Source organism: Polypterus senegalus, chromosome 15 (assembly GCF_016835505.1).
Source record: "Polypterus senegalus isolate Bchr_013 chromosome 15, ASM1683550v1, whole genome shotgun sequence".
NCBI classification, from domain to species: domain Eukaryota; kingdom Metazoa; phylum Chordata; class Cladistia; order Polypteriformes; family Polypteridae; genus Polypterus; species Polypterus senegalus.
This window is the reverse complement of record NC_053168.1, coordinates 126591598-126663686: the sequence shown is the minus strand read 5'-3', so window position 1 is coordinate 126663686 and position 72089 is coordinate 126591598. Positions and strand designations below refer to the sequence as shown.

At 43.0% G+C, this 72089-nt stretch overlaps 1 protein-coding gene across 1 annotated transcript; it reads left to right on the top strand.

Annotated features, from left to right (window-relative positions):
* The first annotated feature begins 23414 nt into the window (after positions 1–23414).
* kcnv1 (potassium voltage-gated channel modifier subfamily V member 1) lies at positions 23415–54285 on the top strand. Its single transcript, XM_039737336.1, has 3 exons — positions 23415–23885; positions 40086–41065; positions 53089–54285. Exons 2-3 carry the CDS (start codon positions 40120–40122, stop codon positions 53598–53600), a joined length of 1458 nt encoding a protein of 485 aa, XP_039593270.1. The 5' UTR covers positions 23415–23885; positions 40086–40119; the 3' UTR covers positions 53601–54285.
* Positions 54286–72089: the final 17804 nt, after the last annotated feature.

Genomic DNA, 72089 nt, shown 5'->3' with positions numbered 1-72089 from the left:
CAGGGTTTGCTAAACTGAAGTTGTGAGTCTTCATTTGAAAGCTGAGACTGAAGGGGCATCTCTTATAGTAGCAGGCAGACCACCCTACAGTTTAGGGGTCCTGTGACTAAAAGCTCGACCTCCCACTGTTATTTTATTAATCCTTGGAATCCTAAGCAGACCAGCATCTTGAGATCTTAATGTGCGCTCAGGTTTGTAAGTCATGATAAGTTCAGACCATTAAGCCGGACCTCGGACATTTAACGCTTTATATGTTAAAAGGAGGATTTTAAAATCTGCCCTGAGTGCCAGTGTAAGGATTTAAGAACTGGAGTTACAGTATGTGTTCATATTTTCACCTAATGCACCTTTCACCTAGATGCACCTAATCAACAGAAAAAGAATCAAAAATGAACACAAGAGACATAAAACACGAGGAAGCCTGGCTGAGACCTGACATTCACGATGCGTTTCGTCTCCTTAAGGTGAGCACATCCTAACTGATAGCATTCTTCAGAGCTAATTTATCACCTACTCTAACATATCAGATTAGGATTCCAGAGTTCAGACTACACTGGAGCAGCAACTGGACCCCCACCCCTTAATTACCATGGGGGTGGGTTTCGTGACTCCAGTACTCTTACCTTTCCCACAGATTATTATGTAGAATTCCCCCATTTTACTGCTGCATCCTTCCAAGGGCCCCTTCATCCTCAGCCATTCTCATCCCCTTCCTGTCGACCACCAAACTTAGAGAAACCTCTTGACTGTAGCTGACTTCGCAGAGCAGAGCCACCGTCCCTACTCTGGGTACATTTCTGTATCCCTTGCAGATTTATTACCCACAGCACAATTTCATTTAGTCCTTCTGACAAATGTAATGTTATGCAATGGTGGTGTTCGGCCAGTTCAGAAAACTAAGTGAGGGTTAGGGTTACACAGTGTGAAGCAGGGAGGCAGCCTGCATGTTATTTCATGGAGTCGTTGGGATCAAAGACCTCACAAAGTCTCCCGCAGAACATCTCACGTCCCTTGATTGTCACTCTACTGGTCTCATCTCGGTGTTCTTTCAGACGCTTTCATACAAAAGAAGATGAGCTCGTTTCTGCACTTGGCTCACACTTTTCTCCAGGACTAGGGCTACGTCCATGCGATGACATGTCCGCTTGAAAATACAGACATTAGTCTCCTCTTTCGCCTTTCATCCTCACTACCCTGGTGTTTTTACCCACAAAAAGGGAGACCTTTGAAAACGCTCCCCAGAGTCACGTATCTCTGAAAATGTCGGCTCAGTGTTGCGCTGTGGATGGGTAAAAACAGAGAATGGGTAAAAACACACTCTAATCGTGCTCTGATTAGATCCTACAGATTAATTGCATCCTCTTTGTCAGTCCAAGCCACACAATTTGTATTCTTCTAGATGACTAGCAAGGCTATTTGAAAAGTAGCTGGGAGTTAAGACGTTGTCAAAAAAAACCAAACAGTCGAAAACCAAAACCAAAACGGGAGACAAAAAAACAAGATGTGGCCTGCAGGTGGCGCACCCGCTCCCCATACCTGACACAGACAGACACTAGGCACAAGTCCAACAGCACACATGGCTTTATTTGGATGTGGGAAACGCTTCCCCTTTGTTTCCCACCAGCACAACCCATTACAGCAAAGGACCAACAGGCAAATCCACCCAGCACTTGTCTTCTTTTCTCTTCTTTCTCTTCCTCTCTCTTCCTCCTTCCACCTCCACTTCTCCTCCAGCAAGCTTTGTCCTAGTCCTTCAGACTCCTTCCTTTCATGCTGCACCTGGAAGAACTCCAGAAGGTTTGTTAGTGAGGTGTGGTGAAAACCCGACAGCGTAGGGATCTGCAGCTCCCCCTAGCAGCCTCCACAGGGCTGTGCCAAACTCCAACTGCCATGGAGCCCTATGGCAAGCCTGGCGGGGGTTCACCATCTAGCGCTCCAGTGGGAGGCAGTGCCCTATGCATATCTGCTCCCCCGGTCCTTCTTTTAAGGTCCCGGCAAGGTAAGGTGGCCCTGCCTGTCTGTCATAAAGCGTGAGTTAAAAACCAGATAAAAGTGTTTAGAAAACTGAATTTTAGAAACTAAAGAATGGTCAACAATAAAGGTGTTTTAAGGGTTTTGGTATCTGCAAACTTAGATGAGAAAGTATTCAAAATGGCTGACCTTTTAACCTGCTGTGCAATGAACGCTGGGGCCGTGACCTTCATACCTCACCCCTAGCAACCACTGACAGGGGTGAACAAAAACGCACTGCCCTCAAAAAACAAAAATGGCATCTGAAATGATTCCAAATAAATATTTATAATTAATAAATAGCCACTTCATAGCAGTCAGTATTTTTTTTTTATTCTTTGTATTCACCATTGCTGTTCTCCATGTGTAAGCCAAGCTGTCAATGAACGTCGAGCGTGGAGGGCACTCCTGCCGATGCATGCCCAGCAAAGGCGAATGGCTGCATCGCATGCATTTTGGGCTGTTTTAGAGATATTTTCACAAGCAAAAAGTGAGAACGCTGTTGTAGATGGTGTCACACATGAGCGCACAGGGGACAGCTGTAGGATTCTAGTGACTGTAATTCTACTGGCACTCCAGGGGTTGACGATGTGCCCCGATGCCTTTTCTCTTCCTCCCTCTGCAGACCGGATGATTGACGGATACAACGCCTCTGACATCACTTCTGGTGCCCCACCCACCTGGGCCCGCCTCTTCCTGCCAGAAGCTCCGCCTTCTCTGCTAGCTCACTTAGAACTCCTGCCTGAAAAGACGTCTCTGCAACTGTTGTGCGTTTTTTCTTATTTCGACTTCACCAGTTACTTGGAGTGACCAGCGTGGTACCCCAACTCTTTCTCGTTGTCTTTTCCTTCTTTTACAATGGAAATGGTTTTCGTTTGCTTTCAGATATAAACATAGCAGCGTGGGCGTGGCCTAAATGACAGAGTAATCTCTTTAATAATAATAATAATAATAATACACTTTATTTCTATAGTGCCTGTCCCATGCTCAAGATCTCCCTTCATCTCCTCTAATGGCTGCCTTTCACATCTCCCCTTCTCTCTCTCTTGTTCCCTCTTTCCTCTCCTGTTCTGCGTGGCTATCTGGGTTTCTGTTTTTCTGTCCCACACCTGATGAAGGCCGCACGGCTTTTCCATTTTTCCAAGCGTGGGGGTAACCTTTACCAGTTTTTTTCCCCTTATACAAACAGACTGACAGCTAGATAAATAAATTGCCAGAATCTTTTACAACAGTGCAGCCGTCAAACTGATCAGGACGGCGACTTCAGAGATTCATCTGCCTTCATTATTCAATTCCAAATGACTATTTTTAAACTTGTGCGAAAGAGAAAACGGTCACAGATGCAAGATCACTGCAAAGTGAGCAAAAGCGCAGCCAGCTGCCAAGTAATGAGCACTTGCTATTAGCAGTACAGTATATTCAGAATTTTGCATACATTACATGCATATCCCTCTAACGTCTCCAGCTTTTCAAGATGGTGTGCTGTCAGATTCTTGGCCGGTACGCGCGGCTCTCATTTTTAGAGGTTTAATGAAGGCTCGCAGCTCCAAGTGTCCTCGGCATGCGAGAACCCAGGGCCTCACGTCTCTGTAGCAGTACAGATTTGCTCCGTTAGAGTCGCCTTCTGATTTATTGACCTGGTCAACCTTAAACTTGAGGATCATGAGCCGCATTTCAGATGGAGGAATTGACTAAACATGCGTGTCCGTGTGTAGCTCGGCCTCACGTCCCCGAATGGAAGAGCCGGCAAATGAAATTCTCTTTTTCAGCAGCGAGCTCCAATTCTGCCATCTGCTCTGTGAATTTTATTTGAAAATCTTACAAAGCAAGCAAGGCAGTAACACACATAAGATGAAGGGCTATTAAATTTCAACACATGTCACTTCTCGATATTCTGGGCTGTGGTGGCCAAATGCCTGCAGTTTTTCTTTTTCTTTTTCAATAACAGATCACATGCGAAATGTCAGAGTTTTTTTAAGCACAACAAAAGAAAAGGTTTATCAGTAAATCAAGCACATCAGGTCTTTGGTCGATTCGTCCATTCCCTGATACACTGAGCCTGAGTAATTCAAGTGTGAATTCATGGGGAGCTGCAACCTAAGGCAACAGTATCACGAACCTACCCTGAAGCACAAGCCCGTGCAGGGGACATCTGAAGGACCACCGACACTCAGATCAGGGAGCTCACCTTGGAGCGTGCACCAGGTAGAAGAACGTCTATGGACATCGGCCAAGCAGGCAAAGTCCCCAGAATGAGTCAGGTCAGGACATGAAGCCATGAAGTCTCCCAGACCAGAGGTTCTCAAGTTCGCTCCTCGTCATCAAACTTAGTTCACAATCAGTGATGAGGAGTGGAATTGGAATCAAGTCACCAACCCTAATCATATGTCACAAATGGCAACTAAAGCAGGTTGGTTTCACAGCAGGTGACACCATCAGAGGAAGGGTGACACCCAAATGACTGTCTGTATAATTTTTGTGCATTGTTTTGGGTTGAAATCACCCTCATGGGCAGAACTCCATAAAACAATTGAGCGTCCATGGGCTGAAATCACAAAGGGGACACTTGAAATGATTGAGGTCCGCGCTCCACTGATGGTAGGACTTACTGTGCTGTTTGCGTGCTGCTTTAGAACATTAGAACACTCTAGATGACAACAGGCCATTCGGCCCACCGAAGCTCACCGGCCCCATCCACTTATTTCCTCCAAGAAAACATCAAGTTGAGTTTTCAAAGTCCCTAAAGTCTTACTGTCCACCACACTACTTGGTCGCTTATTCCAAGTGTCTATCGTTCTTCCTAATGTTTGTGCAAAATTTACCCACTCGTGTTCTTGATGAACTCATTTTAAAGTTTGATCAACTCTTTGTTGAGGAGATCTATTCATCATGTCAACGGGGGGTTTCTTAATCTTGGCTAACGCACTGGGTGACACCAACCCTAGTGACGCCACAGATCCAGCCGTAAAGCTTTTGTTCCAATTTCCTCTTGCAGAGGGTGACAGGGCAACTGCCGACCTCGGTGAACCCAGAAAATGGCAGAAGGAGAGAGTGAGAGATCTCATTGTATAGTCAGGTGGACATTTGATCTGCAATTTTGCATTCAGAAGAAGGCAGCAGTGTGAGATTTTCATTAGTAAGAAGTTTAGGAAGATCTACTGTAGATTTTTACATTAGCTGTGAATTTGTAGCTCTGTTTTGGTTATTTTTCTTTTTCTGTGGAGTTTTCATCTCTTAATTGTATCCAGTTGGCCAAACGAAGCCGAATGCTGAAAGGCTACGGCTCCCCCTATGTCAGAGTGCTCTCATTTTATCAGTAAACCTAAAGCCTAATCTTCACCTACAGTCGTAGACTCTATGACATCGTGAGCACAAGCACCTGAAATGACGTTCCTGCACCTGGTTTGATGGAGTTTACAACTTTAGAAATATTTTAACAAGAACAGGCCATTCAGTCCAACAAGCTAGTCCATCCTATTAAGTAACTTCATATCAAGATCTCAAGGTCTTTAAAGTCTTACTGCCCACCACACTACTTGGTCGCTTATCTCAGGTGTTTAGGTTTTTTTCTGCAAAGACAAAACTTCCTAACATTTGTGCAAAATTTACCCTTCACAAGTTAATAATAATAATAATAATAATAATAATAATAATAATAATACATTTTATTGATATAGCGCCTTTCCAAAGCTCAGGGCACTTCACAGAGTTTAAGAAAGAACAGCAGGGTATACAGTATATAGCATTGTACTAAACCAGATAAATAAATAAAGAAAAGTAGGATAGTAATTCAGAGAAAAGCCTAACAGACATCATAATTGATGGTCTAGCACACCATCATGGTGTCCCCGTGTTCTCAATCCACCAGACTAATTCCCTTCATCATTTTAAACACTTCAATCACGTCACATCTTCATCTCCATTCACTCAAACTGAAAACGTTCAACTCCTTCAGTCTTCCCCTCAAAGCTCAGACCCCTCTGGCCTGAATCAGCCTGGTCGTTCTCCTCTGCACCTTCTCTGGTGCCACTATGTCTTTTCTTTGTAATATGGAGATGAAAACTGCAGAGAGTACTCCAGGTGCGGCCTCACTTTATATAACTTAAGCATCTCCTCCTTTGACTGGTACTCCACACATTTTAATATATAGCCTGACATCCATTTTGGCCTCCTTGACCGCTCCGGTCCACTGCCTGGATGTACTGTAGATAGTGACCAGTACATTTTGACTCGGTACGTTCACATTTCAGACCTCCCATCATGTATTCAAATCTTTATTTCTCCTTCCGATGTTGAACACTTTACATTTGCTTACATTAAATTTCATTGTCCACAAATCTGGCCAAGCCTGTCTGCTGTCCATGCCCCTCTGGAACAATTTGGCCGAGTCTACATTATGTTTGGAATCATCTGCAGACTGAACCAGCTGGTCCTTTATATTCCTATCCAGATTGTATGTGTATATTAAAATGATCGGCGACTCCAGCACAGGTCCCATTTTTAACATCACCATATTCCAGTGGTGGCTCTGAGGATAGGGATCTGTGCCCACAATCGGAAGGTTGCCGGTTCAAATCCCGTAACCTCCAGAAGTGACTCTACTCCGTTGGGCCATTAACCTAAAATCACTTTGTCAGATGCTAATCTGCATCCACCCCTGCAAGCAGGTCCACCAACTTACAAGGAAAACTTGAAGCCTGGTGGCAGGATTGGCACTCCAGCCACCATAAAAAACTTCAGGTTGTCTCAGTGTGGTGCTGAAGTGTCATCCGCTGCAGTTGGGTGCCAATCTAGGGGGTCTGTCGTGGACTGAAGTCTGTGGCAATGCGTTATCAGCGCATGCTCCCAACCTATTTCAGATAAAGCTTCAGTCACCACAACCCTTTGCTTCCCGCGTTTGAGCCAATTTTGTGCCCACCTACCATGAGTTCCCACTTCTTTCAGTTTAATCACTAACCTTTTGTATGGTACCTGATTGGGCGAGGAGCTTATCCATACGGGAGGACGTTTGAAAAAAACAGTCCACTTCTGAGAAAATGCCTTGATCACATAGTGATTGCCGTGCAACAGGAAGCCTCAAAGATGCAGCCCACCACCCAGGGGTTGATCATTGACCTACTGGAGGGGTCATATTTCAGCTCACCTACAGGTGCCTGGGAACTTCATGCAAATGTACAGTTAAGTATAGGGAGGGGAGACCCTCTCTGTTCCAGTTCCTAATTGTCACCGAAGCACACGTGGGTGACGAGTCGGGCAGTGATTGGCTGAAGGTGTCTGTCTGGTCAAATGATTTTTAGAATTGTCTACACCTCAGTAACGTTGGCTTCGACCAACAGAAAGCAGAGAGCTTAGCAGCATGCTTGAAACAGTAGCGTCATTTCTGAGAACCACTCATGGTGCTTAACCTCAGAGGCCATTTTATGTGACGTCAGGCAGACTAATCATGTCACATGTCTATGAACCAAAGGTACTCAGTGGGGCCGAGTGGCTCGCTCTGACTCATACTGCACACGGACACTCAATCATACAGCAGGAGTCTCCTTCTTACTACATTTATTCTTCGCCATCCAATTTCAATTATTTTCTGAAATTAGAAGAGAAATGTTCTTTTAATATACAACAATATAATCTACAGTATCCCCAGTTTGTTCCCAGTGCTGCTGGGAGTCGACTCTCAACTGGATTAAATGGGCTTGAAAATGGCAAAGTTAAACAGAACAGGTGAGAGCGATTCAGCTCCATGGCTTGTCACCAGTCAGAAGCTCTTTTCATTAAAATGCATTTCTACACTCCATGGAACTCCAAGCTCCGTTGTTTTCATTCCTTCAATCAAAATTCTATCCCTGGTTTTGTTGAATGTCCTTCTGGGTACTTTCTTTTGCATGTGTGACCACCAGGGGGTGCCAGAGAGCCCTGTGCTGTTCCTTCACGTGCTGGTGGTCCTCATGGGCTCCTTTTGTTCTTTTGCTTTTGATATTAATTTTCATGTAGGAGTGTTGGGGTGGGTCGTGCTATGGAGTGGTAGGGTGGTGGGTGGGCACCACGCAAGGGGCTTTACTTTATTGTAATTCCTATCAGAACGGTTTATGTTCCCCTGTAAAAAATGTTGTTTTGTATTACAATAAAAGTTTGATCATATAAACAAAAATAAATAAATGAAACATAACAGAGGGCAACATGGTGGTGTAGTGGTAAGCACTGCTGCCTTACTGCTCAGGTCCCATTTTTAGCCACAATAATAAATCCAACGTAGTTAGCAGATGCTTCTCTAGCCCTCAGAGACCCTCAAAAGACCACCATTACGATTCAATCATAACTACTTCCATTTCTCCTTCACCATTGATTTCAAAGCATTTTGCCAAATTCAGCAAAATTTGCAAACCCTTCCACATTCTTGATGACCTGAAGGTGAAGCGAATTCAGTGGAGTTCACACATAATGATTCACTTTTTCACGCTTTTCCCCACACCTGTGTGGATTTTCTCTCCAGATTTTCTCCCAATTAGGTGGATTGGTAGCTTCTGTAGTTGGTGCCAGTGTGGGTTTAGTGATGGACTGGCATCGCCTTCAAGGGTTGGTCCTTGCCCTGCACTCAGTGCTGCTCTGGCTCCATAAACTTTGAATCCTTGGCTCTTAGAAGCTGTGAGCTGGCTGAGCAAAGATCCAAACAGAACCGGAACAAACAAAGAATATTTGGGACGCCAGCCCCATTGAATTCTCTGATTTTCTTCTACAGACTTAAACAAGTGCCTTCTGGAAAATAGCGAGCATAACCCTCAAGGGGTTCAAAGCAGAAAATAAATGTGGCTTTTAAACATTAACTGTAGGAGCAGCTGGAGGTCTTCTGTGGAGCTCTCACTCGTCCAGCACCGGTCTCAAAAAGAGGCTTTTTATATAATGGGAGGACTGGAAGAGGCGGAGCTAATTTCCCTTATTGGGACATTTCTGGGAGCTGAAGGTGGGAAAAAAGGAGACACAGTTAGCGACGGCGCCCCCTCTCGCCCAGGTGGGTTACCATCTACCTCGAAGGAGATCCTCGGATGTGCATGCGCGACAAAGCTCTTCACATTTGTGAACTGGACAGAGAGAGCATCCTGGAGAAAAACAACAGAACACAGACACACACACACACACGGACACACTCACACTTAAAGACACACACGTACACACACGCACACACACACACAGACACTCACGGACACACTCACGCACACACACTTACACACACTTACACACACGTACACTCACACACGCACACACACACTCACAGACACACAGCTGCCAATTTGCCTAACTGCAGACCACTACCATTAAAATGGGATTTTTAGTGGCAAAAATGTAAGCAGCTCTGTAAACCCATGGAAAATAATGAATTCCGCGTCTGCCATTGGGCACCTTTTGAAATTGCAGCAGCACACCACAGGCGTAGTTAATGCTAAGGTAATTACCGATAAACGCGCCATGCTAAGCGGCTTTAATCAGCATGTAAACGCAGCTGGTAAGGACGGTGAACGTCCTCCTCACAGTACAGCGGCTGAAATGATTGAAATCCCGGGGTCGAATGTGAAGCACGTGCCTGCGGGCGGCCAAGGCTGAGGCGGTCGGGTGGCTCTCCCCTCCGTGCACCTGCCATCTGTCATTTTTATTTTCATCTGTCCTCGACCGACAGCGGCTGGTATATGAAGTCCCCTGCCATGTGAACTTGGACAACGTAAAATCATTTCATTGTGCCATGTGAGCCACTGCGGGTTCTGTGTGGTCGAAACAAGTAACAACAGAAAAGAGAAACGATAACACGTCCTGGGACAAAAAACAAACACGCAGCATGTAGAGAAGCAAAAGCGTTTACAATGACAAAGAGAAGACGAGAAAAAGATAGGAAGGACCTGGGCATGTGAGATATGGAGGAATGGAATTAGCCTCTTAACGCCGATTCCTGGTGAGTGGCCCTAAAATGGACTGTTGGCATCTTCTGTGCTGCCTCCGCCCCACTGCCCAGGTCTTCAGAGGTGCCACACATTCCCCAGATACTTGTCCCTTTGTCCCTTCAAGCACACAGCCCAGTTGTGCCACACCTGAGCTCAGAGGCAACCCCTATGCCACACTATTCCTCCGGCTGTCTGCGAGCCCACCCAAGTCCAGGGTCCAACCTGAAGTGCGCCATCAGCGACACGGGCTTCAGCACCCAGGAGATGCGTCCAGTTGAAGTACGATTCTAAGTGATGCTTTATAGCCAACTTCTCCGGGGATTGCTGCCCCCTCAGACAGCCTGGCGCCACCTCAGGATCATGCCCCCTCTGAAGTCCCGGACCCTCAGCTCGTTACTATACCGACAGAAAAGAACGGTTCTATCTTCAGCTTTGAAAGAAGACACACAAGAGCCATCTGGTGGTAATGCTCACTAAATCTTGAATGACCTGCCACCCCACATGGACAGTTTATTCTGCGCCTATGTGCACACTACTAGATTTTCATTTAAAAATGTCATTTTTAAACTAAAATGTTCTCCATCCATGTTAGTGTTTTAACATCATGTACAAAAGTAGGTTATTCCTCACTAAATTGAACGAACATGAATATGACCTAAGCTGTTCACCTACACTGGGCATATGACATCCATGAAGGGACAGTAACACCGCCAGGCCATCGAACTTAACGTAACCCTGTAGTGCCTTTTGTGCCTGTAAGCAGCAATCAAACTGAACAAAATGCAATTGAGAAGAAACTCCTCCATGTCCATCATGCTGACGTTTATTTTATTTCCATGAAGGCTGACCAATCAATGAGATGCTGTAACGAGTAGGAACCAATCAAGAAAGGGCTATGTAATAGGCACGAGCCAATCAGAGCGTGTTTGGAGTCGACGTTTTCAAAGCTCTCCATTTCCACCCATCCACACTGTAGCGCCAACCATCTCTGGAGAACGTCTTCAAAAGTCTCCATTTTCTGGGGTGGAAAACACTGACATCATGGGGGTGAAAGGTGAAAATTCCTTTTTAAATGACAATGGATAAAGTCTGAAGCACCACCAGCATTCCATTGCAGCAGAAAAAGATTTCTTTGTCCGGCCAACGTGGAAGTGATAACCGGACCCCCAGTTACCATAGGGGATTTGGCACACTGGTGAATCCCCAGCTATCAAAGCGATTCTCTGTGCCCTCTCCATGCCCTGTCAGTCATGTCTGTCGAGGTGGGTAACGACTCCCTCTTGTGGGTGGCTCAGGACACAAATTACTTTTCACACAGAGGACTTCCCACGTGAGCCAAACCAACAGAAATGAATCCCACCTTGCATAGTAAACATTGGGGGCTTGTTAGTTCATTGGTGGGTGGGTGCTGTTATTTTACAATGCATCTTTGTACAGTGAACACTTTTCCATCACATATTTTTTGTTTGTTATGGCAGCCACAGCTCAAGTTTATTAAACGACCAGCTCAGGGTCAGCAGTAGACATCGATAAGTCAGGTGCTTGAGACTCTGCTGTTTGTATTTTGAACATTTTGCCTCTCTGTTATGTATGAGCAGCAACACTTTACAAAGGCTCCATTCTTTTGTGAACGTTCTGTGTAATATTTGTGCACCTGTCCACACACACACACACACACACACGCACACCTGGGCTTCATTACATGCAAAGAGAAAAAACAGCACAGCTACAGAGGGAAGCTAGAGGGCGCCATTACGTCAGGCACCTGCACTCCACTAAGGCTGAGCTGAGAAAACAATAAAAAATACAAACAGAGGGAACAGTCGAGAAGAATTAGAATGAGAAAGTGTCCATGATACGACTATAATACTGGAACTGTACCTGTGTGAGGCAGATGGCATAACAAGCAAATTCATGTGATATTGAATTGGAATACAATGAACAACACATCATCTGAGCAATATGAGCAATAAAATAAAATAAAAATCATTCATTTATGAAGATCAAGATAAGTCAATATAAGGGTGGAATGATATTTCAAAGGGAGATTAAGGCAGAAATATATTTTCTCTTTTATTTATTTTTTTTTCTGAATCCTTACACCGCATGTAACATATTTTAAGTGGCTTTAGGAAACAAAGAGCAAATTATTAAAATACAAAACATTTATTAGGAAAATTCATGATCATAATCTGTTTTTTATATAGTGACTTTAATTTTAACCTATTATTAAGTGCCTTCCTCATTTATCAATTATATGGTGCCTTTTACATCTATCTATCTATCTATCTATCTATCTATCTATCTATCTATCTATCTATCTATCTATCTATCTATCTATCTATGTCTATCTATCTATCTATCTATCTATCTATCTATCTATCTATCTATCTATCTATCTATCTATCTATCTATCTATCTATCTATCTATCTATCTATCTATGTGTCTGTCTGTCTGTCTGTCTGTCACAAGTAGGCTTGAGTTTACAGTCAGTATTTTGCTGCCCCAGTTGTGCCAATGAGCTGCCAAACAGGAAGGACTAGTGGAACTGGACCGATCAATTGATGTTCTTGAAGCAAAGCCGCTGTGTGATTCTCCTTCTTTTCCCGAGTAAAGTGATTCTGTTTGTTTGTTTAAACTTGATAGGGTTGCAGCTGGATATGTGTTCCCATTTAATTGCGTGTAAATGTTTGCTTTATGAAAGGCACGATGCGACTTGGCCGGAAGAAACCTTCTCATTAAGAGCAGACCGCTGGCCTGATGCCCAGGTAGAGGTAGGCCAGGTTATTGCTTGTAATTAAAGAACGGTTTTATGCTCCATTTTCTAGAGAGAACAACTGAACCTTACTGAAAGGTTCTGCCTCCACCTATTTTCTGGAAAAAACAGAAATATTTTAGGACATTTGTATGTTGTCCACCTTGCTGTACCTTTGTTTGTCTTTGACTCTTACACAGAAGCTCCAGATGAATGTCTGACTTTAGACTTTAATCAAAGCAGGCCAAGAGATTTTAAGGGCTGTTCATTTGTGCTGCTAACTCCTTGTGTGGAGGATCTCAGTTGGGAAGGAGAGTGAGAGGAACGGAGCAGGAAATGGGAGTCCTGATCTTTGATGGATCTTCTCTTCTTCTCTGTGTACCCCAGGCCTTATCTTCCAGTCCCATGGTTTCCCTTGTCAGTGCTATGCTGATGATATGCAGCTTCTACCATAGGACCACACTGGATAAGCTAGAATCTCTACATATCTTGTAACCTGGATGAAAGAACACCACCTCCAGCTCAACTTGGCAAAGATGGACCTTCTTGTTACCTGATCTCATCTGTCTATTGTTCACCCCATTTGTGTTTAGCACATTCCTGTCAACCTGGGGGTGGTGATCGATGACCAACTGTCCTTCACTGACCACTTTGCAGCTTTCTCTGAGTCTTGCAGATTCGCCTTCTATATCATCCACATGATCAGACCAAACCTGATGGAGTACGCAGCACAACTCTCAGTCCAGTTTTTAGTTCTTGTCATGTCTGAATTTCAGCAACTCCCTGCTGGCATGAGGGCCATCACATGTGACCAGGCCACTCCAGATGTTTCAAAATGCAGTGGGATGTCTGGTGTTCATCAAATCAACTCAAATCTAACCTAATCAAAGTGAAGGGCAGAGACAGAGGTCACTCCAAACTAAACTCATGACAATACAAATTTCAGAATTTTGTTTTAGAGAAAGGAACCACCAGCCAGACTTTTATCCCATTGCACCGAATTCCCTACAAGTCACAATCTAGTTAGCCACGCCCCTAGAAACGTGGGAGGTGGAGCTAATGACGGCTACGCAAAATGGCTGCCAAGATGTTCAAAAAAATGTAATCAATAATGAGTGACACCTAGCAAGGAAAGCTGCTCTCTGTCCAGGTTGCACTGTTGTGGTCACATTCATTTGCTTCTGCTTTTAGCACGTTAAGAATCTCAGTTTAGAAAATGTTATTTGATTTGAACTCAGTAAAAGAATAAACTTTTCTCTGCTTTGCTCTTTCTGGTGTCAACATGTAAGGGAAAGGAGGAAGAATTTTAATGAGAATCTCAGTCATGCTGGGTTCATCCTGACGGTGACCACAAGTAGAGCGGCAGCTGCGTCTCCGTGGGACTTAATGGAGAAAGAGTCAATGGTTTGGGATAGTCGGGTCTACGCAGAAGGGGCAAGGATCAGGTCACCATCGGACCCTTTCACGATAAAACATCTCTTTCTCCCTGAAAACATGGGACTAAATTGTTTTCCAGCCCATCACCACAAGTAACCTATAAAAAGGGTGATTTGGTGAGGATCAGGTGTAAACGTTAGCATGCAGCTTGTTAACCTAAAGCTCAGAAAAACACCAAGAAAGGAAAGATGGTTGCCCACTCTGTACAGAGAGCAAAAACAAAGAAAAAAGTTCTTGACAATAAAACGAAAAAGTCATCAGAGACTTAAAAGTGTGTCAGTTTCCTTCTTCACACTATATAGGTCACAACTAATGAAGGGCTGCAGATAAAGAAGAATCAGCACTTTCTGCTGCGGACTGAGCCTCGGGGATCTCCAGTGAGCTACGGCACTGAAATCCTGCAGCTCCACATACATGCCTGGCGAGGGAAGAGCCGAGGAACGCTAGGTCTGTTCATCAACGTGACAGCTTGACTGACCCTCACAGAACTCCCAAAGGTCTCCAGAGGCAGATTTGATTAATGCAAATCACTCAAGTTTCATGTTTTTATGACATGCTGCAAGAATCATGCGACGAGAGCCGATGATGGAGTAAAAGAGAAAAGTGATATCAAAGCTAAAGCAGTCGGCGACCCAAGCTGGATTTGACCAAAGTCGTCTCTCGTATTTCTACTAGAATAACACACACATACAGATAAGCACCTGTGCATTTGAATTTCTTCTTAATCCAAATCAGGGTTACTGAAATTTAAAAAGAATTGTGACAGCAAATGGGCAACCAGCAGGAGCTGAGACTTGACGTGGCACCCATAGTTAACATACGGGCACAGACACACACACACATCCAGCCATCTATCTGTTATATGATCATTTTATAATCTGTTTTATGGTGTCTATCTATCAGCCCACAAAAGTATCTATCTGTCTGTCTATCCACTGGGACATGGTGCAGGAATGGCAGGTCACAACAGGTAAGAGTTGGGACCCCAGCCGGGTCGTCTCCATTTAATGAACTGAAAACGTCCCACATAAAGGACCGCCTCTTGGCATTGGCTTCCTTTCCCTTGGGCACAAATGCAAACCAAAAAATGATCTGGCTCTAGCCACAGAATTTTGGGGGTCTATCACAGGAGGTCTGTCCAGTGGGTCGCTCTGGTGGTAAAGGACTCCTCCTTCCATGCAGCCAGATTTTTTATAGCTGGTGAACTGGAAGGGGCGGGGCTAAGTGACCTCACTGGGCAGTTCCTCAGCACAGAAAGAGAAGAGAATAGTAACAGCAGCACCCCCTCTCATCCTGGCGGGTTATTACATAGCGAGCCCATGAGGAGATCCTCCAACGCGCTTGTGTGACACTATCTGTTACATAATGTCATGGTCACGGCTGGATTTACCGTATTAGACACCATTTTGTGTAACCGTTGTTAGGGTCGTATCTCACATTTCTAGGGGTGTGGTCTCCAAGGATGTGACCTCCAGTTCATCGGCATGATGGGATAAAAGGTCAGTGTAATGCACCAGCTTTATCCGATCCGTGAATAAATTCTTACAAAATATAAAAAAGAAAACAAAGCAACAAACAAACTCGTTGCTAATCGATCTTCGTGTCTTGCCTCGTTTTTGACTTCTTGTCTGATTTTTGACTTTGATTCTTGGCTCTCATTTGGGTTTCAGTCGGTTTGTTTATTGCTTTGTGCCCTCTGCCACCATATATCTTATTGTCTACAGGGGAGGAGCGAAAGCTTTAGATTTGTCAAAAATTTCGATCTCTGGTTTTCAACAGATCTCGATGTCTTTTGGTCCCCTGATACTGAAAACACCGATATCTCGATGATGGGTGTGTGTGTGTGTGTGTGTGTGTCACAGTTTCTTGAGGACGGTTTAGAAAAATCCCAAACTCGAAACTTAAGCCTGTGATGAGATGACAATGTGCAGATTCGTTTTTGAGCCAAAATGTGCAAGAGAAAGAGGCCCTCGAGAGGAACCCTCAGATACCGTAATTCTGCAATGAATTATGAATTCTTCTCGTCAATTTCTATCTATCCTATTTTATGATCAGAAAGATCGGCATAATAACTGAACAGAATAGTAGTTTGGTTCCTTGGGTGCAAAGCCTACTGACGCTTACGTCTGAATTTTTAATAATTTGATTAGTTTTGCCTCTTTTGTGCATCTCCTGGTTCATCTCAAGAATGACTTAATCGATTTCGGGACACATAACACCTTTCATATCCATCCATTGTTAACAGCGTGAGAGTAGGTTGGGTCCAACCAGGTCGGTTTGCTCGAGTGCACAGCTCAACCGGTTACATCACCGACGGTGTTGGGTTTCACTCGATTTAGAGGACGTCCATTATGTTCCTGATTTATAAGCAGTGGTCCTGCAATGTAATTCAAGACTCATTCATTCATGGTGCAAATTCTCCATCACACTCTACTTACACTGGGCAGCACCTCCTTTTGCCTTCAAAACAGCCTCAGTTCTTCTTGGGTGGATTCCAGACGAGGTTGTAAGCATTCATTTGCAATTCTGGTTCATCTTGACTTGATTGCATCACCCGCCATCTGCAGATTTGTCAGCTGCCCGTTACTGCTGTGAATCTCTTGTTCTACAGCATCCCAAAGGTGTTCTATTAGATTCAGATGTGGTGACTGGGAAGACCACCAAAGAACACTGAACTCATTGTTATATTTGTGACACAAGTTTGCTTTGTGACCTGGTGTATTATAATGCCGAATATGAACCTTAGAAGACGGGTAAATTGTGCCCATGAAGAGATCTGAAGAGAGGCTGTAGCATTCAAGCAATGATTGGTTGGTACTAACGGTGCCCCCCACTCCATTACACCATCACTACCACCACCAACAGCCTGGACTGTTGACACAATGTAGCTTGGGCTCATGGATTCATGCTCTTGTCACCTACCATCTAACAGAAATTCGAGATTCAGAGATTCATCAGACCAGGCTATACTTTCTTCAGACTTCAACTGTCCAGTTTTGGTGATTCTGTGTCCACTGCAGCTTCAGCGTTCACTTCTTGGCTGACAGGAGTGGAACCCGACCTGGTCTTCTGCTCTTGTAGCCCATCCACCTCAAGGTTTCATGTGTTGTGCATTCTGAGAAGCTTTTCTGTTGCCCACAGTTGTACTCATTTTGTTATCTGAGTTGCCGTAGCCTTTCTGTCTCCTCTGACCTCACATCAACAAGGTGTTTCCATCCACAGAACTGCTACTCATTTGGAAGTTCTGCGTTCTTCTCACCATTCTGAGTAAACTCTAAGGACTTTTGGGCGTGAAAGACCCAAGAGAGATCAGCAGTTACAGAAATCCTCAAAGCAGCCCGTCATGAAATATGCCACCGCTGCAATCAACGAGATGACATTCTGGTGTTTGATGTGAACTCAAGCTGATGAGCTGCAGGAGTGCATGCACTGTGCGGATGAGGAGATGAGCAGGTGTTCCTATTAACTTGGCCAGTGAACGCATAATGGCGTTGTTACTCTGAATATGAGGTTCCCCCAAATATCTTCTTACCATCTAAATCTTTGGACAATGCGTGTCAAAACCTGGATATTGGACCTGTGAGGCCTCTGATCCCCGCGCCACCCCTTCCAATATTAAACCCATTGAATCCAATTCAGGGCCATCCGGGCAGCATCACATTGGCAGAAGCCCAGCCCGATAACTGTGGCAACTTCCTCCAGAATGGATTTTATGAGTGCTTGATGTTTGCTAGAAGAAAATCAAATGTCTCTGTCTGAAAGGAAGGTCATTTTTCACATGAGATTACAGGGGCATGGGGCTGCGCTTGGTGGAGTTATTATGCATTCAAGTAGCCATAAGGACTTGTTAAACAAAGACAAGCAGAGATGCCACCGGATAGTCAGCCATTCAGAGGTTTCGGTGGAACTAAAACTACAGTACAGAGCAAAAGAAAATAAACACCACCTAGAAATGCCCTCCCTGCCTTTGTGCCAGCCCCAGCACAGCTCTGCCCTTTGTCTCTCAGAAACGTTTAAAAAGTTCATTGTAAAGGTAAACAGAGCACAGGTGTTCGCCGAAGAGCACAGAGCCCCCCTTAAACACTGAGCCAGAGCTTTCAATGACCACCTGGCCAAGATGTCATCACTGAGCCGACAAGCCAAGTCCCACCAGCCAGGCTACCTTTGGCAGACTCCTCAGTCGGGTAAGGGTTAGGGAAAAAGTCAGGTGAGCTCCGTCCACATTGCTGCCTGGTATTGGTCCCATGGGTGCCCAGAAATGTTTGGGCCATCGCCACGGGCTATTTCTTTACCAAGGACCCCTCATTTTTAATCCTGTTGGAAAGTGGGTTTAACTCTGCTAGGTCTGTCCATTAATGATCTGCACTTAAAAAAACACTGAATACAAAAATATTATACAGTCATGTGAAAAAGTAAGTGCACCCCAAGAAATGTTTTTTTTTAACATATGTGGATACATCTAGAGTTGCTCTCCATTTAAACAATATCTTGTCACTCATGTGCGTCAGAGGGTCACCCTTCTGACTTCCTCCCAGGTATGTGGTTCCACCCCAGAGCGGGAGGGGGTGCTGCTGCTAACTGGCTTGTCTTACTTTACTTCCACAGTGCAGAGAAACCGCCCAGCCAGGGCAGCTGACTCCGCCCCTTCCAGTCTCTGGGATATAAGAAATCCACCACGCTGAAGGAGGCGTCACTTCTTGACTGAGCAACCAGAGTGAAGAAGCTCCTCAATTACATAGACCAAGAAAGTCGATATCCTGTCAAGCCACGCTATTCGTTGGCAGCTGTTCTGTTTCGTTTTTCACTCCCTCCACTGAGTGTTTGATTTTGTTTTGTCCTTTAACGGACTCCGCTTCAAAATGTATTTTCTGTCGAGCCTGTCATTCCCTCAGAAAACCACAATCTTAATATAACAAATATCAGGAATTCAAATCAACATAAATGCAAATTTCACATGTGGAAAAAGTAAGTGCACCCCTCCATTTGTCGGTACCACAGACACCTCGAATAAGAATCAGCACAAATGATTAGACGCTCATGTGACAGGATCCTGGCTGAGCCTGTCCCACAACTAACTGAGCATGAGAAAGGTGCTATATAAATAAAATGTACTGCTATTATTATTAAACCACCTCACACATTTAGCCTGCGTCCACACTACTACATTTTATATGAAAATGATCCCCGTCCACACTAGCGTTCTCACATCATTTACAAAAGAATCTCCATCCACGATCAAACATGCATAAGACATCGACAACTGCACACATCGGTGAAAAAATCCTTGAAGGGACAGTAGAAGCACCAGCTACTGGATTTATCACAAAACCGTAAACGATTTGCCAGTACAAAAGGCAGCTGTGACAGAAGCCCGGATCACAGACAGACGCTGAGACACACATAATGTCCAGAAGCACACAATTTATGTTCTTCTCACAATGCACAGAATCACCAACAGTATTGCTCACAGTCCTTTCTTCCTCTTTACTCTTTTCTTCCTCTCTCACAAGTTCCGTCCACTGTCTCCAGCTTTTTGAATGGAGTGAGGCGGCCCCGTTTATGGTGGACCCTGATGACCTTCCTGCAGCACTTCCTGGTGTGACAGAAGTGCTGCAGTCCATGGCTCCAGAATCCTCCAAGTGCCCTCTCGTGTCCCGGGGGAGGTATTGGCAAGAGCAGCAGCCGTCCACTACATAATACATTTGTACAAATCCTGAAATCTTGTTTTCGTTTTGTCATTCTTTGATGTTGAGGGTTTCTGATGAAGGTAAAACATTGATCCCTGATGACCTTCTTGCAGAACTTCCTGGTGTGATTGAAGTGCTGCAGTCCATGGCTCCAGGATTGTCCACCTGGTGGTGGCTATGGTCCTCATTTGGAATGAGCGTCCCAGCTCCAGTCCCATGGCCTTGATGCAAACCAAGGAGGCTGCCCTCTTGTGTACCTTGGGAGGTATTGTCCCTCTCCCTGTCTTTTCGATCTCCAGGCGTTCTGGCCGGGCAGGGGTCCCAGCTGTCCGCCGCACAGCTTAGATGCATACCAGTAAGCAACACAAGAAATGCCATGGAAAGGAACTCTTCTACATCTGTGATGTCAGAAAATGGTGTTGTCCATGAAGAGTGGTGAGTCAGGGAATGAGATGTTGTAATGAGCAAGATCCAACCTGGGAAGGACAACGGAATGAGCACAAACACATCAGGACGGAACTCTGAAACCAAAACCACCTCACATATTCTTGTTTTCTAATAGAGTGAGAATGTTTTGTAAGAGGTGGTTGGTATTCTTGCCCCACCAGGACGTCTCCCAAATGATAGGACAGGGGGAGGTAGCTTATGAAGGGCACTGCCTCCCGCAAACCGTTAGTTGGCAGCCCCCCTGGGTTGCCATGGCTTCACGGATTCTCGCAGGGCATGCTGGGAGTTGGAGTTCACTACAGCCCTGTTGGGCCCAACCTTGACCGCCAAGGGGTGCCACATGGATTGTTGAGCCCTTGTGTACAGGACTCTTGCCTTATCCGGAAGTATTCCTGGGACACTGGAAGCAGAATATAAGGGGCATACTCACCAGATTTGGGAGCCAGAGTCGGGAGGAAGAGGGACGAAGTTCACTTACGAGATGTGGAGATGGAGGCTGAAAGAGTCTGGGAAGAAGAGAGTGTTTGTGTACTGCTTGGGACTGTGGGTATCGGTCCGTGGAGACTGCTCCACATCTGGATAAAGGGCTTCATTGGACGGAAGTGGCGTCTGTGCCAGACTGGCTCAGCAGGTGTGCCCCGGGTCTTCACAGTTTATTTTGTGCCTTAAAAAGACATGAGTATCTCAAACAAGCGTGGCATTGGAGCTTGTGTTTTCGAATGTGGGGCACATTGGTTATTATTTTATATAGCGCCTTGAACAAACATGCGCCACACAAAGAAGTGAGACAGGACACTTTGAAACAACTTAATGCTTTCTAACATGGGTATGTTATTTTTATATAGCGCCTTGAAAAAACATGAGTATCACAAACAAACGTGGCAGGGCTGCTCAGAACAATGGAGTGTTTTTACTTAAAATGATGTGGCCTACAGGGGGCGCGCAGCTCCCCAAACCCCACACAGACAGACGCAGGACACACGATTTTTTATTCTTTCTTGGGGGTGACGCCTTTCCACCATTTCTTACCTGCTAAAGCACAAAGAGCACAAGACATGGCACACGGCACTTTCTTTTCTTCCTTCTTTTCTTTCTTTTCCTTCCTTCCATCTCCTCTCCTCCTGGTAAGCTTCGTCCCCCTTCCTCCTGACTCTCACTCCCTGAATGAAGTGCTCCGGGTGTCCTGTATTCTCCTTCCTGGTGTGGTGGAAATGCTGCAATAAAGGTTTCAGTAGTCCCTGCAGCACCCCCTGGCAGTGCCCATGGAACCCAACAGGGGTGTGCCGAACTCCAACTCCCATACTGCCCTGCAGGGATCCAGGGCACCGCTACAACCCAGGGGGTCTGTCATCTAGCACTCTAGGGGGGAGAAAATACCCTGTGCAAGTTTATACTGGTGTCCCAACCATGTAAGGGCCCTGGCCGTCTGCCACAATGGGTACATTGGTTGGTACACTAGAACAATCGAGACGAGAACAGGCCATTCAGCCCACCAAAGCTCGCCAGTCCTCTCCACTTGTTTCCTCCAAGAAAACATCAAGTCGAGTTTTGAAAGTCCCTAACGTCTTAATGTCCACCACACGACTTGGTCACTCATTCCAAGTGTCTATCGGTCTTTGTGTAAAGAAAAACTTCCTAATGTTTGGGTGAAATTTCCCCTTAACAAGTTTCCAGCTGTGTCCCCGTGTTCTTGATGAGCTCATTTTAAAATACAAGTCTCGAGCCACTGGACTCATTCCCTTCAGAATTTTAAACACTTCAATCATGTCACCTCTTTAATCTCCTTTTATTTAAACTGTAAAGGCTCAGCTCTTTTAATCTTTCCTCGTAACTCATCCCCTGTAGCCCTGAATCAGTCTAGTTGCTCTTCTCTGGACCTTTTCTAGCGCTGCTATGTCTTCTTTGTAGTATTTTATATAGTGCCTTACACTGACATGCGTATCACAAACAAATATGGCAGTGCTGTCATGTTTTTTTTAATAGGGGTACACAGGTTAGTATTGTTATATAGCGTCTTAAACAGACACGAGTATCTCACATGAAGTTGAAACTGCAGTTTAAAACCCTTTAGTGTTTTCTAATGCGGGTTCGTTGGTCAGCATGGTGTATAGTGCCTTACATAGACAGGAGCATAACAAACAAGGGTGACAGTACAGTTTCAGGGCGATTTCCCTGAACTCAAGGGCAGCTAACAAAGATCAAAATGAATCACAAAATGAATTTAAAAGGAGAAAGGAGTTGACGCAAATACAACTCTCAAGCTACATGACGAGAACAAAACAACAGCTTAGCCTTGGAAAAAGAAGTAGAAGAATGCGCATCGCTGCAGGGCCGAACACAAAGGACTCCTTTCTTTAATCCTTTGGGGCCATGTTTTAGGTCTCCGAATGACAAATCTGTTTTCCTTTTTTATTATTTGTATTAAAACACCCCCGTTTGATAGTGGAGTTCAAAACGATGCAGTGCTTTCTTAAGGTTGCTTAGTACCTTTATATAGCGCCTTGAATAGACACAAGTACATCAAACAAACGATACAGTGCAGTTCAGAAAGTCTTCTGTGTGGATACGTTGGTATTTTTATATAGCGCCTTACCCAGACATTAGCATCACAGAGAAACGCGACGGTAAAGTTCAGAACGATGTGCTGGATTCTGAACAAAATGAACCGTTAAATGAATTTAAAAGGAGAAAGGAGTTAACGCAAGTGCAACTAAAGGTACACGACGAGAACGAAACGACAACTTAGCCTTGAAAGAAGAAGAAGAAGAAGGTGCACATCACCGCACGACCGAACACAAAGGACCCTTTTCTTTAATCCTTTAGGTCACCTCTCAGGTCGCCAAATGACTCATCAGTTTTCTTGCTCTTTTCATTTTTATTACTTTCATTTCAACACTCGTTTGTCAGCGGCTACGTGCAAAAGTTCGAGGCCGTTGTGTTTCGAGCTTCCTTTACAATGAGGCCCATTCAATGAGAAATTCGAAGGTGAAAGCGGAGGGTCTGTCGGAGTGCACAACGTCCGTGGATCGCGCCGTCTTCTGTAGAAACGCCAGTGTGTTGCCTAGCAGCGCGACGGATGAAGGTGGCAGAGCAGAGGAGGGGTTTGGCACGAGGGGCGGAGGGGCGGGTTGCGGGGAGGGAGGGTGGCTTTGGGTGTTTGTCGCTGAAAAGTGAGTGAGGGCGCCGCTCTGTCACCTGACGCGCGCGTGTAATTCATCAGCTGCACACCTGGGAGCGCAGAGTGCATTCAACTCGCACTCCTCACTCGCAAAGTTGTCCGCTCCAGTTTCACCGTCTCTGTCGTTGGCCAACGCGGACTTCAGTCCTCGGCTTTTAGGTAACAAATGGCACATCTTTAGGAAATCTCGCCTGTGAGATGAATCCAGCTACTTAGTCATTAACTGAAAAAAAGAGAGAAAGAACTCGCAAGAGGATCCAACTCCGCGCTCGCTCATCGTTCTGCTCTGCCGGCTCGAGCTCTTCACTTGCGCTCTTTTTATTCCCATCTGGCGCTTTCGAGTGGAGGAACCTCGGGCTCCGAGATAACGGATCGAGATAAGAGAGCGAGCTCGCCGCAGGTGATTGATGACTGTCTCTGCTCGCCTGAACTTCCAGAGATGGTAAGGGAGAACCAACTTCTTTCTTTCTTTCTTTCTTTCTCGAGTGTCGGTATAATTCACATTTACGCAACTTTCTTTCAATCGCCTATTTCTAAACTTAATATAGATGTTTTCGCACATCATGTTATTGTAATAAACACTTTTTCTGTCTGAACGAATGGCGCATAACAGATTATTATTATTATTATTATTATTATTATTATTATTATTATTATTATTATTATTATTATTGTGTGTGAAAGCACGGCAGATTAGCTCCATCTTCATTTCCTTGTGTCTCATCAAATATCGCCAGGCTCTTCATCCCGTCTGGCAGCTGCGCGGGGCTCCGGATCTTTCATCTGGTGAATGATTAACGGTTATTCCGTGGAGTATTTGCTTTTGATAAAGTCGCCCCCATTCTCTTTTTTTTTTTCTCTCTCTCTCTCTCTCTCTCTCTCTCTCTCTCTCTCTCTCTCTCCGTGATGTCCTTTTATTCGGCGTACGAACATAAAAAATGTCATTCAGGTACTCGTGCCCCTCAGCGCTTCTGAATGTCATCCCACCATCCATTTTCTTAACCCGTTTAGCCACCAGAGGTGTCCTCACTCCCGTTTCTGTTTGTTTTCTTCATTTATTGAGCAGTATGGGAGCTTCAATGTCAAAGCGCCGTACCGTTTAATACAATCGCGTGTGACGTCTGATGATATTACCGTAATAACGGACACGGTTTCCCGTTTGTTCCCCGGGGTCAAGTGAGTGGGCAGATCTAAAGACGACGAGAGGGTATCAATTGTGGCTGCTGGGACTCCCCTTTAGTTAAGAGAATAAAACTCTACATCTGTTTGTTATAAAGTGATTATCATCATTATTATTTTTCCTTTATTTAAAGATATTCAATATACTCAACCCCAAAAGTCAAGGTTACAGGACCATGATCCAGTCATGCATGCTGTACAAACAGACAGTGTTAAATAATCACTTTATTCCAGTACAAATATGGGAACTGTCGTCAACCGAGGGAACACAATGTCCACAAAAGAAATGTCCTTTTCTATGACTGTTAATTGAGATGTGGCCGCTGCCAAAATGTAATATATAGGCTTATGTCTTTAATCCATGGTGAAGGTGATTCGGAGTGGCACCGTGGTTGGCATGGCTTTGTCACAGGTCCAATAATCCGGGTTCAATTCCTAGCCAAGTCACTCTGTAGAGCTGTGGGACGAGACAAACACATCTCCCCACTGAAATAAACGAGTGTTGAGTGCTGGGCTCGTGTCTCTGCCTGTCTGTGTTGGGGTGGCCTGGTATTCCATAGTGTCCATAGAAGATCTGTCAAGTCACCCACTATGGTAGGACAAAAGCCAAGCCATGAAGTCCAAGGAGCTCTCGGTGGGCCTCTGTGATCAGATTGTGGAGAGGCGCAGATGAGGACCACTTGTGAAGCTCTGAGTGTTCCCAGGAGCACCGTGGCCTTCAAAGCTTCAGGTATCTCAGAAGTGAAGTTGGCACCACTTTGGCAGATTGTGAGCGCCTGAGCACCAGAACAGCTCACTGCATGACAATAAGTGACGTTGACCTTCTTGTTGGTTTTTGTTTTTTTATCCACGTGTGTAAATATTAATTGTGCAGAAAGTGAAGGGGACTGAAGACTTTGTGAATCTGCAGTACACACACGCAGTGTACACACACGTCCTTGGCTGGCTCGATTGTGTCAGCCGTCTGCTCTAAACAACATCCTACTGAACATCTCAAATTATACTTCAGCGCCTCTGAGTTGATTGTAAATAGTTCAGTTTCACATAAAAAAATAGAAAAAGAAAACACAAAGAAAAGGCCTTGAATGTGCTTCGTGTAGCTTCTGTTTAGCAAAATCAAAAACCAGAACTCACTGCGAAGGTTCAAAGGTCAGCCCACCATCGTGCAGCTCCTCAATGAAGATTCAGTTGCCATTATCATCGGTTTAGTGCCTGGGGGTCAGGAATACTTCAAATTTCTACACCGTGTAACAAAATAATAATTCTTTACATTTCTATAGCACTTTTCTCACTACTCAAAGCAATTGCAGGTTAAGGGCCCAACAGAGCAGAGTCCCTTTTGGCATTTACGGGATTCGAACCGACAACTCTACGAGTGCCAGTGCAGATCCCGAGCCTCAGAGCCGCCACCACTCCACGCCAAGGAGGGTGCGTATTAGTCGAGGTATAGCTGCGACCCTTGAGAGACGATCTACCAAGAATTATCTTAGGGTTAGGGTTCGAATCCTGCTCATGCCACATTTCTGAATGGAAGAATACATCTCTAAAATAAATTAAAGGAAAAATTCTCTTCAACGAACGCTGCTTTGAATCCTACGTTGTAGTTGTTTATTTTTCTTTTTTGATTAAACAAAAACTGTTTAATGAATGATTTGTCAAGGAACATACGAACAACAAGCAGAGTTAAAAATCACACTTAAACAAACTGCCTGCCCATTCCATTGAATCAGAATTATAACAAATAATAATGCATTTCACTTCCTTCTATACAGTAGCACCTTTACCATGGTCTGAGACGGCTGCACAGATCATCAAGAGATGTACAATAAAAATGAAAGCACAATAAGAATGAATAAATAATAAAAGTGCACAGCCTTGTGTTTTGCTCTTTAGTTCGCCTTATACAATTTCTTGTATTAGGAATTTGTTAGTTTTTACAGACCCCTTGGGGTCAGAGCGCAGGGTCAGCCATTGTACAGTGCAGGGCCCCCGGAGCAATTACAGGTTAAGGGTCTCCCTCAAGGGCCCAGCAGAGTAGGATCAGTGACGGGGACTCGAACCGGCAGCCTTCGGGATACCAGCGCAGATCCTTAGCCTCAGAGCCATCACTCCACCCCATGTTTGTATGTATTTATACAATTAAGAAGTAATATATTCTAGTTGATGCTGACATTTAATTAATCAAAAGTAGGTAAAAATGAATATTGGGAAATATTGCAAAGGGAAATGTTTATATACTTAGCGCAAAATAACTATATGTGTTCTAGTAAACAGCATACACACCACTTAGTTAATTATATAAATATATATATATATACACACACATACATACATATATATATATATATATATATATATATATATATATATACAGTATATACACTCACCTAAAGGATTATTAGGACCACCATACTAATACGGTGTTTGACCCCCTTTTGCCTTCAGAACTGCCTTCATTCTACGTGGCATTGATTCAACAAGGTGCTGAAAGCATTCTTTACAAATGTTGGCCCATATTGATAGGATAGCATCTTGCAGTTGATGGAGATTTGTGGGATGCACATCCAGGGCACGAAGCTCCCGTTCCACCACATCCCAAAGATGCTCTATTGGGTTGAGATCTGGTGACTGTGAGGGCCATTTTAGTACAGTGAACTCATTGTCATGTTCAAGAAACCAATTTGAAATGATTCGAGCTTTGTGACATGGTGCATTATCCTGCTGGAAGTAGCCATCAGAGGATGGGTACATGGTGGTCATGAAGGGATGGACATGGTCAGAAACAATGTTCCCCTGTTGCTGTGACTAAGACGCACTTCCGGGTTATAGGGCAAATAACAGTCCCTGGGCCTCCCTGCAGCGACCCCTGGTGGCCCCAACGTTATCCAGCAAGGCTGTACAGGAAAACTCCCTAGTCCATGATGCCCTGCTGGAATTCGGGGCATCTCCATGTCGCTGGGAGGGCTCCCTCTGGTGGCCTGGGGGTATTGGCCAGGATGAATGGCCGACCATAGTCCACAATATACAATATATATATCATTTTTACTGCAGTAATTCATTAGCAATTATTGGTCTTTATATACCAGAAAGACTTTCCTGCAGTCTTTTGTAGGAGATATGTACACATAGTTCATCTATCTTTTCAAATAAAAATGAACTCACCCAAACAATGAATTAAAAAAAAAGCTTTAAAATTGGCAAAGATGAAGTCAAGATGACTTTCTATGATTTGTATTTTTAAAATTATAGAGCACTTCATATTATTATTTTTAAAACTCATTCTGTAAAATTAAACTATGATTATACAATTCAATGTTTATTATGTTTATACATTATTATATCTGTCTTTACACGTGTTGAACAAATATTTAATGAATGTAATAAACTTAACCAAGAATGTTTAAAAAATCATTCAAAAAATGTGTACGTGAATGTAAATCTATCTGCGCAAACCGACACTCGTGAGTAACATTTGTAGAAAGTTCAAAATGAAACGCAAATCGCAAAGCGTCTGTGTGTGCCGACTCAACAAGCTTTTGCAGAATACAGTAACTGACAAGAGGCTGGCCCGCCCTTTCCGAGTTTTGGTAGCCAACTCGAGCCGTGATTCGCCAATTCTTGGTAGCCGAGTAAGCCATCATTGGCCCAAGCTTTCAATTCTTGGTAGAATCTTGGTAGCAGAAGCGATCTGATTGGTTTTCCCTGCCAAGAATTACCTCGACTCATGGCTGCTTTGGGATGCCAGTGAATTCAGCAGCTGCAACATGGAAAGTACGGTGAGAAAACGAGGCTCTCTAATTCCCTAGGATTGTTAATTGAGACATGCCCACCACCAATGGCTTATGTCATTAACCCGTGGTGAAGGTGATTCGGAGTGGCACCATGGTTGGCTCGGCTTTTTTACAGTTCCAATGACCCAGATTCATTTGTGGAGTTTACTTGTTCTCTTCACATGGGGTAATCTTCTAGAAGACAGTGGTCACCCAAAACAAGGCCAATATTTTTAATGATTCTTAAATATTCAAAACCTAAACTAAAAAAAAACCCCAAAGGAACAAATACAACAGCAAAACACCACTCAGTCACAGGAACATAAGAATCGTGACCAACGAGATTGGAGACCATTCAGTCCATTTGTCGCCCGTTTATTTCACTCATCTCATCCAGATCCTTCTTAAAGGATCTCAAAGTTTGTCCTTCAACTCCGTGTCTCGATCGTTTGTTCCAGATGACCACCACCCTTTGCTTCCAGCTTTCAGTCGTTAATTTCCATTGGTGTCCTCCAGTACGGGATTCACCGTTAAGCTGTAAGAATTCTGCTGGATCTCCTTTATCAATGCCTTTGAGGATTTTGAAGGCCTGGATTCAGTCCCCATGGAGTCTCCTCTGCTAGTGACTAAACAGGTTGAACTCCCTGAGCCTGTCACAGTACGTCATGTCCTTAAGTCCCATGATGCACTTGGCTGCTCTCTTCTGCTCCTCAAGTGCAGATCTTTATGAGGTCACCATGCAGTCTCCTCTGCTCGAGGCTAAGCAGGTCTGATTCTGTCACAATACGTCATGTTGTGCCATGGTGACCAGAACTGCACACAAAACTCCAGATGGGGTCTCGCTAGAGCATTAGTTAGTCTGACCATAACTTCCCTCAAACTTATTTTTAACAGTTTTAACATTTTTTAATCTCTTCTACACAATGCTTAGATGATGAAAACGTCACGTGAACATAAACCCCAAAATGGCCTTCAGAGGTTGTTCCCTATGAGACAGTGTCTTCCATGTTGGAGCCGTGGATGTTCTAGCCAAGGCTTCATGTCCTTATTTAGACACACATCCCATCCAAGGATACCACAGGCACCATCTTGGAAGAGACTTCAAGTGTTTCATCCGGGGTCCTCTTCACATGACAGTGTCAGTTGCTATGATTGGCTGTTCAGTAGCATTGTGATTTGATTTACTGGAGTGACTGCCGATGGCCGTTTATCGCGTTCCAGAAGGAAGAAGTGAGAAACGTTTCTGTACATGATGGTCAAACTCTTTAATGATCCTGTTTGAACTGAAGGCAGCTGAGTGCCAGTCATGCTCTGCCTGAACCGTTTTTAGTGTGATGTGAACATTCCATTCTTTCTCAAAAGATTTTAATCGAAATCAAAGCATTGCATTAATGCACACTAACACCTCGGGTGGCACAGTGGTTAGCATGGCTACCTCGCAGATCCAGCCGTTGTCTGGCACTTGGCCTTGTGGAGTCTGCACATTCTCCCCGTGTCTTAGTGGGTTTCTCTTCTACCCCCCCTCCGAAATGTGCAGCCTACCTAGCAGCCCCATATTAGCCCACCTGAATATGCTAATAAGTTAAATGAGGGAGTGTTAACTACGAGTCTGCAGTATTCTCATCTTCTTATCATTTATTTGGCAGACGCCTTTACACAAGCCGACTTACAACATTTTAGACCCCATTGGTTGTGTTCTTTTTGTTTATCCAGTTCCAGCACAGGCAGGGTCACTCAGTGTCACTAGTGGGAACTCACAACATCAGGGTGTGAAGTCCAAGGCCTTAACTGTTGCCTCATCTCATCATCTTACACCACTTCTCCTACTGAAGGTTGTGGTGGCAGCCCAGGCCTTCCTGTCCGGAGCTGCAGATTCCAACACTTCCTGGTGTATTCCCAGGCGTTCCCGAGCCAGCAGAGAGTCATAATCCCTCTTGTGGGTCCTGGTTTCACTGCATCTCTAGGGGCCTGGTGGTGATCCTCATTACCGCAGTCCAGAGGAGCAGCGACTCTCCTCTAAAGCTCTCTTGAATCGCTGAGCTTCTCACCCCATCATGGATTGTCAGCCCACCCACCCTGCGAAGACACCTCATTTGGGCCACTTTTACTCAAGATCTCGCTTTTTTGGTCATTATGCACAGCTCTTGACCATAGCTGAGGACAGGCCTGCAGATTGACTGGCAAACCGTGAGTTTTGTCCTTAGAGTTTGGCGCTGGCTTCACTACCGTGTTTGGAACAGCTGGCACCGATGGAAGAAGGGATGGTAAGATCTGCCGCTCTCTTAACTGGAAATGAATGTAACATTAGAAGAATAAATAAAATAATTTAGAGTCACCAATTAGGGTAAATAAGGTCAAAAATTCACCTAAAATGGAATCAATTCCCAAAACATCTGAATTAGCACAGGTCACCCGATTTCAGGGTGTTCATCGATCCATCCATTTTCTAACCTGCTATATCCTAACTACAGGGTCACGGGGGTCTGCTGGAGCCAATCCCAGCCAACACAGGGCGCAAGGCAGGAAACAAACCCTGGGCAGGGCGCCAGCCCACCGCAGTGGGGTGTTTATAAGAAATGTAATGATTTACATCATGAAGGTGGAGTACATAATTAAATAAGAATAGTTGTATCACATATTTAAAGTATTAAAAAGCGTGCTTTAATTTAAATATTTAATGTCAAAATATTCTCGACTGTACTAGAAATTGGTTATCATTTACCCTCTGGTAGAGGTCCATAGAGGTCTAGCAAAGGATCTAAAATCAAAAATACCCTCATTTTCATAATCAGTGACCTTGAAATAATCTAAAACGACACCCCACTTGCTTATGGTTGAAATTTGTCATTTTGAACCTTCTGGGAGTGGCTTGTAGGGGGGACAGGACCACTGGTAATGAATCAAATATCAAAAATACGATCATATTCATGATCAGCAACCTCAAAACAATGTCAGATGACTCTCCACATGCCTTTATTCCCGATCCCCCTCTTTTTTAAATTTTGTGAAAAGGAGTAACTATTACCCCTCATATTCCTTTACGGGGGTCCATTTATGTGGCATGCAGATCTTCAAGTCCTTCTGATCCCTTTTGTCACAGACACTTATTGATTTACTCTTCATCATAAGGGGGTTATGGCCGGCATGGTAGCGCAGTGGGTAGCGCTGCTGTCTCGCAGTTAGGAGACCTGGGTTCACTTTCCAGGTCCTCCGTGCGTGGAGTTTGCATGTTCTCCTCGTGTCTGCGTGGGTTTCCTCCCACAGTCCAAAGACATGCAGGCTAAGTGGATTGGTGATTCTAAATTGGCCCTGGTGTGTGCTGGGTGTGTTTGTGTGTGTCCTGCGGTGGGTTGGCACCCTGCCCAGGATTGGTTTCTGCCTTGTGCCCTGTGTGGGCTGGGATTGGCTCCAGCAGACCCCCGTGACCCTGTGTTTGGATACAGCGGGTTGGAAAATGGATGGATGGATAAGGGGGTTATTATCTGTACAAATTATGGTTCAAAAATGGCCTAAAAGTGAGGGTTTATCGGGTCTATAAAGCCAAAAATAGGGGGGACACCATGAAGCCAGACATCTTGTGTAATTAATCATCAAGATGGTGGTATATCATATGTGCGGGGTTTTCTTATACCGCTGAGTCAGGAGGCGCTGGATGAAACCAAACTGAAGTGATTTCCAAGCATTCAGAGGTAACTCTGGTGTGAGTGGCTGCTGTGGTGGTCTGCTGCCCCGCGCTGCCAGGGTCGGCTCCCATCTGCCATGACTCTAAAACGAATGAAGTGGTTGGAGAATGCAGTCTTAGGTTTTGGACGTTTCCACCTTTGCCTTTACCAAGTTGGAGTTGGCACTCCTACATTGTCTCAGAATTCATTTTTATTGTGAATCCACGCCGGCGCAGTCTTTACCCTCCAAAGAATCACCGACGGCACACATCTGAAGAGTTGACAAGGTTACTAAAGAACACAGAAATGGAAATTCATTAGCACAAGAATAGCATCATTAGTTGAATTAATTTGGCACTCCACCTGAAATATTAAAACCGCCTTGAAGAAGTAGGCCGCTGCTAAAGGTTACTCGACAAAAACACGGTTTTATATGAAAAGCAGATTGCACTTGGGATGTGTCCTGGAGGAATAGGCCGAGTTCCGTCAGCTTTATAGGGGAAGACGAGAAAAGTCAGAAAAATGGGAAACACCCAAAGACGCAGTCCTCACCTGAATGTATCCAGAATGAACAGGAAAAGAAAATTCGTGGAGGGATTGTCTGATTTATTAACAAATATATGTTGGGCTCAGAAATTCTTTAGACCCTTTCACTTTTTCACGTTCTGTTGCATTGCAGTGTTGCGCTAAAGTCGTTTCAATTCAATGTTTTACCTTCATCAGCAACCCTCAACACCACGGAATGACAAAGCGAATACAGGATTCACGATTTGTACAAATGTATTATGTGGGGATGCCTGGAGGATGAGAAGACCGGCAATATCTCCCCCGGGACACGAGACGGCGCTTGGACGATTCCAGAGCCTTGGACTGCAGCACTTCTGTCACACCAGGAAGTGCTGTAGGAAGATCATCAAGGAGCACCTGGAGCACACCAGAGGACAATACATCACTCCATTCTGGGAGCCGGAGTCAGGAGGTGGAGGACAGAGCTTGTGAAGGGAGGAGTAGAGGTGGCAGAAGAGCAAAAGAGAAAGAAAATAAAGAAGAAGAAAAGGAGTTATTGTTGGAGATTGGAAGATGGTGGAAGGTGCTGTACCAGGAAAGAGATCCAGAAATAAAAAGTGTGAGTTTTGTAAGTGTGCCACTTGTGTCTGTTTGTGTAGGGTTGGGAGGCTGGCATGCCCCCTAAGGTTGTCACAATTAAAAACAAAAAACCTAAAATATCCCATTGGTATTCTGACCTGTTGCTTTGGTTCAGGAGCATCCCACTATATTGATCCCCATTGAGATGTTTCTACACTTTATTTGGAGTCCATCTGTGGACAAGAGAGTGGCTCCTGTTTGAAAACAAAGGTTATGGCAATAAGTCGGAGCACCAAAGTCCACGTCACAGCTGAAGGACAGGAAGTCGACTGAATTCACCTGTCAGGGAGGAACAGCGGTGTGGATGAGGATGTATGCTGAAGGACGTGTCAAGCAGCATCAACCTTCTAGCAAATGTGTCGAGTATGGCTTACAACTTTACAACAGCATGAACGTTATGACCGCTTTATACTCCATTGAGACTTGGAAGATGACATAGAGCCTTACTCATCGTCTAAACGTGTTTCACAGACGGTGCCTATGACAAATACACAACATCACCTACCTTGACCGCGTCACCAACAACAAAGTACTCTGACAGCATGTCCTGCCCAAACTGGACGGAGTCACTGGCCATCGAGTGCACCCGACAGGCCACATCCTCAGACTACCCAAACCACCGAATCCCCAATACAACCCTAACCCTAACTGGAAACCAAGAAATGGACAAACTAAAGCAGGGTCGACCATTCAAGATCTGGAGAGCAACCTGCTGTGAAGACTTCAGAGCAGTTGATATTGCCAATCGTGATCGTTAGGGAAAACATGTGTGCACCACAAGGAGTACACCGACAGTTCTTTTTTCCCACTTCAGACACGGGGCAAAGTATTTATGATCAGAGGACCATTTAAATCACTCAAACGACAGAATTTCAATGGCATGTTGATTCTCACTGGACTAGTTTAACTCCTTGTGGAATTTTTACAGAAGGTTAAAGTCTCTGTAATTCGGTGAATTTCAGCAGGTTTCTCTCCCTCTGCCCGTGGAAATGTCTCTACAGCGCATTGTTTAACGACAGTGCGATCCTGCAGAAGAGCGTCCATACTCCTGTGATCTCGACTTCAACAAGAATAATGGCAGAGCGCTGCACTGTGCATGTTCAACCTACCCATAAGCCATTGCAAATGTGTTGTATTGCGTTAACTTCTGTCTGTTGTGTTTACCGTGTAATTTTCAAATTGCCTTTACTTTTTGATTTACCGTCGCATTTGTGATTTTCTTCTCAAAATCTCATGAAAAGGTTTCTGTATAACTTGACAATCTGCTAGTAAGCTTAACATGCATCACAGGAAAATTAATGGAAGGAATTATTAAGGACAAGATTGAGCAACACATGGCAAGGACAGGAGTTATTAGGAACAGTCAGCGTGGGTTCAGAAGAGGGAGGTCGTGTTTTACTAACATGTTGGAATTCTATGAGGAGGCAACAAAAGGATACGACCAGAGTGGAGCAGATGAGATTATTGATGTGAACTTTCAGAAAGCATTTGATAAGGTGCCACATGAGAGGGTGGGCATCAAACTAAAAGAAAGTGGCAGGTCAGGGTGTGGGGTGTGGGTGGGTACAGAATTGGCTCTGACACAGGAAGCAGAGGGTGATGGTGTGAAGAACCTCATCAGAACTGGCCGATGTTAAGAGTGGTGACCAGCAGGGGGCAGTGTTGAGGCTGCTGCTATTTTTAATATTTAGAAATGACTTAGATAGGAATATAAGGAACAAGCTGGTGAAGTTTGCAGATGATACCAAGACAGGTGGATTAGCAGATAATTTGGAATCCGTTATATCATCACAGAAGGACTTGGACAGCAGACAGGCTTGGGCAGACTTATGGTGGATGAAATTTAATGTCAGTAAATGTAAAGAATTATACAAAGGAAGTAAAAATGTGAGGTTTGAATACACAATGGGCAGTCAGAAAATCAAGAGTACACCTTATGAGAAGGATTTAGGAGTCGTAGTGGACTCTAAGCTACCAACAGTGTTCAGAAGCCATTAAGAAGGCTCACAGAATGGCAGGTTATATAGAGCCTTGATGTGTGGAGTACAAGTCACAGGAGGTTCTGCTCAACCTTTATAACGCACTGGTGAGGCCTCATCTGGAGTCCTGTGTGCAGTTTTGTTCTCCAGGCTACACAAAGGACATAGCAGCACAAGAGAAGGTCCAAAGATGAGCGACTCAGCTGATTCAGGGCTACAGGGGATGAGTTATGAGGAAAAATTAAAAGAGCTGAGCCTTTACAGTTTAAGCAAAACAAGATTAAGAGGTGAAATTATTAAAGTGTTTAAAATTATGAAGAGCATCAGTCCAGTGGATAGAGGCGGTGACTTTAAAATGAGTTCATCAAGAACGCGGGGACACAGCTGGAAACTTGTGAAGGGTAAATTTCGCACAAACATTAGGAAGTTTTTCTTTACACAAAGAATGAGAGACACTTGGAATAAGCGACCAAGTCGTGTGGTAGACAGGAGGACTTTCAAAACTTGACTTGATGATTTTCTGAAAGAAATAAGCTAATTGGACTGGGGAGCTTTGTTGGGCTGAATGGTCTGTTCTCATCTCGAGTGTTCTATTGAACTGTATTTGAGTCAATACATTAAAATGAAAGATTCAACATTTTGCTTACTTTGGACCAGGGGTTAGTAGTTCCCCTCTCCCTTTTTGGCTGTTTTTCAGGCCTCTTTTGAAGTATCCCGGCCTTTCCGGTGTTGATCACAACATATTTTATTTAACATCACGTTTTCGGGCCCACGTAATCCAACTCAAGGTCACACAGAGCTGGATGGAGTCTATCCAAACAGCAATGCCAGGATGGGGAAACCAGTCCATTCTAGGGCCCATAAATGTACACACTCACACTAGCTCTTTTATTAAATTTGAAATTGATTTCATTTTACTGTGGTGGGCTGCCGCCCTGCCCGGGGTTTGTTTCCTGACTTGCGCCCCGTGTTGGCTGGGATTGGCTTCAGCAGACCCCCGTGACCCTATAGTTAGGATATAGCGAGTTGGATAATGGATGGATGGATGGATTTCATTTTAGGCAAATTATTAACACCATTTAGGTTAATTGGCGGCTCTAAATTATTTTTAAAATGTTCCCTAAAGTTACATTCTGTTAAGAGAGCTGCAGATTAAAGGTTAATGTTCATTCACTTCACTGTGCTGTTTTTCTAGCAGACATCACAACAGAATATTAGCGGAGCAGGATGTTATTTTCCAGTTTATAATTATGAAGATAACACTTCTGACAGAACGCTTGGTTCCGTCTTGAGCTGCATGCGCGTGACACACAGAGTCACCGAAAACGTTCATTCTGCTTTATGCTGTATGCGCATGGCTGGTGGGCATTAGTCGTTGTTATGTAGATGTGTCCATTCACTTTGTCACATTGTGGCCTCGACAGAGCTAAAAGCAAGCAAAACATTTCTCTAATAGAGGACCGTGAAATCAAAGGTGACTGACAAAAATAGCAGTGGGAAGGGAAGGTGACTGAGGGTGACCCAGCAAACCAGCGCCAAATGAGAACAGCTGATTTAAACCAGTCGAGATTTACACTCTGACAAGAGCAGATCTTCTACTTTAAAAACTGAACAACAGAAGCAAAGCCTGCAATTGGCAGAGAGGCCAGAGTATAAAGATAAATTAAGAGTCAGTTTGGAGAGATAATTGGTGGGCTTTATTTGGGGGGGGGGCTGCTTTGCCTTGTAGTATTCCCACTTCTACCACAATGTCCCATAAAGTTGCCACAGATTAAGTGGAACTCTTTTTGGTTAAGTTAATGAAGTTAAGTAAATTCATTTCTTCTCTTCCTCTTTTGAAATGTTAAACCCATGAAGTGTCGCTGCTTATCTCTTGATTATGGCAGCTCCCTGAGGACTAATAAAAGAGGCCGCTCAGTCCTCGGTTCTTCACGGTGCTGTCACATTAATATCTGACCTGATGCCACTGGGAGGCAAAAGGGGGTGTGGTCTCCTCCACTGAACTGCCCCGCCCCATTAATATCTGACCTGATGCCACTGGGAGGCAAAAGGGGGTGTGGTCTCCTCCACTGAACTGCCCCGCCCCATTAATATCTGACCTGACGCCACTGGGAGGCAAAAGGGGGTGTGGTCTCCTCCACTGAACTGTCCCGCCCCATTAATATCTGACCTGACGCCACTGGGAGGCAAAAGGGGGTGTGGTCTCCTCCACTAAACTGCCCCGCCCCTTCACATTTCACCTGTGTTCTACTCTATCAGTGATCAATCAGGTCACCACACTGAGCGCTGATTCACACAACACCCAGACAAGGCTTTCTGCACAATATGGAGATGATGTTTCACCAAGGCAGAGTGTTTATGAATGGCTCGAGGAGTTAAGAAATGGTTGGACAAGTGCTACGTATGAAGAAGGAGCAAGACGCCCGTCCACCTCCACTACCCACAACAACATTGACCAAGTCCATACCATGATACTGACAAACCGATGCAGTTTTTGGCCCTCGGGACACCTTCATCCCATAACAACGAGGATCAGAGCTCGCCGTTCTTCTCAGTGCAAACAGAGAGCAGAGCCGCCATGTTTACTGCTAGTAAACAAGCTTGAACGTTTAACACTGTGACCACAGACACGCCATGTTCCCAAATGCATGCTGGAAAAACCGTACAGCCAACCCAAACTAAAAAAGTCTAAATGACCGCAAATGCCCTATTTCAAGGTATTCAAAAGACATTTAATGGTTTATTTCAGGAGGTAGAAGTTCATAATAAATAAGAGTTCTTCTCTTAGCTACTTCCGTTACGGTTTGCCACAATGGATCATCTTGTCCCATATCTTTCTGTCCTCGTCACCTTGCTCTGTCGCTCCCATCACCCATATATCCTCTCTCAGCACATCCATAAACCTTCTCTTAGGCCTTCTTCTTCTCCTTTTACTTGCCAGCTCTATCCTTAGCACCCTTCTCTCATTATACCCAGCATCTCTCCTCTGCACATGTCCAAACCAACTCAATCTCGCCTCTCTGACTTTATCCCCAAACCTTTCAACCTGAGCCGACCCTCTAATGTCCTCATATCTAATCCTGTCCATCCTCGTCACACCCATCTTTAACTCTGCCACCTCCAGCTCTGTCTCCTGTGCCACCGTCTCCAGCCCATATAACACAGCTGGTCTCACTACCATCCTGTAGACTTTCCCTTTCACTCTTACTGATACCCATCTGTCACAAGTCACTCGTGACACTCTTCTCCACCCTGCCTGCACTCTCTTTCTCACCTCTCTTCCACAATCCCCATTACTCTGTACTGTTGATCCCAAGTGTTTAAACTCACCCACCTTCGCCAACTCTACTCCCTCCATCCTCACCCTCTCGTCCTCTGGCCTCGCTCTCATTCACACACATGGATTCTGTCTTGGTGGTCCTACTGACCTTCATTCCTTTCCTCTCCAGAGCAGATCTCCACCTCTCCAGGATCTCCTCAACCCGCTCCCTACTCTTGTTACAGACCACAATGTCATCCATAAACATCACAGTCTGTAGGGACTCCTGTCTAATAAATAAGAATAGTCGCATTAAGTATTTAAAATCTTAAAATGTGTGTTTCAATTTCAATTTTTAAAGTCTAAATATTGTATTAGAAATTTGTCATTCTCATTCTTTGAAGGAGGTCCATAGAGGGCTAGATTCTTAACGTCTCTTTCCTAGCATTTGTCGCACACAGTTGCAAAAGTCTGCTGTTCTGCACATTCACCTCCACTTGGCCCAATCCAAAGCGTCCTTGGGGGGTGGCATTGATGCATCACCTATCTTCTTCTTTCTTTGACCATCTCCACAGTTATTGTCTGTCAAGAATTAAGGCGTAGTGTCATTTTTTAAACTAAATTATCAATGCTCTGCATCACATGGCAATAGCGTTATAGCCTTGCCTCCCATATCTTCTTAATTATCGGCACAACTTCCATCTATTGGTGAACATCTTCATTTGGGACACAGTCCCACTGCTTGAGGCCCAGTGACCATTGGAGCATCTGCATCTAAATAAAATGCAGGACTTGCTCATGTTTCACTGTCACTGGTCAACAAAGTGGCAACTGGGCAAACGATGGACTTGTAAATCTTCTTTTTTAGGTAGATGGGCACAATAGACTCTGATGACCTGGAGCCTCTGAATCCAAACAACATTGGATTAGATCCCTAGTTAATGATCAAAAATCACTTCGTATTTGTAATCACTGAAATTAAAAGTTTAAAATGATACCCCTTGTGCTTATGTTTAACAGCTGTCATTTGTAACCTTCTGGGAGGAGGACCACCAGTAAAGAACTGCTTCTCAAAATTATGATAATATTCATGACCAGCTACCTTGAAATAGCATCAAAGAACATCCCATTGTTTCCAAGTTTTGTAAAAAGAAGTAACTTGGACCCCTTGTATCCCATTAGAGGGTAAAGCCCTGTAGTCTGTTGATGTGATCTACACAACGTCAAGTCCTTCTGATCATTTATGCTGAAGACACCTATTGGTTTACTCTTCATCTTAAGGGCGATCTGATACAATTTTGAAAAATGGCTAAAAATGAGGGATTTCCAACCCTAGATGGCCAAAAATATAGAGGGAACCCCGAAAAGTGTGACGTCCTTCATTACTAGACATCAAGATGAGTATATCACATGTGGATTTTCTTGTGCCATTGAGTGAGAAGGCACTAGAAAAAAAAAAAAACTGAAAGGATTTCAAAGCATTCAGAAGTAATTTTGAATTACTTGTTCTGAATGCTTTGGAATGTTCTGAGAAACAATTATCACGAAAGTGTGGATAATTATCGACACACCCTCGCACACTGCCAAAAATCTAAATCTCTCATTTAGTTACTGTTGATCTTCTAATTGAAATGTTCTCTTTTTCAGGCCACCGTGTAAACCACACCACAAAGTATGAACCATGAAGTCACCCAGCTGCTCCTCTAGCCATCTGGACTTGTTTCCCGACAGTGACTCCATTTTGTCCCTAGAATCAAGCGTCTTCTGCAGTGAGACACATCTGAACGAGAACCCGTTGGACGTCTTCATCATAAACGTAGGCGGTAGCAGATATGTGCTTTCTCACGAGGTGCTCTCATCCTTCCCAGAAACTCGGTTAGGTAAACTGGCACTTTCAGCACGAGACACTATGCTGGAACTTTGTGACGACGCAAACTTTCTGGACAATGAATTTTTTTTCGACAGAAATTCACAAGCTTTCAAATATGTCATGAATTATTACAAAACGGGGCGTTTACACGTCATGGAGGACCTCTGCGCGGTGTCCTTCCTGCAGGAAATCGAGTATTGGGGCATCGATGAGCTGAACATCGATTCCTGTTGTAGAGAAAAATATTACAGAAGAAAGGAATTAAGTGAAACCCTTGATATCCGGAAAGAGTCTGAAACAATCGAGAATGAAGAAGATGACTTTTCAGGAGTTGTTTGTGAAGCGCTGAGGCAAAAGCTTTGGGATGTCTTGGAGAAACCGGACTCCTCCATGGCAGCAAAAACGTTTGGAACGCTCTCGGTGGCTTTTGTCATTATTTCCATTGCAAACATGGCTCTGATTTCGTTGGATTTTAGTACGCTTGAACCCCCCTTTCTGGATGTTCTGGAGTACATTTGCATAGCGTGGTTCACAGGAGAGTTTATTCTTCGATTTGTGTGTGTAAAGGACAAGTGCAAATTCAGCAAGAGCGTAGTGAACATTATAGATCTCATTGCGATTTTACCTTTTTATATTACGTTATTAGTTGAGAATCTTCACGGAAGCTCCACTGAACTGGAAAACGTTGGGAGGGTTGTTCAGATCTTAAGATTGATGAGGTCGTTGAGAATGCTGAAGCTCGGAAGACACTCGACAGGTAACAGACGATGCATTTGTAAACTGGGTTGAGGGCTGTCGCAAAGGTAACCGTTCTTAGTTATTTGAGGTTTTCAACTTCAGTCTCGACGTTCAATGTACAGTGGATTGGGAAAGTAGTCAGACCCCTTCACTCTATGCACACTTTATTGTGCTGTAGACTTAATTTTAGATTCATAAATTTGACATTTTTGCCCATCGGTCTACACACCCATAACGAGAATGTGAACATGTGTGCCCACAAAGGTTTGTAAATTTATAAAAAATCACAAAGTGGAATCTCTCTTTCATCGAAGTATTCAGACCCTTCATTCAGAACTTTGTAGAAGCCCCTCCGAAAGCAATTCCAGCTTCAAGTCTTCTTGGTAAGTCTCCACAAGCTTTGCCCACCCGGATTGGGGCAGTTGATCCCTGGCAGGTCCTCTCGAGCTCTGTTAGAGTGGATGGGAAGCATCTGTGGACTGCCATCTTCAGGTCTCTCCACATGTGGTGTTTAAGTCTGGGTTTTGACCGGGCCACCTTAAGGACACGCAGAGAGCTGTCCCAAAGTCACTCCAGTGTTGTCTTTGCTGTGTGCTCTGTGTCATTGTCATACTGAAAGATGAACAGTTGGCCCAGTTGTAGGTGGTGTGTACTCTGAAGCAGGTTTTCTTTAAGGACCCCTTTGGAGGAGCTGCATTCATCCTTCCCTCAGTTCTGACCAGTCACCCTGTCCCAGAACCCCCACAGCATGACACTACCACTACCACCATTACCACCACCATTACGATGCTTCACAGTTTTGTGAGGAGCAGTGCCTGGTCTTTACAATGTTTAGACTTCTGCCCAGAGAGTTTACATTTTCTCATTAGATCAGAGAACCCTTCTCCTCATGCTATCGGGGTCCATTAAGTGTCTTTTAGTCAAGAGTGGCTCCCGTCTAATCCCTCTACCACAAATGACTGATTGATGGAGCGCTGCCACCCTATAGACAGGTTCTCCCCTCTCTCTGTTAGAGTGACCATTGGGTTCTTGTTCACCTCCCTGACCGAGGCCTTCCTGCCCAGTGTAAGGTACAAGAACAGACAGACCACGATAAAGAGTCGGGGCACCACCCTGGTGACCCCGTATAATTACAATGAAGCTATGAAAAAGAAAACAAGCAGTAATTGCAATAACGTCTTTTCAGACACGAGTTCCAAAATGAACTGTTTTCAAAATGGTCAAACATCCAGTCATAAGTCGACAGGAAGAGGCGGGTCCAGGCCATGGGATGGGCCGGTGTCCTGCCCGGGGTTTGTTTCCTGTCTTGCGCCCTGAGTTGGCTGGGATTGGCTGCAGCAGACCCCTGTGACCCTGTAGTTGGGATATAGCGGGTTGGATAATGGATGGAAATAAATAATTGCATTTAAACGAATCACCAAAATGTGTTGTATGTAAACGATACTGTTTTAAATGTTATTATTTTTTCATCTGTATTAGTTTAAATGGCACTTTTGCCACTCGCAATGTGATGGATGCGCTGATGTATTGTGTCGACTGGGCATCACAGTGAATGTGGCGTCTACCTATATACAGTATGTCTATGTGTCAAGTATCCGGTCTGCAGGGGGAGGAAGAGAAAAGACATTAGAACACAGCGCCAACCCCTGGAGCAGCGGGTATCTACAACCACTAGGGCCCTTAACCTGTGCCCCATGTGCATCCACGTAACACCAGTTATTCAGCTTAGCCAGATGGCCAACTCTAGTGAGAGTCCTGGTTGTTTTAAACCTCTTCCATGTCACCGTTCTTGAGGCTTGTGTTGCTTTGGGAACACTTCAAGCTTTAGAGATGATTTGCTCCTTATTCCCCGATTGATGCCTCACCACAATTAGATCATGGAAGTTTACGGAGAGTTCTCTGGACTGCGTGACTTGGTGTTTGTTTTGACATGCAGTGTGAATGGTGGGTCCACATGTGTCTTTCCAAATGGCGTCCAATCAATTCTGTTTGCCACACATGGACGCCAATCAATTTGTAGAACTGAAGCAAACAGGAGGCACCTGGGCACAATCTGGAGTCAAACCACAAAGGGTCTGAATAATTCGAGGAAGGATAGGTTTCAGTTTTTTATTTTTTCATAAATTTGAAAACCTTTTTGACAACATGTTTTCACTTGATCATCATGGGTTATTGAGTGTAAAATGATGGACCAAAATGGCAAATGCATTCATTTCATTTAAAAGGAAATCTACAACACAATAAAGTGTGCAGAAAGGAACGGACCTGAAGACTTTATGAACCTTCTGTACGTGTGCCCATCTCTCACACTCTCGCCAGGAGTACTTCATATTGAATTGTCAGTGCCCTCAAGAACCAAAATTTGAAACTTTTTGTTAGATTAATATGAAGTTCAGCACTTGTGTTAGTGTTCTCTGAATTACTGAAAGAGAGTTAAACAATTCATTTTAACAAATAAAAGGCAAACCACAGGATTCAGTGTTTTCACGAAAAAAAAAAAACGTCAACGTCATCCACTGAGCTGATGGCTAATAATACATTTCATTACAACTCAGTTCTGCGTTTTATACTCATTACAGCTCACTTGGAGGGAATGGCAATGCCAGTAGGGGGCATGATATTTGGTTTGTAATTGAACTGCAAAGGCATGACGTGCGGCGAAGCAGAAACAGAAATCCACTAACATGGCAGGGAAATGCAGAGCACAATTTACAGGGGAATTATGAAGCCGAGAAGAACACAAAGCAGTGGGAAAAATCTAATAATTCACTTAAAAGGTCTAAACGAGTAACTGTGCTGATAAGTAGTCCTTAAAATTTGAATATGTGTTCCTTCAGGCAAGCATTTGTCTAATAAAAATTGATTGTAGCAACAGCTTCCATGGTGATCAGTGACTAACAGCACTTGATTGTGCATACCAGCATTTAGAGAGATAGATAGATAGATAGATAGATAGATAGATAGATAGATAGATAGATAGATAGATAGATAGATAGATGTGAAAGGCACTATATGATAGATAGATAGATAGATAGATAGATAGATAGATAGATAGATAGATAGATAGATAGATAGATAGATAGATAGATAGATGTGAAAGGCACTATATGATAGATAGATAGATAGATAGATAGATAGATAGATAGATAGATAGATAGATAGATAGATAGATAGATAGATAGATAGATAGATAGATATTTTTACGTATTTTCTGCGTAGTCTCCTGCCACTGTAGTCTACTTGTTCCAGTGCTCAGGAAGCTTCTTAATCCCAGAGGAGCAGAAGTCTTTTGACTGCATGTTGGCCCATTCTTGCACAGCGTCCATAACCTCCTCATTCGACTTGAATTTCGTCCCTTCTAAAATCCCTGAAGTGGACTGAAGACATGATAGTCCCTCTCTGAATGACTTGTACCAATCAGACACTGTAGACTGAGAGAGAGAGAGACACTCATCCCCAAACTCATTTTTAAGTCTGGAATAAGTTTGAAATGGAATGAGTCCTTCATTTGTCAAAAGTTGAATAATAATCCGCTGCACAACACTACTGTGTACCTCCTGCTCCGACATATTGATTACATCTGACAGGAAGGGGGGAAAGAGCAGCTAGCACTACTAAGGACAACTTCATACACGAATGTGTTTGTGCAATGAGTCATGTCTGCCTATAAGAGCAGAGCATGACAATTCCTGTTTATAACTGAACGCCCCTCGTAACTGTCAAGCAAGCACAATAGTATGCAGTCCGACACACTTAACGATTTGTCAGTTTCAAATTTGAAACTTTATGTTTCACCAAATAAAGAACACAAGTAGTGCCGCAGACGCTGGAGGACAGAACACTGAATGCTAAAGGGCGGCAGCTTCTTCAGTGCTACCAACTTCTTAGTAAATAATGGCTTAAATAAATAAGGATAACGCATTAAAAATTCATTCTGTTCTAACACACAATAAAGGTTTGCTTATTCTTTATTGCAAACATTAATTTCCGGACTGAAACCATGAAACACAGAAACTGACACATGGCAGCTTGCTGAACCAAAGGAGAAGTCTGGTAGTTATTTCTTCACAATCATGGCGTATATTAGTTGGCCACATGAGACTGCATTCTGAAGACTCCGGTATCCTTCACCTCCATTGTAAATCTGAAGAATAGGCTAGAGATTACATAAAATTCATAAAGTAAGCTTCTCAGCTTGTCCACACCTCCCTCTTTCCGGCGGGGTCGGCCCCCTCCATTCTGTTGCACACTTCCTTGCCTGATAGCCTCTTCTTAATTTGATCCCCCTTTGTGGAGTTCATCCACTTTCCACAGTCCCAACCCCTCCAGCTCTAAGATTTTTCTCTCCACATTGTTTCCTTCTCTTCTCATTACATTTCCAGACCACCTGAATGTTCTTTCACGTGTTCTTCTAGTCAATGGAACACGGAAATGTGGAAATGCAGAGAAGTTCAGCTTCAGCGTAGTGCGCAATCCCTTCTCTGTGCGTTCTTCACAGAGGACCCCAGAAGAGATAGACTATGCTCTCTTATGTGACAATATTTACTATCTAACATCTCAAAAAGTGTGATCAAAGGATTAAGGCAAAGGTTAAAGGTAAGGTTTTGAAGACCATGGTAAGATCTGAGATGATATATGGAGCTGAGACATGGGCAGTTAAGAGAGTGCAGGAGAAGAAGTTGGATGTGTCAGAAATGAAATGTTGAGATGCATGTGTGTTACAAAGAAGGACAGAACAAGAGATGAGACCATGAGAGGGAGAGACATCTCAAGGTAGTACAGGATAGTAAGCTGAAGTGGCATAGACGTGTGATGAGGAGAAACAAGGAATATGCAGGCAAAATGGGAGTGGAAATCTAGGGGATGAGAAGGTGAGGGAGGCCGAAAACGGGTGGGTGGATAAAGTAAAAGAAGATATGGAAGAAAAGAGTCTGACTGAAGATGAGGCGCAGGGAGAAGGTTAATCAGGCACCTTGACCCCACAAAGAACCAGGCAAAGATGAAGAGGCAAAAGAAGAAGGAGCACATCATAGCTTTCAGATGTCCTCCATGCACTGTATGCTTACCATCGTGGCTAGATGTAGTCCACTTTTTGCACTGGTGGTCCAGTGGTTAGGCGATGATGTTTGAAGTCTGGCCTGGTCAGATGACACCTTCTCTCTTTTGTAAGTGGGCTGCTCTCTAGAGAAACTGAATGGCTGCTCAGAATATGATGGAACATAGGTGTGTGTGCGAGTGTGTCCTGTTCGTGTCCTGCCTCCTTGAGACCCTGAAACTGTTTACGGCAGCTTAGAGAGTAAACAGATGGATAAGAGAGTGCAGCCATGACTACAATACATGATCACAGGAATGTGTTGCTGCTTTGTGCTTTTAATGTTTATGTTCTAAAAGAAGTGTCTGTCCATGCATCCATCCATCTTGGTAATCTGCGGATCCAGGGCACAGGCTGGAGTCTATCCCAGCGGATGGGATGCCAGTCCATTGTAAGGTGAACACACACACAAACACACTCACTAGGGACAGTTTAACAATGGCAGTTCACCTAACCTGCATCTCTATGGACTGTGGAGGAGAACCCTACAGAAATAATGGAGAACATGCAAACCCCATCTAAAAAGAAGTCATAAGGACAAAGTATTCTCTATTTGAAAAGGTACGGATAAGGGGCCAGCTAAGCCACAGAATGCAGATGCAGCTGAAGGTCCATGATCACACCGAGGTCCTGTCCATTATGATGGAAACCTCAGCACAAAACAGAACTGCCAGACTACGTTTGATTCAATTCTTTGACAATTAACAGTACATTTTAATTGCTCATTTTTCTCAGTGCCAAGGTAGAAACCCACGCACAGTATGTGTAGATTTTCTTTTTTATTGTTAACTGCTTATTTTGACTGTTTTTCCAAGAGAATAAATATACATATATATATATATATATATATATATATATATATATATATATATATATATATATATATATATATATATATATATATATATATATATTGAAACCATTTACAAACGTTGACTTTGAAAAGTCCATCAGCTGTAGTGTTATGTAAGATGGACTCCAGGCACTTTAGCAAATTGCCTTTGGTAAGTAAGAGATTCATTAGTGAGGAGATAGGAGGCAGCGCACAAGCGTGAGATGATATTCTGGGCACTTCTGAGGAAATTTGGCTCCATCTCCACTTTTAAAAGAGATTCAGTTTTACTGTCGGTGCCTCAGAGTGGACATTCATAGATTTGGATGCTGAGAGGAAAGAGAGGCTGAGCCAGGAAGGACCAAGAGATGAAAGGACAAAAGGAGCAGGGCACAAATAGTGGTGTGGGGACAGCAGTGCCACAATGAACAAACAACTAGTAGACTGTGTTGGTTTGTTTGGTGAGACAAAGTCAAAGAATGACACTCTAAACATACTGTAGTTATAAATCCTTAGGCCGAAGGACCCATTCATACCTAAGCATTTTTCTAAGTGTTTTGACTCTAGAGCAGAATGCTTCTAAACCACATGTAAAGTTATGTGCCTTTACTTTCAGTGACTCGATTGACATCTCTCACTGGCCACAAGCAGGCTGGAACTGAGTGAAACAAGGTGGCCCAGTTCTTCATTGGCGTTCACTCATTCTGTGCACACTGAGAAGGTTCTGGAATCTTAACTGCCATCCAAGCTCTGCATGACTTTCCTTTACAATGACATCACACCTGTGGTCTCCATGTCCCCTTTCACTTCCTGGACTGTCTGTTCTCTGACGATTATGTGAGGAGAGAGCTGTGGGAACTCTGCACAAATGATGTCTGTGGGGCGGAATGGTGCTGACAAGATGTCGGGTCAGTGAGATCCTTTTGCACCTGGCTCCTCGGTTGTGTTGTACCAAAGCCAAGGTAAGGGCAGTGAGGCCAAGGACTTCAGACCAGTTACTCTTACTTCATACATCATGAAGAACTTTGAAATGTTGGTCCTGTAAAAGCATGATCCCTGGTCTCAGAACATCTTGATCTTCTGTTGTTTGCCTATCGGACACAGACAGGTTTGGAGGAAGCCGTGATCTCCGTGCTCCACAGAGCCTACTCCAATTTGGACAAAGCCAGTACAACAGTCAGGCTCATCTTCTTTTAACATCCCAGTGCCTTTAACCCCATTTTGGTTTATTGACTGGGGAAAAAGCTCAAGGTTATGCATCTTAATGTCTCCCTAATCTCCTGGATCATGGACTACCTGACCAACAGACAGCAGTTTATGAGGCTCAGGGACTGAGTGTCAGAAATGGTGGTGTGCAATAGTGGAGTACCACAGAGAATTATCCCATCTCCTTTCCTGTTCACTCTACAAAATGGACATTCAGTATAATACTAGCACTAGCTACTTATAGAAATTCTCAGATGAATCCTCCATCATAGGCTGCATTAATAATGGAGATGAGTCAGAGTGCAGTGGGTCTGTGGAGATCTTCAGCACCTGCAGCTCAATATCAGCAAAACAAAAAGAGTTGGTGGTGGACTTCTGATGTGCCAAGGAGCCGCTGAGACCATCCAGGTGAGGACGTGGAAGTAGTGCAGACAAACAGGTACCTGGAGGTTCACATAAAGAGCAACCTGGACTGGTCTGACAACACACTGGCATTGTACAAGAAGGTCCAGAGCAGACTGTACTTCCTGAGGGCACTCAGGTCTTTTGATGTACACAGCAATCTACTGAAAATGTTCCACCTGTTTGTAGTTTGCAGAGTATTGTTCTACATTGTGGTCTCCTAGGGAAGCAACTGGAGTTCAAAAGATGCACAAAGCCTGAACAAATGTATTAGAAAAGTCTGCTCTATCACAGGACTAAACCTGGACACACTGGATGCTGTTGTGGAAAAGAGGATGGCAGCAAAACTGGATGTCTAGATAGATAGATAGATAGATAGATAGATAGATAGATAGATAGATAGATAGATAGATAGATAGATAGATAGATAGATAGATAGATAGATAGATAGATAGATCCCCATCAGTAGCTGCCTTAGTGCACATTTAGCTTCAGGCTCAGTCATCTAAATGAACTTCAACAGTCCTTAAGAAGTGAAGTCCACTTTGGCCTTTCATGTACATCACCATCTAGCAGTGTGTGGTCAGACCAGTCTAGTGTGCTGGTACTTGTAGCTCTACACCACTTCCATGTCTCTCTCCCAGGGGGTCACTAGTCCTGAAGCCCACCACCAGCTCTTCTGTGTTGTGGATGTTGAGATACTGGAGGTTCTCCCTGCACCACAACCTTTCTGTACTCCAACTCATCTCCATTACTAATGCAGCCTATGATGGTTTTCAAATGAGAAAGTCCAGTATTGTGCTGGAAGTCTGTGTGTAATTGAGTTCAAAATAATGATAAAACAATAACCATAAAAATAAATCAAATCAGCAAAAATGAAATTCCAGAGAAAAAGAAATACAAATTTAAGACATTAATAAAATATTTATGCAAATACAAAAATCAAATTGCATACACTGAGAAAGAAAAATGACATTCAGAGGTTCAAAAACTCAGATTCGGGACAACTGGGGTGAGGTTACGCGGTTTTAGTCCCATTAAGTTTGGCCCTGCTGGTAATTTCCATTAAAAATGTCAAACTGATAATGGGCTACATATGAGAAGAGTTCTTATTTATGGTGACTGTCTCACCTTTTAAATGTCACATAACTTAACTCTAATCCATTTCAATAGAAACAGAGGCTTTCCTCTACAAACCTGCTTCAATGCACCACCCAAAATCTGCTTGTTGTTTATTAAATGGCCTTGAACTTTTAATATTCCTCTTCTCATCATTTCTGGTCTCAGTTTACACAAACTCCGGAATGGTAAACTGACTATGAAATGCTGACATTTGAAAACATTGTGACTTCAGTTAAAAGAAACGGCCAAGAAATCAGAACACCTACCAATTATTGCCATTTTTGAAGCCAACTTCATGGCAGAGTCCACAGATGTAATTGCCTATAATGAGCGTTGATAAAATACAGCTCCTAATAGCTGGCATCTCCTTAATGACCATGAACAAAAGTTTTAGAATATTTTTCAAAAGCACCTATTGGAAGTATTTATCTTATTCTGACAGAATACCAAATGACCTTCTATTACTGGATATTTTTAGAAGTTGTTTTCAGGTGACACAGCAAACGGCACCTTGAAGTAGTCAGGCAGTATCAGCTGTAAAAAAATAAAAAGAGGAAAATAGTGAAGTGTTGAGGACTGGCCAGAGACCCCAATTAATAAGAAACTGAAAAATTGAAATCAAAGGGTCCAAAAAAGTATCACGGATGGCAGGAATCCAATGGCCTTTCCCTTCAGGCTTTAGTAGCAGCTCTCTACTGTGCTGTGGAGCTCCGTTCCCTCTGGATGTGGGTCCTTCAATGAATGCCAGCTTCCAGCATCTTCGCTCTTTAAGTAGCTTGCTGGGCAGAACTGGCAGGGCTTCCACAGCAAAGCCAGAAAGGACATCAAGGCACATCGTGGGTCTCATCATTTTCTCTGCGGTTGTTAGCATCCACACTTCATCAAACACTGATGGTGATGTGCTTACCTTCTAAGAGTTGTGTGGATGCTTCCGGTGTGACTGCGTGTGACATGGCCCACTGGCATGTCCCAGAAACTGAACAGGAAGGTGTTGCTGGTGCTAAAACCTACAGCTTACTGGACAGAAGTAAAGAAGATACAAGCAACCCAAATATAGGACAGCACCACAGCCCACGTTAGTGTTTTTACTGAAATAACTGAGATTGTGTGTAGTTTGTATGAATTTGAGAGGTCATTCTGTCCCTGGAGGCTTAAATTCATTATCAATAGTATAAATGTAGATGGGTCAAAGGGCAGTGATGTTGAGGAAAATGTCTTGGTTACCATCAAAGAGTGAAGTTGAGGGAGAAATCAAAATGGATTCTGCTGGGCAGACTATAAACACTTTAGGTTAGTCAATCCACCAAGTCAAGCAAGTTGGCAAATCCCCTTTTTAAATTCTTCCTCTTCTTCTTTCCTTTTCCGTATGCTGGGTCCCCATGCACCTCCATCTCCTGCATATTTACTACCACATCTTTCCGTCTGGTTTTTGGTCTCCTTTTCCTTGTTTTTGATGGAAATTCCATCTTTAATCCTCTCTATAGTGGACTATTTTCCTCTCGTCACCATACGTGTCCAGGCCAGTGGAGTCTTCTGTCCATCGTTGTATCACCCCACCTAACGTAACCATTTTCTCCCTCGGTTTTACTCACCCTCACACGACTGCTGCAGCATTTTCATCTCTTGAACTTCCATTCTTTCAGTTTCCCTTCTAGTTGTTTCCATTTTTCTGCACTATGTGACACTGCTGCTCTCCCTACCATTTTGTGCCTGTTCCCTTTTAACCTGGCCGCCATCTTTTGTCATGGAGTATTCCATTTCAGGTAAGAAAGACTGAAGTTTTGAGATAAGTGTTGTTATACTCACTAATCATGGCACCGGAGAAAGGTGACATGTTGCATACTCGTGAATAAGAGCTTAATCTGAATCTATTTCATTTTCTTGAAATTCTCCATGCTACCCTGATTCTCTGCTTAATTTCTGCCTCTAGCCCGCCATCATTTTCATTCATTGATCCTCAGTACCAAAAGGAATTCACTTCTAGTATCTTCACATAAGTCAAGATCATCTACAAAAAGCATCGGCCATGGAGGCTCCTTCTTCACATACTTGCCAACCTCAACAACCAGGGGCACAACGTCGACCCCGATGTAATCCGAATCTCACTCTTCTCGTACCTCTCTGCCATCCTCGCTTCAGGAGATGTATCTCGATACGTCTTGTGTGCTGCTCAAGGACTTCTTTCCTTCTTACGCTCCACCAGGTCTTTCACTGGCTTAGTCCTCATTAGCAAAATCAAACACTGTTTTCTATTCAGATTTTTTTTCCATCCTCGCTAGCGTTTTTAGATTGTCACTGAAATGCCAAAAACGTGGAAATTCTTCCTATTGGGCATTCATATCTTGTCACCCGTGAGTGACGTATGTTAATGGACTCAAAGCAAAGTAAATCAAAATGGTGAAAACGTACAGAGAACATCAGCCTTGACAGAGTTAATGTTGGCTATTTTGTGTTAGTTCATTTTTTCCAACTTTCTTTTTGGTACGGATTTGCATTTAATTTGGGGGTTTTCTACCCCAAAGATTCTGGTGATGATGTTGGTCTTCCACTTTATGGGTTAGTTTGGATTTTATAAAAGATTTTAAAATGTTTCTGCCGACATGTTTTGAGCTTCTGTTTTTTTGGGCTGTGTCCTCTGAGGTTGTGGCATGACGGGATAAACATTCACCGCATATTCATATCCATATCCAAGTTTACGGATTCAAAAAACACATCCTTATAGTTAACAATCCACTGGTGAAATAGCCCGTTTTTGATTTGTTCAACTTTCAAATTTGTTGTTTTGGTTGCTGTAGTTATTGATCTCCTGGCTTTCACTTTCCATCTTTTGATCTCATCCTTTCTCCTGGTTACCTTTAAAAATCCTTGGCACTTTATTGCAAAGCACTGCAGCCAACTGGTGACTCTAAACTGGTCCGGTGTAAGTGAGTGTGTGTGTGTGCGTGTACGAGTGAATGGGCCCTGTGATGGACTTTTTAAGGTTGAAGCTACAACCTATGGCTCCCCCAAGACCCTAAATTGAAATAAGCACATGGAACAAATGTAGAAAGAACTAGTGATGCTATAATTTCATCCATGTCTTCCATCAGGGCAAGTATGAAAGTTTCCAGCCCTAATGTTTAATGTCATCGGTTTCCAAATGATGTCTCCTTTAGTGCTTGTGCCAGGAGATGACAAACATCTAAACCAAGGCTATGAGCCACCATCTCAACCCACCATCTGTATTTTTTTCATTACTTCAGCCATGATGTGAAATGAGTAGAATGCTTCATCACGACTTAATCGATGTCACGCCTCGCCAGTTAATTTGTTATGTTACAATGTGGTTGATTTCCCATTTCAAACAAAGTTACAAAATGATAAAATTTCATTTTTCAATTCTCTGCAGGTCTTAAGTCACTGGGGATGACAATCGCTCAGTGTTATGAAGAAGTTGGTCTGCTTCTGCTTTTTCTCTCAGTGGGAATATCCATCTTCTCCTCTTTGGAATATGCTGTAGAGCACAATATCCCCGACACAACTTTTACAAGCGTCCCCTGCGCATGGTGGTGGGCTACCACTTCTATGACCACGGTGGGATATGGCGACATACGGCCTGATACCACATTGGGCAAGATTGTTGCTTTTCTGTGCATTCTGTCAGGAATTCTTATCTTGGCACTGCCAATAGCCATCATCAACGACCGATTTTCTGCCTGCTATTTTACACTGAAAGTAAAGGAGGCAGCGCTGAGACACCGGGAGGCCCTGAAGAAACTGGCGAAAAACTCCATTTGTGACGCCGCCGTGAATGTGAATTTAAGAGACATTTACGCACACAGCATCATGGAAATGTTACGACTGAAGAGCAGAGAAAGGGCAAGCACCAGAAGTAGTGGCGGTGACGACTTGTGGTGGTAGAGTTCGCTGGATACATCTGAGGCAGATACTTTGTGTTAGGCATCAGGAAAAGAGTTTGGGGATTTCAGCGTTTAAAACTTCAGGAGATTTGGGACTCATAGCGATGATGATTGTAATAACGTACGTATAAAATGTTTTCCTCTCCGCTTTCTCTCTAATGTTGCAGTGATTGTTGATGAGCTTTAGGAGCTGAGCGCTGGTATTCATTGTTGCTTTTCTCTTCCCGGGATGTGAGACGGACTTTGATTGTCGAAAACTCAGCTCCTGCTTTTGAAATTGGAGGAAAATTTATATTTGAGTATTAAGCAATGATTGTCCACAAGCAAACAGCAGTCCATTACGATGCAGCAGGGCAGTGGTCTATGATCCCAGTCCTGAGGGATGTCTCTACCCTCAGGTTTTCATCCCAACCAGTTTTCCATTGGACTGAGCTCATTGTTTATTTGCTTCACTTTCTTTCTTTCTCTTATTCTGCATTTAGAAAAGAGCAGTCGTGTGAGATATTCCAGGTCCAAGGATTTTATTTAGCCCTAATTTCTCTTTACATAAGAAAACATGACATTTGTAATCTCAGTTGAATCCAATAACAGGCAGCAATGAAATAAAACAAACAAAAAGAGACAAGACAGGTTCAAACTTAATGCAAGAAATTCCAAACTGTTTACATCGTTTGAAAAGTGGATTTTTTGTTAAACCTACTTCTAGCACCTTGATAGTACATTTCACGTAAAACGGGCACCTGATACGTAAGACAAAGCCCTATGCTTCTGGAATTTGTGTATGATTATCTCTGATATTCCTTATTAAAAAGAAATGTGGCACTGGGGAGAAAGGAATTCCTGGAGGGATTTGTGTGAGTTTTCAGAGTGACCAACCTCCCTGATTTACTAAAGTGAAGTTCAGTGTGTAGGGGATGTGGTGTCATCAGTAGAGATGATCGCCCGCTGACACACACTTACCAAATCGTCGACGTCAGCCCCAGTAACTTTAGCAGCATGTCTGGTAGTCTGCTACAGCTTTGGGAAATTCTGGATTGTCAGACCACAAAACCAAGCAATGAAGCCGAAAGTGATGACAGGTTGGCTCACACTGCCAGGCGTCTGTCCACTTCAAAAAGTCTGAGTTTATGGAGGTGAAATGAGCGCTGATTGCATGTAGAGTAGAAGTTTTTTTTTTTCAATTTGTATTCCAAGGAAGATTGTCATCTCAGTTAGTCCCTAAGTAGTTCTCTTCAGTCACTATTTCCACCTCCTCCCCCAGATTTCTGTCTCTTAATGTCAAATCTCATTTCTTTGGTCTTTTTGCGTTGACATGTTAAATTCAATAACCTGGATAAGGCAGAAAACTGATTTCTTAATAATCCGCGTTTACATCTTCTGGAGTTCCCCGTGGACTATGATGTTTGCTGATGACATTGTGATCTGTAGCGAGAGTAGGGAGCACGCTGAGAAGACCCTGGAGAGGTGGAGATATGAGAGGAGAGGAATGAAGGTCAGTAGGGCCACCAAGACAGAATACATGTGTGTGAATGACAGGAAGGCCAGTGGAGTGGTGAGGATGAGGGGAGTAGAGTTGGCAAAGGTGGATGAGTTTAAATAGTTGGAATCAACAGTACAGAGTAATGGGGATTGTGGAAGAGAAGTGAAGAAGAGAGTGCAGGCAGGGTGGAGTGGATGGAGAAGAGTGTCAGGAGTGATTTGTGACAGACGGGTATCAGCAAGAGTGAAAGGGAAGGTCTACAGGACGGTAGTGAGACCAGCTATGTTATATGGGCTGGAGACGGTGGCATAGGAGACAGAGCTGGAGGTGGCAGAGTTAAAGATGCTAAGATTTGTATTGGGTGTGACGAGGATGGACAGGATTAGAAATTAGGACATTAGAAGGTCAGCTCAGGTGGGACGGTTGGGAGACAAAGTCAGAGAAGCGAAATGGCGTTGGTTTGGACATGTGCAGAAGAGAGATAAGGGGTATATTGGGAGAAGGGTACTAAGGACAGAGCTGTTAGGCAAGAGGAGAAGAGGAAGGCCTAAGAGGAGGTTTATGGATGTGGTGAGAGAGGACATGTAGGTGATGAGTGTAACAGAACAAGATGTAGAGGATAGGGAAGAGATGGAAGAAGATGATCCACTGTGGCAACCCCTAACAGGAGCAGCCGAAAGAAGAAGAAGACCTCTTCTGGAGTTCTCCTTTGGCAAAATGTTCGGACGTCATTAAAATTTGCAAAACAGAGTTAACATCATCGTCGAGCCCTTTGGTTCTGAAAATAAGCATGTCACCTGTGATGAATATCTTGTGTTTTACAAATATGTTTAGTCAAACTGTCACTTTATTTGTAGGTTTCCGTTACCAGGACACATATGTGACAAACCGTTTTCTGCTTGGCTATGCAATTGAGCCCTGCAAAAGACCAGCATGCCGGTACGTGTGCATCTTGAATTACACCCAGTGCTGCTGGAATAATAACAGTACAGGTAATTTTACTTCAATAGATAAGATAAGTGTTGCGTTACATTACTTGTTACGTTAAAAAAAGAAAAGGATTATGTAATGTGCGTTACTTTTAATGTATTTCCTTACTGCTCTTAGGATTGTGCTACTGAGTTTAGAACTGTCCGTTTGGTTCATCAACACAAATTTGCTGATTTCTATTTCAACCAGGAGAAGGAATAATATGACCGCCTGAGCATTTGACCCTCGAAATTTATTTTGTGGACGCTTCTATCTGCACTGCTGAAAATGTTTATGAAGCAAATACATGTGACAGGCTGACAGAATGCAATAGACTACAAACTTTTTAACAGCAACCCAGTTAAGGGTTTACATGACCACACATTTAGATTATTGTTGAAGAAATCTGTCTCTGTCAATCAGGCTTCTCAGAAGCCAATAACCTGATTCCTCTAAACGGACTAAGAGTTTACATGGCATTTTAGAATCAGGTTTCTGTCAATAAGCGGGTCACTGAAGCACATGTAAACGTGCTAATTCATATTAAGATCGTTTTTGTTTATTAAACAGTCCACTTGATTTAATTAATGGTGTACAACCTCTGAAGATAAGTGTCCTATCAGCATACTTGATAACAGGGCAGTGTGGTCATTGTTCTGTCCCAGGTCACTTGTGTACAGAGTCAGTTATAATGGTGTCAAAACACATCCCTGGGGACCGCCTGTGTTTGAATGGATGACTTTTGCAAAAGTACCCTGAACTTGAACTGTTTGTGAACAACTTAACAGAAAGTCCTGAAGCCATAAAGTAATAAACATTTTAACATTCATACTGTTGAATTTCTCACTCGGTGTGTGAGGCTGGATGGTATTGAATGCTGAATAGAAATCCAGAAAGAGAACCAGGCTTATCAATAAAAGTGTAGATTGGGTGGAAGGTCATCTTCCACACTTCTAGTTGTGTTGGGGTTACCACACTTACCAAGCCAAAAAAATGTAAAAAGTTTTTAAAAATACGGGACTGTGGGTCCCCCATGTAGTTTTTCTCCGTATGACAGCATGTCAGCGTTTGTAATTACTTCCGTACTGTCGGCAGTGCACTGTGTGTGAACCACTCACCTATGGCTTCACCATGGCGGGTTTATCTCGTGTTAGTTAAGAATAAAATGGTGGATGTTCACTGATAAAAAAAATTAAACCTGGTTGGAAATGATGGCCCACAGTGTGAAAAACCTGAATAAATGAACAGTTCTGTAAAATTCTGGAGAGGTGTCTTTCAAGTGGACATGCCCAGGATGTTTGGTAATTCTAGTTTGCACAGTAGGCAGACTGGTGGTATCTTGGAAGGACTTTGTCATCTACCATTAAAATGGAGGTGAGTGCCATGTGTCTGTAGTCATTCAGACTGCTTGACTTGGAGACCTTAGGAACTGCGGTCATGACTGACTTGTTTCCACAGATCAGGTACAATACCTCAAGACGGGAACCAGCTGAAAAATAAATGAAAAACCAGAGAGAGCTGCTAAAGGCAGGAATTTAGGAGCCAACCTGATATGCCATCTGGTCCCACTGCCCTGTTGATTCATATTCTTATTCATATTCATGTAGAGATCAAGGATGTTGGTTCTTCTCATTCGGCTACATGTAGTACCCCGGACAGACTCTCCTGCTCTGACACAGTAAGATCAGGCTGGAGGACAGCAGCCGTGCTGAAGTCTGATGGTTTATGTAGCTAGCTCAGCTCCTTTGGTTGGCTGCTGGCTTGACTGTCACTCACAGGCAGATGTCCAGACCCTCAGTTTGGTCCTCCTCATCAGGTCTCAGCTTCAATGGGCTCTCCTTGGATCCACACATTCGCTTCCTTACACTGTTAGCCAGAATTATTGATGCTGATCTGGATGACCTGGAAGAAGTAGGACCAGAGGAAACATCCTGCACATGAAGCATCTAACATCAGTAAATCCGAGATTTAGTTAAACACACACAAACAATCATCCCCGGCGGTTTCCTTCTCCCTGGTGCCACATTCATGGATAATGATTAATGTTACTGGTCACAGAGAACCAGGAGTGAAGAGGAAAACTGGGAGTGATCAAGGACCTTGGCTCTTCTGAAACTGCTCTCTGACTAAAGTGTATTTTTGAAGATACAAGTTAACTGAATATTGTTTTAAATAAAAATATCATTTTGATGTTGCATTTTGAGTTGTAATTGTTTTCTGAATTTCTTTAAAATATTTTGATAATGTTAACTTTTCTACGTCTTAAACGTGAGTGAATATCTGTGAATGTTGTTTTATGACATGTATTTTATCTTTTATCTTGCTTTGTTCTTCTTTTTATGGAGGCATTGGAGAAATTCAGCTTTTTTCCTACAACATGACTAAATAAAAAGAATGACTGTTATACAAAAATAAATATACTTTTTGAATAAACTAGTCAGAAACATGAAAAAGTGTTGGTGTCCCAGTCAGGATGAAGCATTTAATTGGGTGAAGCTTGATAAACGGCCTGGGGGGGAATAAATGGAAGAATAATGGCCTCAGTGTGTAAGTACAGCCTCAGGTCATGACAGATGAGCTTCCTTGGGCATTTCCTGCTCAAATGACAGTCAACTTCTTAAGACAGGGTGGTTTATAGCTGTAGGACTTTGAGGGGAGGAGTCTGGAAAGAGTGGAAGTGATGTCACAGTTCTTTAGGACTCCTGAGAACAACAGCAGAAATGTTGGTGTGACGGAAGTGCAACCTTCCTTTCCAACCCCTTGCTCCCCGTGTCCAGGAAAAACAGTCCTCGTAAACCAGTCACCAAGCTCCCAAGTCTGACAATGTACACATATACAGTGTATATTGTCACAAAATTTACAAGAGCCACAGAAAGGTTTGGGGCAGACACCCGTATATTATTCCCTGATTGCAAAATAGTTAAAGATTTGTACTGATGTGTACAGATTGGAGTCCAGAACAGAACTGAGGGGATAGGGGAAAGATGGCGGCTTTAAAGGCCAGTATAGGAGGTGACCTCAAAGGGGCTGGAACCGGAAGGGTCTTCATCCATAGGCTCGGACCAGGAAGTGACATCAAAGGGGTCAGAACTGGAATTGATGTCATCAGGGCCAGGTGGTATTTTCTGTGAACGGTCTGCAGAAAAGAGAGAAAAAGAGTTTGTGCACTCATCTACCTCCTGGTCTGGCTCGGGATCACTCTTAGTCAAGCCCTTTAGCTACCTCCCATGCACACGTGTGTGACAATATATATTTAAATATATATATTGTAAAAGTAAAGACAACACAGCATGAAGGGTTGGGGTTTCCGGCCCCGTATACTGTCGTAACAAAAAAAATACTCTTTACAAAACTGTTTCTCAGGTCAGAATACAAACAAAACATTTGCTTATGCGCCGACGTCTGTACACGCGTTGGCGGCCATTTTTATACAGGCGGAGCCGGAAGTGGAGGACTGCTGGGAAGGAGGCGTGAGGGATGACGGGATCCGTGACGTCAGGGAAGATGGCGGAGGGAGGGCGGAAGTGGACGCGGTGCGGTCAGGTTATGGTGGCGGAGCGTCTTTTTTCCTGAAAGAGAAAGCAGAAAGGTTAGTACCCCGCCATTCCCTAGCGACAAACGTCCTTCGAAGTACTTTCGGGTCCGCCCGCGGCCTCCTACTCGCCCATGCGTGACATTATATATATGTATATATAACTACATATTTTAACACAAACATGTGTTACAGGAGAACCTACAAGGTTCTGAACAGGTGGGAGCCATGTCATTAGAGGTGAGGGAAACCACTCTCTCTATCTCCATTACAGAGAAGATGACCATTACAGATTAGATGTCAGATGGCACTTCCTTACCCAAACTGAAAGCTCTGCCCTTCCTCCATGGACGCCATTTAAACGATGATGAACCTCGACGTCGACGTTCACTTAGAACCAAGAGACTGCCTCAGAAGGTCCTTAAACTGAGTCCTAACATTGACTTCTGCTCTCCTTTCCTTGGTTTATAACTGCCAGCAAACAGGACCACAGCTTAGAGCCCAAACTTTCAAGTTGTTTTGCTGTCCTTCCTTTCACAATATATATGATGTTAACGGTTTTTAATGGAGAGAGGTTAAATAGGCCTCCTGAAAATGCAGCCTGCTTATTTCAGGAAAGTAAACCCAGGTACATTTAAGTTACAAACATTAAAACATTCCTTAAGTTAGCAAAGAATTATTTCAATTTTGTTTAAAATTTTCTACACCGGTTTCTTTCAGTTGACCACATTTGCATTTATTAATTTGGCTGACACCTCCATCCAGGGCGACTTACAACATTTAGAGTATTGGAGCCCAGGTTGGTCAAGTCACTTGCTCAGGGTCACACAGTGGTGTCAGTAGTGGGATTTGAACTCACAACCTCAGGGCTTGAAGTCCAAAGCCTTAACCACTACGCTTTTAAATGTTATTTTAAACAGTTATTCCACTATTGAAAGAAATGTCTGACCATAAAATGGGTATTTGAAGAACTCTGTTTTTACCTTTGGGGTCTTAAGTTTACATTGGTAAACAATCACATGCTGCTACAATGGCTTTATAGACAAAAAACACACACACATACATACATTTAAGACTCCTAGGTGGTTTATTCAATCGCAGCCTTTTAACTTTTTTATTAAATATCATCTCCATAAACACCATGTTAGTGCAGACATGTTTTCCTGACTTGTCATGCCAGTTGTAGAGAGTCAGTCGCTTTGTTAAACGAGTGAATGAAGCTGAGGGGAATGGTGTGACGACTTGAGCTGCACTCTCGCTTCTTAAAGCCAGTTTAGTTACAGTGAAAATGTGCCTTCACTCGACTGTGGCTCATATCTCATGGCAATTAAAACCTTTATAAGCGACTGACTGTCTACTATAAGTAGTCCTTCCCTTGGCTTGGTGTTCTTGAGTCTTGTAGTCCACTCATGGAGCTGGTGACTGCGCCCTTCGGCAGCTCAACAGCCCTCAAGATAAATCAAATGTCTCTTGAAGTTTATTAAAGTTTGCTGTTTACTTTTTAAAGTCTCCAAAGTTGTTTCTACAAGTTCATGAATAAAGTGGGATTTAAAGAACTACTCTAAGGTTTTAACAGTGAAACTCTAAACACAATACGTGGCAAAATCCACTGCTGTGATCACCAGGGTTAAAAGCACCAAAGTCATAGTACACATTCTGAAGATGAAATATGTGCCACACCATCTACAAAAAAATGATGTCAACCATATGACAAAACGCTTCTTTGAAAACAAGTGAAAAAGAGTCCAGAAAGGTCCGGAATATGCTTGAAAAATGCTTGCAAAACACCATGAAAAAGTATGAAAAATGCCCAACAAATGTTGGAAGTTTACAACACTCAAGTGTGGATTGGTCCCTAGAGAGTTTAACCAACAACATCTTCTGGTTAACATCTCAAGCTTTGGTGTTTTTGTTTCATTTCTAATTTCTGGTTTTGACCACAACCTTCTCCAGTCTGTTCCTCTCATGTCTCTGAAAACTTACTTCAGATCATTTTCTGCCTCCTTTCTCTGTTGCTAATTCAACCAGCCCTTTCATTACAAACTATTGGAGTTGATCTCTAAATACAAATTCAGTTTAAGAAACACCTTTTAATTTACATGAAAATTGAACAATGCAATTCAATGCCTCCTCTTCTACTTTCATACGTACAAACTATATTTTGTATTGGTTAATTATTGATGTTGCTTCAAGTCTTATGGGACCCCAGTAAAGATACTTGTGGCTTTCCAGTTAGTGAGTTGCCTTTAAAGGGAAGCCAAGTGACAAAGAAAGGGTAAAATACGACCAATGAGAGGAAACATCCACTGCAGCTTAGCGACATCTGCAGAGATGCCCGACGAAAATGAGTCTCACCTCGAGCTCTCGTAAAGAGGGGCTTCAGGATGGAAAGGTTTCTGTTGATCTCTAAAATGTAAGTGATCTGAATGTGGGGCTTCATACCAAGTGGTAATTTGGAAATCCTGAAAATCTTATTCAATAACTTTGTAGAAGTATAATAAATTCATCATTTTTTAATAAACTTATATGAAGTAGTAGGTTCTAATGTTGAAGTGACATTTGAAATAAACAGCAATTTATGTATAACTTGTTTATTTTGTTTAAATACTAAAAACTTAAATGGTTTAATTATTCATACTATATAATTAACATTTTTTTCATGGATAACCAACACCTGATTTTCAATATGTTACAGAATTTTTAATATATTAGCATCTATGATTTGCTGTATACTTGTGTCAATTCCTTTTCTATTATTTCAATATTTTGGGTCTACTAGGATACATACACCATCTGAAAATCTAAATTGCTTTTTTCTTTATCCATCCATTATTCAACCCGCTATTTCCTAACTACAGGGTCAAGGGGTCTGCTGGAGCCAATCCCAGCCAACACAGGGTGTTAAGCAGGAAACAAACCCTGGGCAGGGCACACACCAGGGACAATTTGGATCGCCAATGCACCTGACCTGCATGTCTTTGGACTGTGGGAGGAAACCCACGCAGACACGGGGAGAACATGCAAACTCCACGCAGGGAGGACCCGGGAAGTGAACCCAGATGGGTCTCCTAACTGCGAGGCAGCAGCGCTACCACGGCACCACCATGCCGCCCCTGCTTTTCTTTATATTAATTATTATCTTTGTGGTGAAGTTTTAGCATTAGCATCAGACAAATACAAAGCATCATCATGATTTCCAAGGAAACCAGAAAACGTCACCGTGAGTACCACTTTGCGGTTTGGGATGCTCTAATATGGACTCCTACTTCTAGTTGGGACACTTCGTAACTGCTTGTCATGTCCTACTCTGAGGTTGGCCACACTCTCATCAAGAGGCTTAATAAATACGGGCCCTGATCTTTCTTTGGGTGGTCAGGGCGTGGTGGGCTCTCACTCCTGATGCTCTCTAATCTCATCATTTTGCTCAGTTTATGGTGGCTATAACCCTGCAAGTCAACACCTCCTTGACCATTTCTGAGGACAATGCAGTCACTTCTTGTCAAGGTGCTCTGGTGGCTAAGGCGTTGGCCTTTGAACTCCATGGTACGTGTTTTGTGAAACTGACCCTAAAACACATTTTGCGGTTGTGAAACTCTCTAATGAGTTGTTTGGGGTTTTAAAGGTTTTTATTGGGTGGCTCCATAAAGAGGTTTACTTGCGCTCTTTTCTGCACGTGGGTATTGTGTGTCATGTGCCCCACATCGGTAAAATCAATTTTATTTCCAGTGAATTCATAAAGTATTCACAGCTTTTCACTTTCTGCACACTTTATGTTGTTGCAGATTTCATTTTCAATGGGTAGGCTACATTTGCATTTTTGCCCGATCAATCGATACTTTATAACCCATAATGACAAAGTGACAACATGTTGTCAGAAAGGTTTGGCAATTTATGAAAAACAAACATTTTTATAAATTTGGAAACTTTACTAAAACACAGAATACGTTAAATATCCAAACACTGGTCAGATCCTTGCTCTTCAAAGTTTTTAAAAGTAAAATGACGTCAGACTGTGGTGAATCCAGTAGAAGGATGGAAGGCCACTTATAAAGGAGTCACTAAAAGTTTTGTGACGCACAACACTCCAACTTGGAGGGTAATTAATGAGAATGTTATTTTGGAAATGACTGAATCAAATGTAATTACGGTGGGTTTTATTTTTCCCTTTAGGTGTACGTGTCTCATTAAAACACAAAGTGCATTTTTAGTTCCTTGGGTGAAACTGCACCTTAATAATTTATCGTTCATGAAATTGTAATTACATGTTCAGTTTCGAATATAAATTAGTAAAGTTCACATAAACTGGGTGAATTGGTAAGTGGATTGTGCTGAAATTCCCCGATTACAAAAATCCTTTGACCGTCGCTCTTGAAATACTCCAGCATGTCCAAAGTTCCAGCCAGTCTAAGACGAAATGCTCTCGTCACTTTCTATGTCCCCATTTGTTTGTATTTTGTATATTCGTATAATGCAGTATTTATGTGAATGTCCTGAAGCTCCCTAATCACCTAGTCCTGTCAAATTAAATAGCAAAGAAGAAGGCATCTATTATGAAATATTTGAATTCATTGACTCTCATTTCCTTTTTATCGTAGCTAATATGGAGAGATGAAAGCAATTTCTTTTAGAGTAGATTGTAATTATAAAACACACTGAAGAAGAACAGCATGCTTAATTTCAAAAATAGACAAACATTTGCATAGTTCAAGTAAACACTCCGTCATATTATAAAGTATTATAAAAAGTCATTTTTTGATACCCAAGATTAGACAAAAAATGAATTATAGAATTGATTTCCATGGAAATAGGTGATGCAAGAACCCTAAAACAGCAGCACCCATTCGCCAAACAAAAAGGCATCAATACTGTTGGCAAAAAAAATAATTATATAGACTTTTAAATAACATTTTCAATCAAGAAACTCATATCAGGCACAGAGTTGCTGTTTATCAGACCCGCAAAAGTATGTATGGCATCATTTAAAAACAACACCAAGAATCTAGGAAAGATGTAAGACAAATGTCAGTCATGACAATAAAATAATTTCGCCGTGAGCATTGGTAGGCTGTTTTCCGAGGGACCAAGATACCTAAACTATTCGATAACATTTCAGTAATTATTTATTGCTCTGATGATGATCTTTCTGATCATAAAACAGGTCACTGCGATAGCAACTGAAGAGAAGAATTCATCATGAATTGCAAGAAAAAGCAACAGGTGCAGACAAGCCAAAACTGTTATGGGATTCCTATTTTGATAATTTGTTCAAATGATATCAGTGGGAATTCTTTTCTAGGGGAGTTTTAGGTCATGGAGTCTGCTTTTCATTTCAGTCTCATATTTCAATGCCACGTTTGGATTTTGTAGTTATATTTTGCATCGTTTTTGTTGCCATTTTGTACATCGCTGGTATCGCCATTTTGTTTCCTGCCATTACAGTTGATGGGCAGGGTTACAGAGGTCACAACCCTAACTCTAATTTGTGTCACGTTTTAAAGATCACAGCACTTCTCTGCCCGAGTTCATGGATAAACCTACATGTGTATTGTGCTTAAAACAAATCCTTCTTTGGTGCTTCTAGTTTTGACTTTGTTCTTTATTGTTTTTACTTTGATTTTTGCTGAACGTCTCTTTTTTGTCTGCTGTATTAATGATTTGAACCAAAGCCTAATCGCTTACCAAAAATCAAAATGTTATGATTTGGAGACCCAAATATGGCAAGTCAGGGGTGTTAGGCCTCTAAAAGGCTGCAATAATTGACTTTACTGACAAGGCCAGGCCAGGCCTCCTTTGCCTACCTGGGGAAGCCTCACCCCAATGGGGCCAAATCCCAGCTCCAGTGGCCTGCCTCAAGCCTTGTAGGCCCAAAAGGGTAAAAATCCTTCAAAGGAAACCTAAAGTTCCAGAAAGATATTAAGAAGCCCCAGAAAAGCAGGGTCACTGTAAACTTCAACTTGTGAATCGAAAGGGCAACAAAATGAATTTTATAGATAAAAAGAAAGAATTTACTAACAAAAGCTAGAAAAATACAAGGAAACTCTCCACAGAGCAGAAGAGGCCAAAAAAGGAGTTGCCTCAAGAAGCAAAGTCCCCATGTGCAATCAAGGCACAGAATCCAATAAACAGAGCCAAAGATCACTAAACCATCAATACAAGGAAACAGCAACACTCACAAAACTCCTTCTGCAATCAAATGTTCTCCTGCTTGAACTTCCTCAGAGTGATGTCACACTGGCCCCGCCTCCTTGGGTGCCACCCACAAAACACAAGGAATACAAGGACGTTTAAAGAGACAGAACATACTTAACAAAATGACAGGCATACCATGAGAATAAGACACATAGTAAATATTAATTAGGAAAGAAACCGCTATAAAACGCAAAAACAGACATAAGTACCGAAACACAAAGTCAGAGAGAAAACAGTAAGATTGGAAGCCAGAAATTTAAGAAAGAAAAATGTGCAAAGTTTAATAGTGTTTTTATCCAAATCATGGATGCGCAATAATTGCACCGGATTTACAAGGTTCATTCAAAATGTTTCCACATTTTTATATTTTCATTGGAAACAGGTGGCAGGAGTAGTGATTGGTCGTGCCTGAGAGGGTCATGTGACTAGTTCTGTCTGGCAAGCCACTGGCTGTCCTTGCAGTTTAGCATCAGAGTTGTCACCCTGTGGTGAAGATGGCTGTGAAACTTCAAAAATGCACCGAAGAGGAACTGCGTTCTGCCATACGCTGATTATGTGTGCCCCGTATGGGATAAAGTTCTCTCTCTAGTAGAGCCGTCTATGAGTGGATTGGAGTGTTCGAAAATGGCCGTACTATAGTGTGACGGATGCAGAGAGCGCTCCAGATGTCCAGCTTCAGCCACGACCACGAAGAATGAAGAAAGAACCCTAATGTGAAAGCAGCGGTGCATCATGGGCTATGCGCTCAACCAAAAACATTTTTTATTGATGGCATTCAAAAGTTGGGATGACGCTGGGAAAATTGCATCGCAAAGGAAGGTGACTAGGTAAAAAATTGATGTCATTTGTTTTTTGAAATTCTTAATAAACAGAGTTAAAAAATTAGTGTGGAAACTTTTTGAACGTCCCTCGTAAATAAGGTTGGGCTGATGACGCAGGGTGCGGTGATGTCTGAAACAACGTTCAGTAGCGACCGGGAGCAGCGTTGCCAGTAACGTGAATCATAACATGGCGGTGCCCAATTGCAAAATAAAATAATGTTGTGGCAGAGCAAATTCATGAATCATTATATTCAGGAAACATTATAACGAAAGGAAAGCACCCAGAAAAGCTCTAGGGAAAAAGCAACACATATTCCTACATGGATTTTTGTTCAAAAGATTTTATTTCAAAAGAAAACAATTCTCAAAATGAGCAAATCATCAGAGAAAAAATCCGGAGAAGGTGGCTACTCATGAGTCAGATATCCGTGAGGGAGAACGGAGGGCCTTGTCTCTGAGAAGAATGGCAATCCTGACGTGCTTGGCTAGCGGCGCGCGGCTCACAATGGCTATTGTTCTTCCCTGTCACTTTGAGCGGGAGGTTCACGTTACAATTATATTTGATATAATTAGAAGATCATCTTGCACCGTTATGTCCGTGAAACACAATGAGAGGCCTTGAGGACTCAACATTGGAAGGCGTCTCGCTCAAACGTATTATCTGTTTTGTTGTTTCTTGACAATTGTGTTGTTATTTCCTTATGTAACATAAGCTCTGCTAGCTGTTGCTTTATTTTGTAATTGGTGCTGTGAAGATTGCAGCGGGATTGTGGGATGTGAATGTTGCTCAGTCTTCACAGCTCTTTCCATTGCATTATAATTGTCGCTCATTGAGGTTTATCGAGATGTGATTGTGTTATCTGGACGGCAGATCCTTGTTTGGAGTTGTCACGGGCTCGTTTAGTTTGGTTCAATGTGGGTTATTGTGACATTAATTGGCACAAGTGGCCATTAATGCCTTGAGATATCTTAAGTGGGTGATATGGTCTGGTGAGATTAAAGTCGCAGGGACTACACTGTACCCACGACGCAATTCTAATTAGGACTGAAAACCCCCCGAGGATATCTGTGCTGAGGTATCATCTTCATGCTGCGAGGGCCGCGGTTGAGTATTTACTGTAATTTATATTTGTAGATGTAAGTATCAACATGTTGGTTACGTTGTTCATTGACGTTCGAGGCTCTTGGTCTGCCCGGCAAATTCCAAAATGTGTCAGCCGAGGAAGACTTGATTGGAGGTTAGCATTCTCATTCAGGTTCCTGTCAAAAATTCTACCTTCATATGATTAAAAGGAAGAAGATCGTCTTGCACTTGCACAAGGAGGACTCAAACGTATTGTGCGTTTTGTTGGTTTTTATTTGACAAACGTGTTGTTATTTCTTTATGCAGAATACGCCCTGCTGGTTTTTTATGTTTTGTAACTGGTGTTGTTAACACTGCAGCGGGTTTCTTTCTTTCACGAGGTGCACACTGGTGTATCACGTTACAATTACAATTACAGGCACACTGTAAAGGACAACGATTGAAAAGAGAAACCGCAGGGTTAAAGCTCAAAATGTCTGCTGAAACTAAGGCTATGTGTCTTAACCAGCAGCAACAAAGCCCCATCCACAGAAGGCATCCACCACCCAGCCTAATCTTGAACAGTGTGGAGCACTGGCTTGCCACACAGGGGAGTGAGGAGACACTTCACTGTCAGGGAAAGAGAAGAAAAAGAATGTTCTGCCATAGCAGACTGAATAATTCAGAATTGATAAGGTGCCACATAAGAGGGTGGGCATCAAATTAAAAGAAGTGGAAGTTCAGGGTGATGTTTTTAGACGGGTGCAGAATTGGCTCAGACACAGAAAGCAGAGGGTGATAGTGCGAGGAACCTCATCAGAACTGGCCGATGTTAAGAGTGGGGACCAGCAGGGATCAGTGTTAGGGCCGCTGCTATTTTTAATACATAGAAATGATTTAGATAGAAATAGAAGGAACAAGATGGTTAAGTTTGCAGATGATACCAAGATAGGTGGATTAGCAGATAATTTGGGATATGTTATATCATTACAGAAGGACTTGGATAGTAGACAGAATTGGGCAGATTTGTGGACGATGAAATTTAATGACAGTAAATGTAAAGAATTACACATAGGAAGTAAAAATGTGAGGTTTAAATACACAATGGGCGGTCGGAAAATCGAGAGTCCAACTTATGAGCAGGATTTAGGAGTCCTAGTGGACTCTAAGCTATCGACTTCCCGACAGTGTTCAGAAGCCATTAAGAAGGCTAACAGATTATATAGCGCCTTGAGGTGTGGAGTACAAGTCACAGGAGGTTCTGCTCAAGCTTTATAATAATAATACATTTTATTTATATCGCGCCTTTCCCATGCTCAAGGCACTGACAGAATATAAGAAAGAACGGCAGGGTATACAGTTTATAGCATTGTACAAACCAAATAAATAAATATAGAAGATTCCGACAGTGAATTCAGAGAAAAAAGCCTAACAGACAACATAATTGATGGCCCAGCACACACACACACATACAGGTTACATGAGCATCTTGACATGGAGGTAAACTGAGAGAAGGGTAACAAAGTCAAGTAGAGCTAAAAGCCTTCCTGAACAGATGAGTTTAGAGTTGTTTTTTAGAAGAATTCATGGAGTCAGCTGATCTGATTAATTTTGGTTGGTCATTCCAGAGTAATGCACTGGTGAGGCCTCATCTGGAGTCCTGGGTGCAGTTTGAGTCTCCAGGCTACAAAAAGGACATAGCAGCACTAGAGATGGTCCAGAGAAGAGCATTGAGGCTGATTCAAGGGCTATAGATGATGAGTTATGAGGAAAAATTTAAAGAGCTGAGCCTTTACAGTTTAAGCAAAAGAAGATTAAAAGGTGACCTGACTGAAGTGTTTAAAATCATGAAGGGAATTAGTACAGTGGATCAAGACTGTTATTTTAAAATGAGTTCATCAAGAACACGGGACACAGTTGAAAACTTTAGGAAGTTAGGAACATTAGGAAGTTTTTCTTTACACAAAGAACGATAGACACTTGGAATAAGCGACCAAGTAGTGTGGTAGACAGTAAGACGTTAGGGACTTTCAAAACTCGACTTGATGTTTTCTTGGAGGAAATAAGTGGAGAGGACTGGGGCTGAATGGCCTGTTCTCGTCTCGAGTGTTCTAATGTTCAAAAACAAAATGGAGAATGCAGGAGAGTTGAAACCAAATAGAAAAAAAAAGATCTTTCGCCAGACTAGAGACATGAGATAAGAATCAAGACCTCACAACTGGAAGGAAATCCAAAACTGACAAAGAAAATATCGAGAAGTTCAAGACTTTTAGTTTTATACAAACATAAATACCAAAATGGTGCATAATATGACCCGTTCCAGGATCACACCAATGACGGGAGCCTCTGGGACGTTATATCTATTTACAAAATAATATATAAATTATATGATTATGATATGATCAGAGGGGGGAACCACCCACCGGAGTTTTCTTTCGCCTCAATGTCAAATCCTAAAAATAAACCAAAAGAATCGATTCACTTGGTTTGAAAGAATGCTCCTCACTACTCTGCCCAAAACATCTGTTAACCTCGTTATGAATGTCGAGGGCGGTCCCATAGTAGTGATGTCATCGTAGCCCCCATAATAGCCCCACGTCTTGCAGATCGACCCACAAAACTCGTATAAAAATAATTCAGAACAACAATAAAAAGGAAAATATACTAGTCTGGGAATAAAGGCTGGCTGAGACAATAACTGCCATGACAAATAGCCCATTGTGCCGTAGTAGTAGAAAACTAATTGTTTAGTCAGATCATTTTTTTCTGAATTATCTTCACACTGACTCAAAGGCCGTGTGCATCTTCTTTTGTGTCATTTGTAGGAATTTGTATTTTTTTGCTCAACCACAAGATGGGAATATTTTATAGAAATGTGGTGCTGTGGTACAAATGCACAAATATTTTAACTTTTTAATTAACATTTTATGGATAAAAAAGGTTTGAATCCCTTGGGTTAAAAAACTAGATGCATACTTTTAAAAGAATGAGTTAGGCATTTCAATAAAAAGTTAAACAACCAACACAACTGGTAGCTACTGTAGTTCCTCAGCAGTAGGCCAAGGCATTGCTTGCCTTTACAGAGGCCTGAGGAGGGTCCCAGCAGTCGCAGTGTCAAGGGGGCCCGACCCCTTGGGCTCAGGTCATAAAAGGTAGGGAAGGTAACTAAGAGTTAAAAGAGTATTCATAACAATAAGGCCGAATTAAGACCACGAAGAGCAAGTGAAGATGAGAGACCAGAGGAGCTGAACCTTTTAAGCAAACAGACATCAGGAGGTCACAAGACTGAAGTGTTTAAAACTAATGAAAGACTCAGAGGACCCCAAGCTGTTTGTTTAAAATGAGTTTATCATAAAGACAGAAAGTCAGTCAGTCAGTCATTGTCCAGCCCACTATATCCTAACACAGGGTCACGGGGGTCTGCTGGAGCCAAAACCAGACAATACAGGGCGCAAGGGAGGAACAAATCCTGGGCAGGGCGCCATGCCACCGCAGGGCACACACACACACCAAGCACACAATAGGGACACTTTTAGGATTGCCTAACCTGCATGTCTTTGGACTGTGGGAGGAAATCCATGCAGACATGAGGAGAACATGCAAACTCCACGCAGGGAGGACCCAGTCTCCTTACTGCAAGACTACAGTGCTACCACTGCACCTCCGTGTCACCAAAGACAGAAAAAAAAAAAAACCTTCATGCAGAGGACCATCGACACCTGAAAGAAAACAACCAAAACAGACAGAGCGGTAGATTGTCGTAAAGTGGGGACTTTTACAAGTTGAGGTTGAATTTGGAGAAATCAGGTGAGCAGGATTGACAGGCTTTGTGGGCCTGAACGTCCCCTTAATTTCTCTCATGTTATTGCCAAGAGTTCATTCCTTTCTGCCGAATGACAAGTAATTAACCTGCGGTTCAGACGCTGGCATTGCAGTGCACGTCACCCAATTCGCCATTTCGATTTGAATAAAGCAGCAAAGGTCCTTTCCACTTTTCATTATTAATTAGGAGAAGACAAAGAATACAAATTGTTATTTTTAGTTGTTTTTTTTCCTGTTCTAGGAAACAGGTAACAATTACTGTAATTTAACTGCTAAATCTAATTTTCCAGTACAATAGGGACAGGTAATGCAAATGGTGTCATTATGTTCTGCATATTCAAAGCTGATTTGAATACTTTTGACTTACTAATTAAATTTCACTCCCTCAACTGCTTTGCTCTCTACATAATTCTTCATTAGCTTTCTCCTCGTTGTTATGTATTCTTCTAAAATGTCACTGCTTACAGTATGTCGGCTACCTTTAAAATAAAGAGTACACTATTTTCCATCTTTGTAATGCACCCTGTTTGTTTGGAGTGGCACATTATGTGTCATTTTCATTCATATCGTTACCGTTAGGTGCTCGTGTAATGTCATGATTTTCTTTTCACTTT

What these genes read in the sequence shown, in the direction of transcription:
- kcnv1 (XM_039737336.1), top strand. Translation starts at nt 40,120, where the DNA reads ATGAAGTCACCCAGCTGCTCCTCTAGCCATCTGGACTTGTTTCCCGAC. An exon ending in GCTCGGAAGACACTCGACAG is followed by an intron (nt 41,066 to 53,088) that starts GTAACAGACGAT and finishes AATTCTCTGCAG; the next exon opens with GTCTTAAGTCACTGGGGATG.